Source organism: Dermacentor variabilis, chromosome 5, assembly GCF_050947875.1.
Source record: "Dermacentor variabilis isolate Ectoservices chromosome 5, ASM5094787v1, whole genome shotgun sequence".
Classification (NCBI taxonomy): domain Eukaryota; kingdom Metazoa; phylum Arthropoda; class Arachnida; order Ixodida; family Ixodidae; genus Dermacentor; species Dermacentor variabilis.
The window spans coordinates 31,336,646-31,397,593 of record NC_134572.1 but is presented as its reverse complement, the minus strand read 5'-3'; the positions used below and the strand labels follow the sequence as shown (position 1 = coordinate 31,397,593).

Genomic DNA, 60,948 nt, shown 5'->3' with positions numbered 1-60,948 from the left:
AACTAACGAGCGATCGAGCGAACAACTAGCGAACGAACGATCGAGCGTACAATTCACGAACGAACGAACGAACGATCCAGCGAACAAGTTAACGAACGAACGAAAGATCGAGCGAAGCGAACAAGTTAACGAAGCGAACAAGTTAACGAACGAACGAACGAACGAACGAACGAACGAACGAACGAACGAACGAACGAACGAACGAACGAACCAAATAACACACAAGAAAATTGCCTTCAATTACTTCCTCACCCTTGCTGTTGCGTGACAATCGTAATTCCGGGGACAATACTGACACTTGTATTTGTTTATCCTGTGACCGCTTTTCACGGGCTAGCAAATATTAAGCGTTATCGCTCGGCGCAGTACGCGCCTGAATGTATCGGAAATTTCTCGAATGATAGCGATGGTTCTATCCGTTGTCTGTCGTCACCGGACCTTCTGTAATCTAATTGCATGCGCGGCGCGAATTGTATAGTACTTTCTGGAAGGAACGCCGACACCAGTGATTAGGCTGGAAGCTTCGTCTAGTCATGTATAAAACCTGACGCGCTTTACCTGCACATCATATTTTCTACGATCGCCGAATTTGCTCCTCGCTATCGTTGTGCATTGTGTTTTACTTGTTTTGCTGGGTTGATGTGTTAAACGGATGATGTGTTAAACTTGTAATTCACAGTTTTCACACTGCGTCGTTCTTCAGCGTCACTGCAGCATGACAATACGAAGAAAAACACACTTCCAGCGCTGAATGTGGTGGTACTACACAACAATGTGAGCCTGAATTCGCAAGACTTCTTAGTGAAAAGTGTTACCTCACTGGCCGGAGTTCGAGCCCCCATCACACATGATACCGATCGGCTTTATAACGAAACGAGCACCGCAGCGGTGCCCAATAAGCGACGACAAGCACTGTTCTGACAAACCATCCAGCGGGAACGATAAGAAAATAAGAGATCTACCCTAAGCCTATCGCATTGCAACTGCGTATCACGTTGCAATGCGTGTTATCTCGTTTATTGTCTGGTTTCTGGTTTTTGCAGACACAAAGGCGCCATTTGCCTCAAACGAGCTCACGGCCAAAACAATGCCTCGTGAGGCGCCCACGTAGACCACCCTCGCCGTCACTCAAACCGCCGGGGGCGAAGCTTTCGAAACAGGACCAGACGACGGCTTCTACGGAACGACAGGTACAACGGAGTACGAATGCGTGCATAGGCTGGAAATTTTGATGAGAACCATTGTGGAGATCGGACCCCGAATTTTCATTTTACGTCCAGTCAGGTAGCCGGAATCACAGCCTCAATAATGATGTAGAAATTGCGGTCAGTGTAACACGCATGATGAAATGAACGTTTAGTGCAACCCCAGTGATACATTTCGATTAAATGCCATGTGAAGAGACATATAAGGTGTGAGATTTTATTTTAGTATCCGCAGGAAATTGTTCATGTTCCTCTCACGTCGGTGAAATTTTGTGTCATGCTTCGCGGTGAAGCGCCATGTAACTGCTTTTCTTTTGCACCACGTTTTACCTGCCATGCAAGAGGGCAAGACACGGAGACCCTCCGCCACGTGACCGACTCCCGCTGTCCCTATTTAAGATTACACGGTGTCCAGGATCGGTTCACTTATCATTATATTGTCTGCAGCAGGATATGCAGAACCTCACACAAGAAAGCTATCGCTGACTTTGACAATAATATTCGATGGTTCCTGCCATAGCGTTTTTTTTTTGTTATTGTACGCCACGGACGCACCCTGCATACATGGCACGAGTGAATAGCAACTTCGTTCGTGTAGGATAAAGCACTTTGAGACGCTTGGCGAGTGCGCCGCATCTTATAGCTGAGAGCACCAGCTTCCTGCAACTTACACTCGTGGTAACTAGCACTTTGAGACTGTATGTGACATGGCGCCCCCCACGATGGGCATTGCCTTTGGAATAGGCCCAGCTCGATCGATGGGGAACATCCAGCAGGTGTTTCCCCTATTTTAGTGGCACGTTGAGCATGGCAGTTTTTTCTATATTTTGTCTCCGAGCTGATGTATTGTGCTTTGTACTCGAAGTGACGTTACGGATTCTCTCAATCCCAGCCTCCACGAAGCGCCGGCCAAACCTGTTGTGTGAAGGCGTTTGAAAGCTGAAGGTGACAACAAGGGTTGTTTCCATCCGTCTCCTTGCACACAGCAGATGATGCGCCCAGTTCAGTGCGCTGTGTGCATGCGTGCCTGCGCGCACACGTGCTCAAGATGACGCTATGCGTTACGCTATACTTGTCGTTGGTCAGGTTCACGTGACAGTCGTGCTGTTCAATATCGATCGTTTAGAGGGTACGCTTCAGTCTGAAACAACTGGCCCCTGAGTGACTTCCAACAGTGGAAGTAGGCACAAACAGAAGCATTAAAATAAATAATCACCTGCATTGTGTGGAAAATGCTTTGTATAACCATATATTGCGTGGGATTTACCTGTTTCCCTTCTCGGTGATTTCCTTACCTGTACCTCTCGGGGTTCGGCATGGAGTGGCCGGGCGGCTTATTGCCAAGTAAGCTCAGCATGGGTTGAACAGAAGCTATCGCTTAATAATATGATGCTTCCGATTGTGGAATTTGAACCACGGTGTCAAGACACAATATGCTGATGCCGTAGCCGCTGCACCTTTTGCTTAGAAACCCGCGAATGCCTCTAAATATGGCCTCCATAAGAAGTATCGACTAGAGAACGCACGCTAAGAAATACTCGGTGACAGTGTAGGGAGCCTTCAAATGCATGTGTTGCAGTAGAGTGTGAACGTATTTATGAAGGCTCCCTAGAGCGACAGCTTGACGTCTACATTGCAAGTGTTGTCTGCATGTAGGCTCGTTAGGTGGCAGTCGTCTGTTCTGGTATTACGCGGAATATTTGAATTGCTCGAGGTTAAGTCAATAATTTTCTCACTAATGCTACTCTATATATATGTATACGCTCGTGCTACAGCGCTCTATCAGGCAATGGCAACGCTCATTTACGCTAGTGAAGCGATAAATAGCGACAGGTTTAGCGCGATTATTGGACCAAAAGTGCTTCGTTTACATCAATCTGCAGAGTGCGTGGGATTTGTATGATCTTTATTTTCAAGGCGTAGACGTCTCTTAACGGGGTCAGCTCACTTAATGAAGACGGGCCGTCGCGTCGGCTCTAAACGTTCACATCACTTTTTTTTTCCCCAGCAGAGGAGCCACGATGCGAGGGCCGCATGGGTGGCGAAGTACTCGCCACCAATCGACTGCTATGCACAGCTGGAAGCAGAGCTTCCTCGGAGGAGATGCTGCCGCCGGACGGGCTCTGCGACCTGATGTTCTACACGGATGTCGTGTGGCAGGACGGAGCGCTGCGCGGTGTCCAGAACAAGGAGAGCTGGGAAGCCTGCCAGGCTGCTGCCGAAGCAGCCACGAGAAGCGGACACGGTCTGTCAGTCGATTACGGGTACAGACGCTTTTCACCGACTAGTATGTTCACTCGGAAAGATGCGGCGCATCCGGGGCGCCGAACCATTTCTTGCTTCAAGACAAGTTCCGTTCGCCTAGCGGTGGTTAGCGGCAGCCGCGTTCCGGTAACGTGGAAAGCAAAAACGCTCCGATATTAGATACAGTTGCACAATAACGAACAGCAGGACGTCGAAATCGGTAATAATTATGTGGGCACCATACGCAGCGCCTCAGTCCATATGTTATTTTGGAAAATTAAAAGACAATTTATTTGATGTTCTCTCCTGCCACAAACAAATGTACGCTGTGTATTCGATCGTTCAGTGACAAGATACCACTCCAGCAGAACCCCTACCCAAACATTCGTTCCGACAGCGAATTCTCTATAGCCCAGAGGTGAATCCGCTCTATCATATATCCGTAGATAACTGAAACACACGTGCAGTATTTAATATAGTTACAGTCACGCATACAGCAGTTCTGGGTAGCAGACCTACTTGTTCGAATCCTTAGTACAACCCTAAATGAAGTTAACGTACAAATATGCGCTCGACCCAATTTGCTAAATGTCCTGTATACGTAAAGACATACGTGGGTATGCCTGCTTCCTGGTTAGTGGACTGACATTTGTGGCACTCTAAAATAGATCTTCGTGATAAAAGCTCATCATATCGGTTTTTGGGAGGACAGTGAAGAATAATCGCTAAAAGATGTAGAAACTCGTAATGTTTAAGCTACTTCGTTGTAGCTTCTGTTCTTTAATGCAGCGTGCTACCGTTCACGCCATTTCGCTTTGACAGTACACTTTTGTGATAATTTCTTATCAAAGGCGAAGCTTCAGGAAAGGACCACGTAGCTCGGAAAAGCAATTGGCACTCGTTAACGTTCGTCCATGCTTTCTTATTTCGTTCCCTAACGTAAATGAATCTTGTTTTCTAGGTCGAGATATTTTATTTCTTTTTGGGTGGGTAAGTTAGATATAACCTGCTCTGGTAACGGGAACTAATATTTGATGTCATTGACTAGCAACATAAAGTAAACTCGCTCAGACTAACTCACAAGTCAAATGTTTTGCTTTGGGTCTTGCTCCAGACTCATGAATCACCAAAATTCTACTCATTCAGCCCCATTCGCGCTTAGTATCACCGCAATTCTAATCATCCGGCTCACTCGGACTCAAATTCACCTGAAATCTACTCAGCCGGGATTAAATCGGATTCAGACTCGCCGGTATTGTACTCAGTAGGGCTCATTCGGACTCACGGGTCGATCTGAGTCTGAGCGAGTTTGCTGACCTATGCTCGGTCGCTTTGGGTGTGCCTTACTCCTGAAACTTTCTTTTTCCCTCGTCGTACTTATCTGTGCAGAAGAGCCATTGACCTTCTCGGTAGCCACACTCCGCCTCTGGATCGACAGAAGCTACGCGAGCTGTTTCTCGAGAACGTCGTCCACTACGGCTTATTGAAAGCAACGGGAACGGTGGCACAGCTCCTTGAAGATACGCATAGAAAGCTAACACTGCTGAAGGTATCAATAATAAATTATTTTGGTAGTATTACAGTTTTGTGGCCTCATAGGGAGGTCTTGGTATCAGCGGGCAGGTTTCAAATACCGAGTACTTTTGCATTTTGTGTGCAAAGTGAATGCAGCGCAACTTGTTTTGTTATGGTTTTATTTTTCGCTCCCTGTCACCTATACTGCTGATAAAACAAACTGTAAAATTGCCACCAACCTAATAATGATCAGGCTATACTTCTCTGCACTGCATACGTCGTAAAAGCTGAATGATTGTCATCTTCTGCGTCAATCGGCAGACGCCAACAGACACACTTCCCAGATATACTACAGATGTGCAGAGCGTGTATTATACTGTATGTAGAATAAGTTGCCAAAACAACCCGTGTTTGTGCCGACTAGGCGTAAGAAAACTGCACAGTTTAATATCTCTAATTCTGTGTACGCAATAACCGCTAAGACCAGTTAAGAGCCTCACACTGCTCGATACCTTATTTTCACGTGATCTTCTGGGCGACTCTCCATTGCACCACGGAGACGTTGAGCGAAATACAGTGTCCCATGATGAACGAGCATGAAAGGGCTTCGCCGAAACGGCTTCGTACATAAGTTTCTCCGGAGCGTTTACTGCAAGGTTCGAGGGCAGTCCTCCAGATAGAGCTGCCACTGTGCGGTACGTTTGAACTCACGTCGCTCTCGTGCGCTGGTGTGACCAGAGTGTAGGGAGGTCGACAAATGTCCAGAGAGGGTGTACGTACTGCAAAAATGAGTCCAGCGTTTGCAACAAAAGTACCGCCACGACACATGTCTGCACCGTTGGCAAGCATGGCGACATATGCGACAGATGTTACACTGTTTTGCGCATGTGGCGCAACTTTATAGTTCAGTGCACGGGAAACCTAGTTTATTGCTCTTTCTAAACTGCGGCTGGCTGACGTGGCTGTCAAGGTGAAAGAAGGCTGTTGTGCCTACAGAGGGAGCCGAGCAAGCTAGTGAGATGGGCGTGTTGGTTTGGATTGATGTTAACGTGTGAAATAATTCGTTTCTTTTCGCTGTTTCGCACGTGAAAAAGCCTGACAAAGGAGGGTTGTTCTTGCTTGCAAGGTGTCTTGAGTCTAACGTTACCACATCAAAAGCGTTATTCGTACTCTTACATATACATACGTACGTCCTGTTTTGTGTCGTGGCCACATGGTCATCTATAGTAACATACAGGTTGTCCTAGCTAACTTCAGCCTGAGTTTAAAAATATGCCGATGCAGTCTTAAGACAAGGCGACCAAATGCATGCTGGTGACTGTTGTATGTAGTAAGCCACACTATTTTTTGTATTCTGCCTAATTGCAAAATTAGTCAAGACTAATAAACCAACTTCTGAAGCAACAAAGTTAAGCAAGAAATTCCAATTAGGAAATTATAGAGTGGTATGTAAAACGACCGATTAAAGAGTTTCTAACTTTGATCTATTAAGTTTTAGTTTTCTTTTGGCTTTCTGTTGATGCCTGCGAACTACAAAAAGAAGTACCACGTGATTGACATGCCCCCTTGCGCGCCGTGATTGCAGTGCTCCCAAACGTTCCGCGTATAAACGAACATAGCATTTAGGAGGGTGTGCTTCCCTAACACGGCAGCGACGCAGGCGTTGGCTTTGCGATTGACACCAGCAACCGTTATCTCTCATATCGCGATAATGGTTGCCTTGTCGCCTTTTAGGCTGCGGAAAAGATCGCATGCTGCCTAAGGTCACGCCAATCTAAGCTACTCACATGACAGCTTGATACCGTAAACTACGCCTTCATCACTGGATATTGAAAGTCAATTTCAATAAGGGTGTTGAGACCTCACCCGAAGGTTGCTGCCGAAGTGAGCTGAAGGGTACCGAAAGTGTACAAGAACATTAATATATGAGGAAGGGGGCAAACGTGGAAATAATGGCTACTTGTTTGACTTGAAGCGGGCAGGTTAAATATCGCCACGTCAGACTATTACGTATGTTCTCATTGCCTTCTGATTCCGGATGTCCATCGGTGACCTGACCACAAACAAATTCTGTGGTGAAACATTTAACGCCATCCGAAATAAAGTGTCTGATAGTTGCTTATATTATACTCCTCATAACTTTCAGTACAAGGCCATTACAAACAGTGGACTCCCTGATCGCAACTTGTGCCCTTGCGAATTTTTGCAGGCGCTGAAGCAGCTCCAAGAAAAATTGATGTCCCAGACCCCATTGATGAAGCTGAGGCTGGACGTTGCTCTTGGCGTCAAATTCGCCACTTACGACAGCCCTGACGACAGCAAACATCATTCTGCAGCAATGACAGCGATGCCCAAGTAAGCATTTCTAGTTGAGCAGTATAATAGTTGTCGCTCTGTGGAACTTAAGGAAAGCTGTCATGTCTTTTCCGACATTTCTTTACAGTAAATGTACTTGTTTTTCAGCCACCTTCCAGTCACAATTTTCATTGTCCACACTCATATTGCAGACTGGGAAACAAGTAGATATCCTCTCATAGGAACTTTGTGGAACCACGGCCAGGAGGAAACCAACGTAGTCAGCGCGCCTTCTCTTGTAAGTATACTTGTCACAGTATATCATTCTAATATTTCTAAACTGTACTATTTCTTGATAAGTTATAATACTCTCTCTGTTAATGCTAACTTAAACGCAAAGCTAATCAACTTTCCCGGGGAAAAAAGTTTTGACGTTTTTCGCTGATTGGCGCCACAAGAAACGCACAGTCAATGTTGCCGCCTTAAAGAAGATGGGCGCACGTCTACAATTATGGCTATTACAATAATTGTTAATTTCCATAACTTTAGAGCTCTCGGAATCACTCTGGTAAGAAAAAAAAGGCACATACGCCCCATCCCTGCAATATTGGTTAGCGGAGTAGGAGTATTTGGGATCTCACTTGAGCAAAAAGGAACATGTTATTATTAGATGTAGGGTCTATTGGTTATGTTAGTTTATTGAGCAGAATGGCTTTATATTCAAGGTGTAGGGTAAATGGTTTTTTTTGTTAAAGGTTTGGTTCTGAGGTTACGCAAATTCCTGATATTTTACTTTAGTTTCTTCAACAACGGCCAGGAGCGTGGAAGGGGCCAGGCGAGAAGAATATTTAGGCTGCAGACAACACCACGCGTCCTTAGGACGTGGTCTTCGTATAAATTTTAGCTTCTCTCTTTTACCTCGCCCTTGAGCTGTCAGTTTCCAACAATGGTTGTGCATATACTAATTGTTTTCCACAGAAAAAACTTGCTGACGTCATTGGCTCTGATGTATTTCTCTATCGACAACAAAAAGGGCAAAGCTGGAGCAGTCGCTGTTGCTATTCTAACAGCGTTGATGAAGTTTTTCGAACCTTCATGCAGTCGACTTTTCTTAATCGGTACCTGGGCGCATGAGTCTAACCCGGTAGCTTGCAAATGGTTTACGAAACCTGAATGATATTCGCTAGTGCAACTTATATTAATGGAAAACGTGAATTATGTTCACCATTTTTATCATGCTACAACGCAAATGACTTAGCTTCTTAATAGTGTTTTTAACGTTGTAACTTAATTCTTTTCAGCTTCGCACTGCCAGAGACCTAAACGCTGCCAGCATTCCTCCCAGAACTTGTGTCATGACTTCGTTCACACTGATGGTGGGAGGGTTCCATAAGGTGAAGATCTCCGCGAAGAACGTTCTAAGCGCTGGCTCTTTGGTGATTAAGGACTTCTCGCAGGTAGGTGCACCTCGTGATCTCGCGAATGGTCGTAAGACAGTTACGTAGCCAGAAATTTCGTTCGGGGGGGGGGGGGCCGAGGTGGTGGTGGAGGGGCGGCTCACGTACTAGATCGGCTTGCCTCTTATAGAATTTGTCGAGGGATCAAGTACATAAATAATAACTGCGTTTACATTGCCAAAGGTGCAGCAAACAAATTCTTGAAAGCTACGCACTGTCAAGGCATATAAGATATGTATTTTTTCCTAAAGAATATATTCTTATATTCCAAAATATTGCGCCAGAAATAACTGATATCAATGCTTGCAGGGCATCTGCAATCTCAACCTGGCAGGGTAGCTGCAATAGCAAAAAAACAAAAAGAAAAGGTTATTGTATGCGCAGTTGATAAATTCATTTCGTCCACTTTCATACTTCATCGCAGCTTTGCAGCCGAAGAACCAGCGTGTTTGTCGTAAATAAGGCCCTAGTAAAGCTGTACTCCGGTGGCTACAAGAGGACGTACACCTATGATGATGCTGAAACAATGACAGCAAAGGTTCGTGCAGCTATCATAGAGTTGGCTTCCTACGTTTTGACTTCCAATGATCGATCAGGATCGTACATAGGATTGCCGATTGTTTTTTTAGGTTATCTTAAAGCACTTTCTTATGGACAGGCTGGTTCATCTTCCTATAGATAGGTATATGAACTAAAAAGATACAAACGAGAGATTCACAAGGAAGGCGCGACGTGCAATGGCGGTGTCTTAATATAACAGTTCGAGGAAAAGTTCTCGAAGAAGGTTGAAGTTTGAGCATGTTTATGTTGAGCTTTGTGTCGTCTTTCATTAGACATGTGACTTTATGCTCACGTGAACGAGTTGCGACTCTCTCTGTTTCCGGTGTTCAAGGTGGCGGCTTTCTTCAAGCTCTACCAACACGTGCGTCAGGGCTGGGCTGTGTTCGACAGAGAATTCGAGTACTACGATGACACCTGCGGCAACGGCACCTTCAGCCTGCTGAAGGCTTTCAAGGCGAAGCTTGGCGCATGACCACATTGTTTGCTACATAAAAGGAGGGTAACACTAGGCAGCCTAAGTATTGGTTGGACATCGTAATTAGCTCTTTTTCTTGGTAGTATACACCACTTCTACATGCTGGCAAGCCACCTTGTGTGCTTATGTTTCGGACAATGAATAAAAATTAGATACCATTGTGATATGCGGCTCCGGAAGTGTCGAGACTATGGAGTTGGGCTGATTAGCTCAAGGCGACGAAGCGCTTATATGGCTACACAATCATGTGCACTAGTAGTCTGAGCTGTTAACGGCGTTGAACTCAAATCAGCTGTTGACCAAAGTCGTACACTTCTGCAAATGAGTTCTCCGGTATCTGGTTATATTGCAGCGCTTCTTCCAGATGCTCTCACCAACAGTTATTTTGCATTTAAACAAACATCGGCGATTGTTGTCAAAACTTTGATAACATTAAACAACGCCGAGAACTACTGCGTTGGAAGCCACAATGCGACCGATTGCCAAACTGAACACGATGAAATTTTATGTTACAAGTTGTATGTAGCGCTAGCTAAAAGCTTTATGAGCTCTTAGTCTGACGTTGCCAACGGCACAAGTAGGAGTTTATTTTCTTGGGCCCATGCGTAATTGTTTTATGAATGATACTGTATATAGTTTACTGTATACTGTATATAGTCTACTATACTGTATACTGTATACTGTATATAGTCTACTATACTATACTGTACTGTATACTGTATATAGTCTGAGTTTAAATTTATAATTTACTCAGACGATAAAAAACCTTTCATATCACGTTGTTACATCGATATGATTACTATATCCGATGAAGTGCTTCATTGTATTCATTGGGGAAACAAAATTTCTTAGAAGTGAAATCAGATAAAATTAAAGCACTCGCGCGATAACAGCAGCGAGAGAGCGGCCGCAAGAAATTTCCGGTGACGGGCCTTACCAGTCTGCTGCGCCGGAACACAAAGCATGTTTATAAAGGGACACTAAAGTGAAAAATGATTTCTTCTGCATCAGTAAAATACCGTTATACAACACCAAAAACACCACTCTTACAACGATAAGACGTTTGGTAAGCTACAAAAAGCGCAAGAACGAGATACGGGTGGCGACGCCTACTTAAGTTCCCGCGCCTGGGGGCTGTGACGTCTTGGATTTTGATGGCATCATCTAGGGCCTACTAATTGATTCTGAGCACAATAGGTTGACTACATTGTGTTCTAAAGGAACCAAATATTAAACGTGGCAAGTTTCGGGAACCTTTATTCAGCCAACGCGGCCCAAATGCGAAAACATACTTTGGCATCCCTGACGTCACGCTGACGTACCGGCGCTGGGGTTTCGGCGCGAAATTCAAATACTGATACTGGGACCTTCATTTTCTCATCTAATAATCAAACTATTGTTTTTGAAATGACTGCTTTCAGGGTTCCAATTCCTCCACTCAGTTTTAGCTATTGAGATAAAAGAGATATGTATTACGCCATAAATTTAATACGCAAAATGTATATATATATATATATATATATATATATATATATATATTACGGCAACCTTGACGTGTAAAATTGTGTTATGTACACAGGAAGGGTTGAAAAACTGCGAGCGTAGATTTTAATGCCCTCCTCCTACTCGGTATGGCCGGTAATGCTTGTCTTGCTCGCTAGATTTAGCGGATTGCGTCAGTGAGCAAAACCGGAAGCTGTCACAGCGAAAGGGTCTATACCGCTATTCATTTATGTCGCAACATATAATAACACACGTGTTGAAGTTGCAGAGCAAACAAAATATCTAGGTGAATATTGCTGCTCGGCACTAGTATGTAAGGGCCACTTTTTTAACGCGAGAGCGTTAAGGAGCTCCTGTAGCAGAAAAGCCGGTGTCGTCGGTATTGGCCGTGAGCGAAAATACCGGTAGGCAATTCATAAATAAAAACAACTTATAAGATGGGCTGGGTGGGAATCGAACAGGGTCTTCGGAGTGTGAGACGGAGACGCTACCACTCAGCCATGAGTTCGATAGTTCAAAGCGTGACAAAAGCGCCTCTAGTGAATGTGGTGTTGCCTTAGAATCGTGCAGTAGAAAGTTATACTGCGGTGTATATCGGTAATTATGACCATGTAAATTACAGAAGTCGCAGTTAAACGAGTGGCGAAGTACGTTTCCGCTACATTTCTTCGGCGCTTGGCGCGCACGCAGAGCCATCTTACGGCAAACACAGAAGACCCGCCCTCGCGATGCACGGCGCTGCCCCGACAGGTGACGCGCCACTCGCACGTTTCTCCCCTTCGTCTCGTTTGAGCGCATTGGGGTCGAGCGGGGACCGGTGCGAGGATGCCCCAATACCCATGCGTTTAATATGTTTTCTCGCTCTCTCCCCTTCCAACTTCCAGCGTGCGTCACTCGAACCATCGTGTTTAGGCGACGGCGCTCCTCTTTCCGCTCACAGCGCGATTTATAGGTACAGGGTCCGATGCGGGACGCCTCTGACGTGATCGGTTCGCCGTAGCGGGTCTGGTGAGAAAGCGTCCCCTGCGATGTGTTCCGTGCTGCTGGTGAGGAGTCATGCGTCTGCGTGGTGCTCCCAAGCGAGATAGAGGACGATCCCATCGAGGCGTCAGCCCTATGATCGCGTCCGCCTTCATGGCGCGTCGCGGCCCGGCTGTCCGTGCCGATCACGACGTTTGGATCACGTAGATCGTTTCTCCCTCCGACCTCCAACCTCCGACAAACCGAGCCCTTTGGTTCGTTTCTCTTGCTCAGGCGCATGTTTCGTTGCCACGCCGAACGCTGCGTTGCTCGGCGCTCACCGCGTGATTGGTGGGTGCAAAGTCCGATGTGTGACTCAAGAGTATGCCGAGCGAATAAGTGGGCGGTGCGAATGGGGTGCGATAACGCAATCGCGTTCCACTCTTCAAGGCGAAGCTTAAGCGTCCTACAATTTTCGCGCAAGAATTGACTGGTATATCTGGTGTGGTAATTAACCAAAATATCTCATACTTCAGTTGAGATGTCGATATATCAAGAAATATTTGCTTCAAATTAAACACCGCAACCTTGTATGGGCAGCTACAGCTTTTTCCGGTCTTTGTGAATTCTTCCAGCAGAGGATAAAACGTATTGTTGGTAACTACCTACGAAGTATACCTACAGAGCACAGGTTGATATCTATCACAAACAGATTGAATCAAATCTAGAGTAACGGACTTTTACAGATGTTTCCCTAAGGTAAGTGTGAAAGCATTTATTTTATGAAAAATGCCGATCGTTTGCCGTAAAATGAGTTACCTCACGCCTAACGAAAATCGGAACTATGGAGACATTTGCTGTTTTAGAATTTCGTTATGGTTCGCAAATGTTTATAAAAAAATTACCCAGATTTCTTCATTGTTGATAAGAATCGGGAGTAAATATATCATACATAGGAAGTCAACGTTGCTGGTGTCCCCATGAATAGGATTTGCCATTTGGCAAGCGTATGCGTTTTTTCTTAGCTTTTGTATCTGTATAGTGAATTCTTCTTCTACAGCCTCCGTGAACCTTTCCTTTCGCGTATTTCAACCATACAGTGAAACGAGACGCTATCAATCATTTTGTAACTACGTGGATTTTGTTATCTTGCACAACGCATTTCATGAGGGCAAGCTAAATATGTTTTGTATATTTTTTTGTCCTGAACAGGGGCTTCTGAGCATCTCTGCTAGCTTTCAAGTTCTGATTACAAGACTTGTATATGTTTCCTCTGCTTCTAGTGGCAGTGTGGCCGTTCTGCGCTGCCAGCTTACGTAGTCGAACGGAACAAGGTGTTCTTTTTTACAAGTTGCTGCTTTTGTTCCCGGCCTCCACTCCACTTTCTGCCATTTACCACGAGGTCGCGGTTTCCATTCCTAGATGCGGAAGCCGCAATATGATAAGGGGAAATCTAAAAACGCTGCTGTACTTAGATTTCGACACATGAGAAGGGAAGCCCAGGTAGTCAAAATAATCTGGAGACCTGCACTCATAACCAATTTTACCCCGCTCTGCGACCGGTTCAAATATAATATTCAAAATCGAAATTGATCTACCGACATGTATTTCATGATACTGTTTGAGCCTGCGTTGTGCATGATCTTAAACACAGAACTCCTCAGCATACAATGATAGCACCATGGTTGGTGTATGCGACTCTCATAGGCTTATTGCCCCTCCGGCATGAGTCGATACCCTGTGGCAGTGGTGTTTCATTACGGACAGGGCTTCTGAAGACGCTTTTGCGCCCTTCACCGTTGGTGCGGCCACATCCATGGTACGCACGCGCATGCGCCGCCCGCGAGTAGAGGATTAGGTCTCCCAAGACGCACAGGGCGTTCGGTTGCAAAAGCGACGAAGCCAAAGTAAGGCACAGTCAAGCATCACTCAGCTGCCTTTGCCAGAGCGACGCCTGCATTCTGGCATCCGCAGCTTGCACGATTGTTGTTCGCACATACGTCAGCGTTACTGTCCAGGAGATTTGTGCATACCACATCCACGTGCTGCATACACTGATCTGAGCGTAACGTATACAGTACACGTCACACTAAACCTAATTCTTTCTTTGGGCGCTGAAGAAGACTGGCGGTTCTCCTTCGATTTCATCACGTGTATCTCCAAGGTACGACGCATTCGACACCACTGGTGGCGTTCTTATCCCACCAGCGTAGCAATTTTTCATACACACACCACATAGGCGATCAAGTAGGCGTGCGCATGCGAAGGCTGCGTATACACTAGCGTTCACAAACGATTTCAGCGATACGCCAAACCTTTGCTATCGCTTTCACTGCTTCTCCAACGGGCGGAACTGCCGCTTCTTTTGTTTTTCTTTTGAGATCGTAGCGACACGAAGAAAGCAGATGGCCCTCGCAAAGTTCCCGGGCACTTAGCGAAGGTTCACTGTAAAAGTACTTTGTATACGGCAATTTATATATACCTGTATTACCTAGTTAATTTTACCTTTCCGAAAGCAGTGTGCACAAACGTAAGCGTGTTAACTAAATAAACTGGTTGGGAGATTTCACCAGGCAGAGAATCTGTCGATTATTATTATAGCGTATGGTTTGCGTCCAGTGAGAACAGCGGTTCATCAGCCATAGCTGCATGAGTAACACTGAATGTACATGGTTTCTCACTCTACGAAGAAAACGAGGTAGCCAACGGAAAAGTAGACACCTTCAATTACTGCGGAACATGACCAAATGTTTTTCACGACAATGCAAGGTGACGTCATGAAGCTTCCACTGTGGAGTTCCTGGGTATCGTTCCTGCCCAATTACTTTTTTCGTGACGAACCTGAAACCACTCATCTCACTTCTTTTTTCTTTTCTACCGTCACTTCTCCGTGCGCAGAATATTCTTCGTATTTAAGTTTTTCGTCATAAAAATCATTGTCCTTTGGTGCGTGACACTTGATACCAAACACTGATCTATTATAGCCGTTCTACATAAATTCGTTGAAGCGTTCCGAAAGCTGGGCGACTAAGTGTGTCGGCCTAGGTGCACTGAACCTTTTTATGAAGTTTCCGCTATTACAATTGTTTTCCAATATCACCGGATGTCCCTTTTTTATTTTTTTTTCAGTTTCAGTGATTTCCTTTTGCTGCGTACATTTTCCTTCGCCTACAGCGGGGTCAATCCCCCTTGTGGGTATCCGTACATCAGCCGATTTGTGGCAACAACTGCAACAACAGCAGCGTCGATTGCTCCAGACAGAATTAAAAACAGCGGGCGTAGACATAGCTTACTAGAGGATGGAAGACGTAGATATCCGGTGGTGCTTCGTTTCTATACAGGACGAATAAAATAAATTACATCCGCCGACGCACAATTTAAACCGCGGCGTGCTATATTTAAGTGATAAACGAGCGCTGTGTACCCACTGGCAAACTCCTGGAAATTCTTTACACGGTGCCGGTGTCAATGTATTACAAGGTCGATCTAGATGCTTCGATAGCACGTGCTCTGTTTGTGTCACCGGTATTTAAGCAGTCACCCTCCTTGTGGTTGTTTCCAAACGCTGGCTCATATCCACAACGGAAGATCGACCCACAAGTAGGTAGTAACGCTCGTGCAGACTTTTTGCACTACAGTCGCAGGTATTCCCTTTTCATTTTATGTTTTGATGAAGGCTGCATTGATGACTACCGCACAAGTGCTGATTGACGCTTTCGGATGGCGCGCTCTAACATACGGAGCACCCTTAGCGTATCTTCTTTGCTCCTGTACAAATTTCTACTGCAGTGAAGGAAGTTCTATATATGGAGGCAAAGTGCACAATTTTAAAGGCGTCCATGAAAGCGTTCGTACATTGTCATCCGCGTTCGTTTAAACTGGGAAAGAGAAAGAAAATATTTGTTTTCCAGCAGTAAAATAAAACAATACATCGCCGAGTCTTATATTTGACTTACATTACAGCTGTTGCCTTCCCCGTTTGGACAAACGCTGGCGCTGTCCAAAGGCGCTGTCGAGGTATTCCAGGCATCCTTGACGCAGTAGTAGAAAGTTGTACCCAAGTATATCGTCGTATTTCAGTTGATTTGCGAGAGTAATAGACCACCGCAAGAAAGTACGCACGGTAAACTGCTCCATCGAGTAGCGCGAAGTCTAGAAGGTTGACTTAAACATGCGACAAACGGTTACTCACGCACAAAGAAGCGGCCTGCGCACTATTAGTAAGTACCCTTTGAACAATAAAAACAGTTGAGGACGTTTAAACTTCGCCTTTAAGACTGGAACACGATGACATTCAATGATCCCTGACTGCTGCTCACGCATTCCGGCAACTGTAGCTTATGTAACCGTAATGTTTACCGTGAAATTCTGGCGGCGGACGCTACGCTCGAAGGCAAGCTTTCTGGTAGAAACGCGGCCGCACGCGTGGGCCGATCCTGGAGGTTGTGCACAGCCGCGCCAAATAATTTACATAATTTTCAGGTTTCTATTACTATCTAATTCTGAGAATATTTACCAGAAAAGGCATGTACTGTCGGTGTTTCTTTTTGACAACTTTTGGGCAGTCATTCTCAATATTCCGAGGAATAACATTGTCAAGAAGGTAAGACAAGGTGTGAGCAACTTTTTCGACAGAATAGTGTGGCAATTTAACTCGCATATATCGCACGCCATATAGCAAGGCGTGTAATATACGTATAACTAAATATATACGGGAATTTTCGCTCACGGGGACGTCGACACAGCACTTCCTGCGCCACGGGGCCCTTAATGCTGTCGCGTTAAGAGAAGTGTGGGGTTTTACGTGCCGAAACCACTATCTGATTATGAGGCATGCCGTAGTGCACGACTTCGGATTAATTTTCAACATCCGGTCTTTTTCTTTCTTTGTTTACCTTGCATCCAATGCACGGTAGACAAGCATTCTTGCCTTCCGCCCCCAACGGAATGCAGCTGCCGCCTCCGGGATAAAATCCGCGACCGCAAGCACAACTGAGATACCGCTACGAGTCAAATGTGCGCGCTAAAAAAAAAAACAGTTGACTAATCTCGTCGTTTTCATGGCCCTGCGTGTCCCGCACTCTGCGACAATGCCTTATCAGTCTTGTACGCTTGCCGCTGTGCGCCTAGGTCTCAGCTGTCTCACACACACCATACCACCTTTGCTTCAGCCAGAACAGTGGAACAGGCATGCTATTTTGTCTTAAAATATATTCTGTGTCTAATACTGAAAGAACAGCCGTCTAAAAAATGAACATAATTCTGGAGTTTTAAGTTCTAAAACGGCTGTTTCATTGTGAGGCATGCCGTAGTGGCGCAGTGCGGAATAGTTTAGATCACCAGGGGATCTCTAACGTTCGCCCAATGCACGGGTCATGGGCGTTTTTGCAACTCGCCCCCGTCGAAATGCGGCCGCCGCGGACAGCAGTTGCTCCCTCTTCGTCGTGCTTAGCAGTGTAACACCACACCCGTTGGGCTTTATATTCATTTTATATATATATATATATATATATATATATATATATATATATATATATATATATATATATATATATATACAGCCAAAGAATTTGAAACAGAAAACCCTGTTATCGCACCGAAATGCATCGCTATCCAAGTAGTTATATTATATGGCTTACATGTCAGCTAGTGCAAACTTACAAAAACAAGCAAGAAAAAATTATGCAGCACATTTGAACAGTATTGGGATATAACATTCGCGCCTGATTCGTTTCAATTGGAACACTCGATTTCATGAGTTTCTAGCCCGAAACACAGACACAAACACACAAAAACACACACACACAGCTCATAATGTCTCATCAGCGCCCGTGGTTCTAAAACATATTACGAGCGCATTTATTGAATTCATTGGGCTAGCAGGGTGTCTCTGCTGACCAAGAATGTCGCACAGTTTTAAGCTCCAGTCAGGGTGCTAATGCCCGAAATACAACAGTATAGAACTGTTCCGTGTAACAGTACATAGACAGGGAGGCGTACATAGCCCAGGAAAAATCACAGAGTACGTGTCGTACACAGACAAGCTATGCGCCTGCTCTACTTAGCGCAACGTAGCATTTAGTTTCACTATAGAAGACTTCGCCAAAAACCGGACACGAACGAACAATGAGCAGAACAGGAACTTGCTTTTCTTTCTCCTGCCACTCCTGTCGTTGACCTTGAACTGCTCAATTTGTTCATCATTGTTCTTGTCGGTGCTATTTGACTAATGCCAACTGTACTATATCGGGAATTAAAACTGTTGTCTCGTCAGACACTGTAGGGGACACATGTGTTTTATTTTTGGGCTCAAGGGCCAGGAATGGCCAAAAAAGGACTCGGGAGGAACTACTGTTGTCCTTAGGGAGGATATGAGTACTGCACTACTGCAACAGTGCACCTTTCTGTTGTCCTTGGTTGTAGCGCAATCTTATCCCAGGCACAGGCACCTTGCGCGGAACGCCCTGAAGTAAATTTTTCTATACTTTAGGTTTATGTTATACATCACTTGACGAAACGTCGTTGCTTTTGCATATGATGATGATACGATGCACGAAACAAGTACGCTCATGATTGCAGCCAAGGTCCACGTTTAATCAGCGCTGTAATAGTACAGAAGATCTATTTTTTAAATGCAGCGAATGCCATTTTTGTAGTAACGGGCCAAATTGTATCGTTGTCGTGAGTACCTATTTTTACAGGTAAGAAAAGTATTCCTAAGGTGCATCGCCCGGTGAAGAAAAGGATGAGAGAATGACGAGCAACATAAGTGTTATCTGGCGAGTGGATTGCGATGTAAAAACCAGCTCTTTTGTAATGTGATGTGAGGTGACTCCGGCACAATGTCTTGCGTTGCCAGGCATATCTCCGCACTCCATGCATTCGGTCGATGACACAGGTCACACAGGTTGATTAAAGATACGGGCACCTGGCGTAGGATAATGAGTGTGTTTGCAAGCCCCTCGAAGAACACTAAATTGGGTGCCTGCCAGAAAAAACACAATGCAAGAAGATAAGTTCCACGTGCTCTTTCCATCCTCTTATCTTCCCTTATCAGCTGTGGCTGGAATGAATGAGACCTTCTTGAGAGCGCAACAACTACGCATATTTCATTTGTTATTGCCCACTGTGTTGCTTTGTTCGCGGTGAACTCCTGATCCTTATGTAAACGCTAGATGCATGAAACTTGTTGTAGCTTATACAAAAGGCTGTTTTCTTTACAACTGTTGAGAGGAAATTCTCCGTTTGTGTCCTCAAAATTTGCCCATTAAGAAACACAATATCATCAATTTCAAATTATGTTAAACAGCAAGTATGACGTAATAGTTCTGCGGAAACGCGCAAGGTCGAGAGAAGTTATTAAGGGAAGATGAGACGTCCTCCCAATTGAAGCGATTGCCACAAAGGAAACCCATACGGATTCCTCGAAAGAAAAGCCTCGCATTTGAAGAAAAATTCGTCCTTCCGTTGAAGCAATAGCTACGATTGCGCGGATGTCTCATTTTGCCTTAATTAATTACTTTTCACCACCTTGCAGGTTTCCGCAGAACTATTACGTCAAACTCTTGCCTTTGCTTTGAGATGTTCCCAAATTCGACTTAGCCCTGCCATCTGCTAGCCGCCTGGTTAGCTCAGATGGTAGAGCGGCTGCCGCGGAAAGGCGGTGGTCGCGGGTTCGAGTCCCGGACCAGGACGAATTTTTCTTCAGCTGCGAGGTGTTTCTTTCGAGGAACCCATATTGGTTTCCTTTGTAGCGATTGCTACGATTGGGTGGATGTCTCATTTCCGTTCAATTAAGCAGCAAGTATACAAATGCACAACTTTACAACCGCAAAAACATACGTAACTTCCGTGAGGTTTATCTGTACGATTGTCTAGCCCGGAGAGACGTACTGTATTCGCCTACTGAAGATTACATTATTTGCTGTCGCTTTTTACTACAAGTATTGCAAGTGTACCATAGACGAACATATGTATCGGAGGAAGAGTAGAATTTAATGAAGAGAACGGAAGGGAGGTCGTCGTGGACAGCGTGCGTCTAGCATGCTACTCCTCACAGGGGTAAGGGGAAGTGGGAGGTGCACGGAAAGGTAGGTGGTAGGTGATTATGATACGGTACAATGAGCTAGTATTTACACGTTGTGAATACGCAGATGCGCGCTTTACACAGAATACACACAGGAACAATCTGGTCCACACCAAAACGTCATCACGCAAACAGATTTCGCACCATCTTCCCGTCTCACAGGTTCTAAAGAGGACCGTCTAAACCACTTTCGCATAGAAAGTTCAAGAGTGATATTGTGGCGCGTTGGGCATGGTCAAGCCTTTGCCCCGCGTCCAAAAGGTTTTCTCCCAAAAAGGGGTGGCAGCCCATGCAGTCAACACTAGACTTAAGTGCCCTTTGCTTGGCCGCATATTGAAGGCACGCGCAAAGTATGTGACGTATTGTCTCGGGAGTGTGACAGACATTACACTCAGGGTTTCGTTCTCATTCAATCTTGTGAAGGTGTCGGTGGGTGTACGCCACACCGAGTCGTAATCGATGGATGAGCGTTCCCTGGCCTCTACGCAACCAAAGTGGAAGCCACAATCGCAAACCTACGTCAATTCTATGGAGGCGCTCAAGCCGGTGTTGGGTGTTGTCCGCATGTCGCACCATAGAAGCTTGGATAGAGTTATGGAGCGAGCCGTTGATGTCATACCGGGAAAAATTAAGCTTTATAATCATCCCGTATAATTTAAAAAAAAAACGCTAAACATATCAAGTTCCCCTGGTATTAACCACCTAGTGGATGCACTACTAATACATTTGGAATATGGTTTCTGTAAAAAATTATAAAGCTGCAAACATAATCATTACTTCTTTGAAGTACGATTATTTCCCTTGATTCTCTTAATGAAACAAATATTTTGCTAGACGACGGTAGCTATTCATTTGTTTTCCTTTGAAACACTGCAAATCAGATGAAAATACAGACGAAAATATTTTTTTGTACGTACTATAGGAATTGTCGAGGTAAGACTACCTCCTGATCACGCGCAGTCAAAGTTACCCTGCGAATCTTCTTTTGCGAGGAGGCTTGTATAATGGAGGAATTTAATTTGTTCTTCACTTTCTCCAGCCTGCAGCACGACTAGCTCAGCAGCCCAAGTTCAACATCGAGCAAGAAGAGACGTACTCGCACATCGTGCTTGGTAGACGCGATCACGATCGCCTTCAGATCGCCTTAAAGCGTGCCACTTAGGATGGCACACTTGCGCATCTAGCCGTCATACTGTACAGGCTGTCGCAATGAATATATACGAAAATAAAAGACAACAGAAAAACGGAAGGCTTTACGTGAACGGTAATCACTATACGTTGTGTACGGGGGCTGCTCACACAACTCATGTCTATTTTATTCATTGTTGACAAATAATTACTCAGTTGTATTTAGTTTACTCACCTTTAATAAACTTGCGTATTCGATAAAGTGCCCATGCCACATCGACCACTTGTGGTCGATGTGGCAAAATGAATGATAAGCGCTTTTAAAGCAGCGTATGTCTTGTGTGGTGTATTTTTTTTTTCTACACAAAAAAAGATTCCTCGTGACATTGAGTCCCCGCCCAGGCATTGCAGCAATTGAAAAGTAAACGGTGTCAAATGCGCGTCTGTCTTAGCGCACTGGGAACGAGCGACCGCGCCCTTTTGCCGACACGCCTGCAAATTTAAGCGCACATCTTGAATCCTTATTCAAACGCGAAGCCCTGGCCTTGAACATTCGTAAGATGAAAATAAAATCATGTTTTTGAGGTGCCAAATTACCATGGGATGAGGCACGCCATAGTAGGTACTCTAGAATAATTGTGACTTCCTGGGGTCGCTGCTAATGTGCACCTTGGCAGCGCCAAGGTGCCCGTTAAGGGGGCTAGTTTCAGCAGGTGTAGGCACTAGAGGAATAGCTGCCTTCCAAATGTTGGCGCCTGCGCAGTGCGTTAACAGGCTTGCACCGCTGCCCACACATGCGCAGCTTGGTGTATTCAATGCGTTTGGTACAGCGGCTATCATAATGCTAATAGACAGTTTTAGTACTGCGTCATGGCAATACGTACGCAGCACGCAAGGGCTTTGCGGAACGTAGGAGCGCGTCTCGCGTGGGGGCTTTTAGTACTGCGAAATGCCTACGTACGTAAGAGGGCGAGTGTTAGACGCCTGGCGCGTCGGAACGCATTGGCCGTACCTGCCAGTACGTCGAACGTTCGGCTAAACTAGACGCTGTTGATCTCGCTCACATGATGTAACGTGTGGGCGCGTTCCCGCTTCGACGAAATATATTCAGGCCCTTTAAGAGACTCTACTTTTAATGCGCTTGAAATGCACGAATCATACCGAGAAAAATAAAAACCGAGTACGTGCTTTCTGGGGCTGGATCGGTCATTTGCGACAAACTGCTCCAAGAGTAGGTCGAGCCTTTCGCGCAAACAGCGCACGCTGAATACTTTCGTAAAAGCGAAATTCATATTTTTGGTTATACATTCCCACTTTGCAGGATCCTGGAAAGGGTTCTGTGCGTTTACTTCGCGCAGCAAAGCCAAGTCGTACGCCACGGAAAAGAACAGTCTTCCGCTGGTCGCCTTCGACACCGCCATTTTTCGAAACTCTTGTCTCGCGCTCTCCCGAACGAACGAGAACCACGAGAGCAGCACGCAAGACTCCCTACGTAAGCACGCAAGAATCGGATGCGTGCGTACGCAGCGGCCGCGTACGCATCTCGTGCCGTTTGTGTTGCGTTCTGCACATGCGCAGTTTGCAGAACGCAGCGATCTTACGTACGCAACGCCGTTGCGTACGCTACGTACGCAGTACTAAAAACTGTCTAATAACCGCGGCGGCTGCTGCGGCGTTCGCATGGCGAACGCCGTAGCAGACGCCTGTGGCGTATGCCGTAGACGCGTTGCCGGCGCTCGTGTGTCTTGGAAGCGGTCTGCGACGTGGCCAAAGTGCGTGCCCGCGCGAGCCTCATCTTCAAAGCGATCTGCAATGTTTTTGCAGAGTGTGCGCGTAGGGCCGGTAGCTTCGTATACGCTGTGCTCTCTTGGCAGCAGCAAGGGCAGCCTGACGTCCCGCGTGGGCTTCTCCCGGGCGGACCGCTCTTTCCTGCTTCGCCTGCGCGTCGGCTGCTACAGGACGGCTGCTAGAACGCACAGGCTGCAGGGAATTGGCGACCCCGCGTGCAGCAACTGCGCCGATACGGAGACGCTCGACCACTTGCTACTTCGCTGCCCTGCCTTCGATGTGGAGCGCACGGACTTGTGTACAGTCTATCGGCGACTGGGACTGACTTACGATACGGCGACCGCGCTGCTATTCCCTGCAGCCCACTCGTCCATCGTGAAGCATGCTCTCTCGGCACTGCTAGACTACTGCAATGCGACGCACTTGAGAGCGCGGCTGTGAGCCCCGCACTCACATTCTTTTTTCCCCCTTCCCACGTTCGTCCAGTCTTTCTCTCCTTCATCCTTTTCTTCCCATTCCCCCTTCCCCGTGCAGTGCTGTTGAGGTGTCCTCCTGTGAGAGACAGTTACGGCGCTGCACTCATCTCTTCCGTTTCCTTTCCAAAAATCACTTCACACACACACACACAGCCTGACGAGACCATCTAAATCTTGTCCGCTATCATTGCAGCATCAAGTGCGCGGCCGGTATTCATCGGTGTAGGAAGCAACCGTCGGCGAGGAAGGCAGGCAGCGTGACGACGACAGTACGCCGGTGACGTCACGTCCACCAGGGAAGCGCCTGCTACAAAAAGGGCCGCGCTTTCACCGAGGAATCACTTGGTAGCAGCAAGGGCAGCCTGACGAGATCATCTAAATCTTGTCCGCTATCATTGCAGCATCAAGTGCGCGGCCAGTATTCATCGGTGTAGGAAGCAACCGTCGGCGAGGAAGGCAGGCAGCGTGACGACGACAGTACGCCGGTGACGTCACGTCCACCAGGGAAGCGCCTGCTACAAAAAGGGCCACGCTTTCACCGAGGAATCACTTGGCAGCAGCAAGGGCAGCCTGACGAGACCATCTAAATCTTGTCCGCTATCATTGCAGGTTAGAACGTTTTCCATACAGTGAAGTGCCATTTCTGTCCTTTCTGGCCAAACTGCTGCCAACGCCGTTGCTTGTGTGCACTCTTTTGTTGCATTTGAGATGAGTGAATCTGCTGAACTTAGGAAGGAAATGCGCGAATTTCAAACTAAACTTGAACGGGATCTAAGAAAAGACCTAAGGGAAGTCAAGGCAAGTCTCGAATTTTTCAATAAAGAATTCGAGGACAGAAAGAAAGAACGTGATGAGCTGGCAAAAGTAAACAAAGAGCTCCAAGCGGCTAATGAAAAGTTATTAGAAGAATGCCAAGCGCTCAGAACGCAAGTTTTACAGCTCGAGGATCGAGTGACTTTCTCGGAGCAGTATTCAAGGAATCGGAACCTTGAGATTAAAGGGATCCCTTTCTCTGAAGATGAAAACCTTCCTGATGCTCTTGATAAAATAGGGGAGGCTTTAAAGGAGCCTATTGCGAAAAGCGACATTGAAATTTGTCATCGCGTCCCTGCAAAAAAACCCAACACTGTACCGAATATCGTTGTACAGTTCAAAAGCCGTCCCAAGCGAGACGCTGTGCTCCAAAAAGCACGTAAAATGCGCCTATCAACTGAGGACCTGGGTTTTTCACCAAACTCGCCCCTGTTCATCAACGAACACCTATGCCCAGCACTAAAACGAGTACTTGGCATGGCTATTGAACAAAAGAAAGCAAAAGGGTGGAAATTTGTCTGGACAAGCAATGGTAGGGTTCTTGCACGGAAGGATGAATCGTCATCGATTCTGTACCTTCGCAATGCTCAAGCCGTGGAAAAAATGGTTTAAGTGTCTTCACTTTTTTAAATTTTGCATCTCGCCTGTAAAATGGCTCAGTCTCCGCACGACATAAACACCACATTTAATACATCGAGGAAAATCGGCTTGAGCTCTTTTCATCTAAATATTAGATCAGCGAGGCATAAAGAAGACGAGCTTTCTATTCTTCTAAATTAATTTGTTTTTGACTTCGAAGTAATAATGTTGACTGAAACGTGGTATTCATCGGATACAGAGGTTTACAGGCGTGATGGATATAATAGTTTCTTCCTAAACAGACCTAATAAACAAGGTGGTGGAATTGAAATCCTCATCAAAAAATAATCTAGAATGTGAAATAATTCCTGAACTGTCTCTATTGACTGAAGATTTTGAATGCCTATGCTTGAAATCAAGAAAATACATCTACTGTGTGATCTACCGACCGCCAAACGGTCAATTCAATAAATTCATTTCCCACATTGAATTGCTATTCAACTACGTGATTGTAAATAATTTGGAATTACTACTTGCGGGTGATTTCAACATTGATGTGCTAAAACCTTGCCCTGCGCAAGAGACCTTTCTTTTGGCAGTAGAAGCAAATGGTCATGCTATCACTACTAAAACTGCAACCTTTTTATCACCAACATTGATGTAAAAAATGTAATATCAGGAGTTGTATGTAATGGCATAAGCGACCACTTTCCGATATACCTTTTTGTTGAATGTGAAGATAAAAGAACACATGCGCAAACTTCGATGACAGTAAATATCCAGAACATCACCCCTGTAACTTTGGAATCTTTCTACTCGAGTCTTGTGAATGAAAACTGGGGTGGTGTATTCCATTGTGACACTGCAGATGAGGCATATGAAACATTCATATCCATTTTTAAGCGCATTTACTGTGAACAATTTAGGGAAATTATTTTAAAGCCACATCATAACAACCGAAAGCCATGGATCAGCCGTGAGTGTTTAAAACGAATAAAAAAGAAGGGTAGATTATATAAAAAGTTTGTCAAAACGAAGTCACTTTTAGATTTGAAAATATTTAAGCAATATAGAAATAAGCTGAATTCCTTCATGAGAAATGAAAAGCGGCGCTTTCTGCAGCATCAGTTCCAACAGGAATCCTGTAAGGATAGTGCAGACGTGTGGAAAAAACTAAACAAGTTGCTAAACAGAACCCCATCGTCGCCAGTTGTCAAAGATCTCGTTTTTCAGGGCCGCCGCATACATGGCACAGAGCTTGCCGAAGCATTTAACAAATTTTTTAAAGATGTTGTCAGCAGTTCTCAAAACCCTCAATCTCTGAGCAGCACTATTCCTAGGAATAATCGCAGCATTTATTTTGATCCGACAGATGAACGCGAGGTATGTAATAGCTTCAACTCGTTGAAAAATAGCAAATCACGCGATATTGATGGCATACAAATTATTCCAGTTAAATATGTGCTGAATGTTATTGCCCTCCTACTGACTTATATATATAATCTGGCGTTATCAACAGGTTGCTTCCCCAAATTAATGCAAATATCCAAAGTAATTGTACTTTTCAAGAGTGGCGATAAAAACGATATGTCCAACTATCGACCTATTTCTATTCTGCCGATTTTTTCTAAGGGCCTAGAAAGAATAATTCATAAAAGACTCATGAACTTTTGCAATAAGCTTAACCTCATTAATCCATCACAACATGGTTTCCGCCCAAACAGGTCCACTGAAACAGCCTTACTAATGCAAAAAGAGATAATCCTCGAGGCACTTGAAAACAGGGAGATATGCATAGGTGCTTTTGTGGATTTCTCGAAGGCTTTTGATCGCCTAAACCATCAAATACTACTCACTAAGCTAGAAAGATATGGAATCCGTGGCACTGCAGCTTGTCTACTAAAGTCCTACCTACAGCATCGATATCAATGTGTAACAATAGATCAGCACGTTTCGACCCTTCAACCAATAACCACTGGAGTTCCACAAGGAAGTATCTTAGGACCGCTACTGTTTATTATATACATAACAGATATCAGCAACCTTCCAAAATATCTTCTGTATGCAGACATACGAGTCTCTTGTTTAGGGGTAATAACATTCCATTGCTCATTTCAAGCATAAACAGCGTAGTAGAAAAGTTGAAATCATGGAGCGCAGCAAATTCCTTGATAATAAATAGTAAGAAAACAAAAGCGGTACTTTTTCATTACCGGCAGAACATCGTTACATCAGACATTAGGCTAAAAATAGACAATTCTATTATAGAGGTAGTAGACACAGTAAAAACACTAGGAATTTTCTTTAACAAGAACATGAGCTGGGACCCTCATATTAGCTCCACTTTAACCAATTTATCAAAGTGCGTCGGAATGCTCGCGAAATTTCGCTCCTATCTACCTGTATCGATTAATTTAATAATATACAACACATTATTCATGTCATATGTTAACTACTGTTTCCTTGTTTGGGGCACTACTACTCAAACTAACCTGCACAAAATACACATGCTGCAAAAGAAAGCAGTACGTTACATAGCAAATGTTGACTACCTCGCACACACCGAAGAATTGTTTAAGCGATTCAAAATCATACCCTTTCATAAGCTACACGAATTTTTCTTAGCCGTAAGATATAAAAAATCCATTTTTCACAATGACAACTTCTTGATAGCATTGTCATCCCTCGAAGCAAACTCAACGCCATACTCGTTTCGAAAACACGAACGTTGGACCATTCCCTTTTGCCGTACAGAACATGGTCGACAGATGATGCGTCATGCAGTTCCAAGGTTACTAAATAAATTCATATTTGAACGTTTTTCTCTTGAAACATCTAGTACACAAACTCTAAGAAATCATTTTTTTGTAAGCCGCTGTATTCCCTTTGCATTAAAGTCTGACACGAATGACATTTGTATCTCTGTTAACGCCTATGCATTGTGTATTAATGAGCATGTACCAAGAGTTTATATCGACTGTTCTGAATTTCTTGTATTACATTCCTTTATGTAGTGTGTGTGGATTTTGTACTTTATTTTAAAACTTTTGACCTTGCTGTACGCCATGTAGGGGGGGCTCGGGCTTCCTCAAGCGAAAATCGTTCGCTTTTTGCCTGAGCCTACCCACATCATAATGATGTAATTAAAACTGACTTGACTTGACTAATATGGCTGAAGTGCAACGTTAACAGAAAACTATTATGGTTTGTGGTTCATACCCCCAAATGAAATGGCTGCCTAAATATTTAGGTGAAGCGACCGGTACATAGATTACCTGGAATCATGCATACAACATACGGATTAGCATACCTTTCAGCAAAGAGGTAGCTCAAAACAAGCAAATGAACCACATGTTAGATGATAAGGCGCTCCTATGCCTACAGGCAGTGCGAAGCACGTAGCGCTCCCCGCCTACGTTTGCCGGTAAATATTACTGTTGCGCAGCCTTCCGGGGCAACGGCAGCTTGACTGTAGCATACGAAGCAGGCAGTGACGTAATTACACTTTCTTACGTAGAAAACCCGCCTAGCAACTAATCTGTGATGTGACTGTGCTGTGGGAAGGTCACGTACTGTGAGAACTCCTGGAGAGCAACGTGCATAGGAGGCGCGGCGAATATCTCTTCTCTCTGATCCACTCTTTGTAGGTGCACGAAGTAGGGGCGCAAGCAAAGTCGCAGGCTGTCGAAACATCGTAGGCTAATAATTAGGTAAAGTACACGCGAATGCCGGCACGTGAATTATTTCAACCTACGCCACAAGAGGTAATCATTCTAGCTGTAATTTACAGCTAGAATGATTCTTCACTGTCGAACCACCTTCACAGCATGGACTGCAGACAATGTTTTTTTTTTATTGCGACAGCTACTAAATGGACACTCCAGCCGCAATTTTGCCGCCGCCTTCGCCGTGAGATTCTGTATGAGCGAAAGCGTGTCAGGGTGAGCCGGCGCACGTGGTTCAATCCCGCGTGCACGAGCGAGAGCGAGGAACGCGGCCAGGATGCGTGCCCTCTCCTGTGGCGCGCGAGGAAATGGAGGGAGGAGGGGCGTTCTTCTCCACGACTGCTACGCGGCCTCGATGTCCTTCTCTCCCGCCGCACTTTACAGACCGGAGATAACCGCGGCGGCTGCTGCGGCGTTCGCATGGCGAACGCCGTAGCAGACGCCTGTGGCGTATGCCGTAGACGCGTTGCCGGCGCTCGTGTGTCTTGGAAGCGGTCTGCGACGTGGCCAAAGTGCGTGCCCGCGCGAGCCTCATCTTGAAAGCGATCTGCAATGTTTTTGCAGAGTGTGCTCGTAGGGCCGGTAGCTTCGTATACGCTGTGCTCCCTACCCTTCCTACGCGTTAAAGCGACATATGCACGGAGGTCAATTCGCTGGTGGCTGTTGCCGCGATTTGTTACTCTAGCATTTTCACAGACACTTTCCGCTGTCACCGAGCGATGTATGTTCATGTTTACCTATGTGCGCGGGACACCGTGCTGGTTAATTTAGGGAAAACACGTTGACGGGCTAGTTGGTTTGAATCTATGATAGATTGTGTAAGTGCAACTGAACATGGACGTAGAAAGAAGCAGACGCACAATGATAGCGCTGTTTTCGTGTGAGTGTTTCTTTCTACGTCTTCGTTGAGTCTCGCTTAAGGATTCTGTAATGGTTAATTTATTTAGCAAGCGAATGTTTAGAAGGTTATCCGGCCGATAAAGCTACTATTCTTACTTGGTACAGCTATGTACTAATTTGTAATCGCAATCGGTGTTTCGCCTTTCAGACGGAACTGGGAATTTTTTCTTTCCTTTTTCATTTTTCTTTAGATATCGCCAGACAACAGAAAGAGCAACAGCTCAACAGCTAGGCCGCTTTGGAGTGGTGTCTCCGACTCGCTTAAATTATTCTGTTGAGCGGGTTGGTAGACCCTAAACTTAACAGAACAAGGAAAAAAGAAACGAAAGGGACAGCAATCTCGAATGTTATGTAGATATATAGACTAGGGAATGGTTATTGCAGTAACGCAGGCACTCATACCATCTGTTTTCGGTGAAGTGCGTATATGCTTGCTTTATGTTTTTGTCAAGTTCAGCTGATTCAGCGGGCTTCCATGCCCGTTCTAACACTGTGTCACATAAGAAAATGTACATGCTGCCAATGTGGCACTTACGCAGAACTGAAGTGACGACCGGTAAAAATGTCGGTGCCTGCGAAAGACAAGCGGCAGTCCACGGAGATGGTGTTCGACGCCGAGGAAGTGTCAGCCTACTACGACGCTTTCATGCACCACAACCGCGAGGCCATGAAGGTGTTTCTGGAGCGATACAAGGATTCTTTCTTTGCGGTCGAGGACGGTGCTCAGTGTGCGGATCGCCAGTGGTTGGACGCCGGCTGTGGTCCAGGAAAGTTCACGAAGAACTATTTGCTCCCGCACGCACCTTCGTCCTTGCGAAGACTGGTGGCGGCCGATTTCTCACAGGTAAAGAAGAGTACAGCTGTTGCTTGCAAGTTAATCGCCCTTGGCAAGGTATTAAGCTGGGCTTGTTAGTGATACTGCATGCGACCGTGTTGTACTTAAATTTTTTTTTCTTTGCTGAATTGAACGTGCACTCGAAAAGAATTTAACACACTTTGGTTTGAATCCCGACTACAAAGGATTATCGTCATGTCTCTTGCTTGCGTTCGGTTTCTTGAAACTCTGCGCTCGCTTCTTTATCGCCAAGAGTGCAAAGTCACGCTGACAACACGCATGGCGTTCGTGAGCTCGAAGTGCGCGGGGCGCAGCGTCATATGAAGGAAAGGAACGCATGACAGATGGGGAGTATTCTTTGGGGGCAAGATACGTCCCAAATGATGCAAAATGTTATGAGTAAAAAAAAAGAAAAATAATACTTTAGAGGACGTTATTCTTCGCCTTTAGGAGGGGAGGGCGATAGTATTCAAAGATCCCTGACTGCTTATCACGCTTTCTGGCACATATGTATGTAACCGTAATGTTCACCGGCAAACGCTGGCGGCGAACGCTGTGCCCGAAGGGAAATTTTCTGGAAGAAACGCGGCCTCTTGCGTGGGCCGAACTCTGAGGGTATGTACAGGCGCGCCAAGACAATTACATAATGTTCAGGTTTTTTTATTGTTTCGCAAGTTTAATACTTAAGTCTGAGAAGACATGCGCTTTCGGTGTTTTGTTTCATGCCACTTGTTTTCGGGCAGCCATTCTCACAATTCGGAGGAATAACTGTCAGGAATTGCTCTACCGACGTTGAAGAGCACAATTTTCGTTTAAATTCTACACCCTCGCCGCTTACACACCCTGGGTAGTTCCGCGCCCACCCGCCTTACCTCTTCTCCCCTTTAGGAGAACCCTACCTGTATACACTGTGCTGAGGAAAGCATACGTCGCCTTGAAGAAGACAAGCCCACTTGTCGAAACGTTTGTTCCTGCTCGTACCTTGTTCTCGTTCTGCTCATTTGTAAAGACTGTAAGACAAGGCATGAGATGCTTTAGGGATAGAATGGTGTGGCAACATAACCCGCATATACCGCATGTCGTACAGCAAGGCGTGTCATATATATATACGGCCTTTTTAGAGCGGAGCTCCTATCGCCCATTCCTGCGGGAAGCGTCGGCAGCAGCGGTGTCGGCGGCGTAATTGAGCGAACGAGCACAGGAAAAGATTGAAAAGTCAACGCGGAGCAGGAGATGAAAGACGCGAGCCGCGAATGGCGAAAACCAATGCGAGCGGCCCCTTCAATGACGTGCGCGCGGGAAACGAACATGCGCGCGGGAAACCCGCCAGACCGATCGAAGCGTACTAGTATACCTTGTCTCAGCCGGACCGATCAATTTGAAAGTGATCGCGCGAGCATCGACCGGCGGGCCTTCCAAACAGCATAGCGGCCGATTTCAGAACTGCGATGATAAAAATTCGCTGCCTTCTTCCCCTTTTATGGTCTTCCAGGCTGCAACTGTCACCCACAAGAATAACTCGCAACATTTTTGTTTGTTTCCTTGTCATGGCAATGATGTCTGTGCGTCGATGTCTCGTGTATATCTTGGCTAACAATGACGCCTCTGTGCAAAAGCTGGTAATCGAAATGAATTCGCAGGTTGTCTCGGGAAGGGCGACGGGAGTGACAGCTGCTCAGCGAACAGCAAAAGAGAGAGAGGGGAGCTATCTGATGCGTCCTTCTCGACTGACGGCGATGACGTAATGTGGCGCTGCTCCTATTTTCAGTCGCCGCTCGAGTGATCACCTTCAAACTGATCGCGACTGCACTATAGCTTCCTCGGGTCAGCTCTCACTTATGCTTGCTTGCTTTGCTTGGTTTGGTCTCGTTCGCGCTTGTTTCGATCCTCGTGGTTTTAGACTGTTCTGTAATCTGATCGTATGCGCGACGCGAATTGCGTGGTACTTTATTGAAGCCAAGTGGCACCAGCGATTACACTGTAACCTTCGACGAGTCATATATAAGAGCTGACGCGATTGACCCGGAGATCCGATTTTCGACGATCGCCGACTCTGCTACATCTCTCTCTCAAATCATTTGCCTCAATATATCACGAAATCAAAACGCGTGTATAGCTGAGCTGAAATTTCGCATTAGAGTATTGTAGTCGTTGGTGAACTTTTTTCGCTCACGGGCAACTCCACCGACGCCGGATCTTCAGCGACACGGGGCCCTTAACGCAATCGCGTTAACAATGCCGCCGCAGAATGAACGTTATCAGGACTATGGGCAGTCCCCAAAGTTTGTCCTTCAGAGTGCTGGAGCTATATTCGCACTGCAAGATGCCTGAAAATTATGTAAGGCTATTTCTATTAGTGGAACTTCTTATAAGCAGTAAATGCAATCTGTAGTGATTCTTTTTTCTTTTTTTGCAATGTACTCATTTGAAACAGTGCAGACCTTGCAACTTGAGAATCGCGCTACAAAATATGCATATTGAGTAAAAACTACTATACCTTAGCTTCTGACCAGCGTTACTGGCTGTTATTCCAAGCAGCTTTCTTTCCACCTACGCGTTAAGGTTATCACACATGACGCACGTGGATCGATATACTGCTGCCTCGTATATTGGCGATCCGGATCCTCAATGCATTTATAATACGATTGGAGTATGATTATTTTATAAATTAAATAATTCATCGATTGACTCCAATAATATTGGACTTCTCAAAATATCGGAAAGTTATATGAAATAATTGATCAAGGTTGATCAATTGAATGATCGACCTTCTGAGTGACGCAAACCTGGACAATAAATGACTTGATGCATTGATCGATAGAAATCCGCAGTTGTTTCCTAGAGGATGCAATTTGTAAGGCATATTTTCATCACTGATTAGGTCACTCAATTAGTTCATCGATAGATCAATTTAACACAGCTCATAATCTTTGCAAACTGTTGCCTCCTCGCAGGCTATGCTGGATCACGCCGCAAGAAACTATGCCCATCCGAAGATTGCGTACCGCCTTCTCGACATCGCAAATGACAAAGCCGTGGCCGCGTTTGCCGAGCGCGAAGGTCTCTTCGAGCGCGTATGCTGCTTCCTAACGCTGCATTGGATCAACGACAAGGCGGCCGCTCTCAGGAACCTGGAGCGTCTAACGGCCCCCGGGGGAGAGTGCTTGGTGGTGTTCAACCCACGCGTTGCACCGCAGCAGGTGTTACGAGCCATGATTGCGTCCGGCAAGTGGAAAAGGCACGAACACGTGAGTGACGGGCCTACAGGCTGGTGCGGTAGAGATTACATGATAAAGCGATGGCTGAATTGATGGGTGGGGCAAACTTTGGTGGTCGTGTTGGTGGCGATGGCAGGTGTCGCAGCATGCCCGGCGACCTTGACATGCAGCTGGCCCACACTAGCGTCTTTCACGTTGTTAGTGTACAGTCGTGCTTCACCAAACGTTCATCAGTTCTTTCTCTGAGGGTCCCAAACAATCGACAAACTATATTTCTAATTGCCCCGTGCCCTTGAGGGCCTTGAAAACACCCGTGTGGGATACTCATATCTTGTAGGTCACGAAGTAACTCCTTTCTATCTTTCTTGAACTGCTGGACAAGCGGAAGTAAATGGGGAAAACTCTACATTAAACACCCGAAGTACAACTTTACTTCCATGTTAAGCATTAAGAGGAAGAAATCTTGTATTATTTCGATGACAACTAAAGCCCGATAGCATCTTTTGTGTGGACTTCATCCTATATTCATAGACAGAAGCGTCGGCTCCATCAAGTGGTGCACTGCGGTGGTTATCGAATAGGCAAGACATCGTGCTTCTCGTCCTTCTGTAATTTTTATGACGATGAACCACTGGAAGAAACATACCTACACTCTATTGACATCAAGGGTACCACGAGAGCACCTAATTTAAATATTTTTCACACAGAAGCTAAAAAGAATGATGTGTGGCTATGCCATTCCCATTCTTGGGTTGAATGGAGAACACGTCCTGGAATGCGGCATACGTTCCTTTCCAGGATATCCCTTATAGGCCCAAGAAGAGGCCACCGCAAGCATTATAATGCCCATGAAGAAGCCGTCTTAAACTAATTTTCTCATGCCTTGGTGCATTGGGTTTAAGGAAGCTAAAAAATGCCATAGGACAATATGTTACACAGTTTAGGTGTAAGAACTTGTCTTCGTTATTTGTGCCCACGCACATTTTTGGCGATATATCATCGCCGATACACTTACACGATGGACGAGGAACAGTCTTTCATGCAAGTTCACAGACAAAGTTTCACGTATAAGTCAGTAAACTTGCACGGACGACTGTCTAATATATTTTGTTGTATGTTGAACGAGTTCAAGTGTGTAGCCGATTCACAAATCAGATACTTTATCAACCAATATTTAGGTGGTTTATACTGAGCTTCGCACAGACAATCGGAAGGAAATAGCGCTCAATTTACAGTGGTTTCAGAAACACGCTGCACAAGCCCACCACGTTGCTTCGGACCAGCAGCCACACGTTCCACTCGGTCTTTGTCCTTCCTTTATCCCGCTTCCTCCTTAACCCTGCTTTGCACCCTTAAAATCTCACCTGGATCAAGGCACATGCAGTCTTATTCCACTGTGACTCCGCTCCTTTCCCTGTCACCTTAGTAAGGCGTAGTACTCAGGATGGTGCGGGCCATGGTGGCCCTTATGCCGGCTGTCGGCTATATTTTGAATCGGCCAAACACCCCGCTAGACGCAACCAGTCCTAACTACTTTCTTCTGCTGACAGGACCGGATGCCAGCTGCTGAATATAGACTTGTTCAGCGTTATAACCAAAACTCTTCGGCATTTTTCCGCGTGCAGGCTTCGCAACACTGCCATAACCAACAAGAATCACTGTATCATCATCATCATCAGCCTGGTTACGCCCACTGCAGGGCAAAGGCCTCTCCCATATTTCTCCAACAGCCCCGGTCATGTACTAATTGACCGTATACACGATATACACGATATGTATATATATGTATATATACACGTATATATGTATACACGATATCAGACACAATGAAACGCTCAATTTGAAATTGTGTGCTACACAATGCTTATACTGTATACATATAAGCATTATGCCACGCACCGAACCTTAATAAAAACGAACCAGTCATGTGATTATAAATGTTGTACCAAATTTCGCTTTCCATGACAGGTTCTCAAATCTGCTCTCCCGGAGTCCTGGGAGCTTTACGACGTTGACACCATGGTATCAAAACTCGAAGGACTAGTCGCATCAACAAGCCTGATGGCGCTGTCGTGTGAAGTTGTGCCTCTGCAGGTCGGGAGCCCCGAAATCGACCTAGAAGTGCGTACGTATCACAGGCCTCCCTCGAAATACTTCCGAGCATGAAATCAGTGGATGAGACAGAACACATACAGGGCACACTTTTCGGCAAGTCAACGCATTAGTCCCTGCAGGCCCTGTGTTGTCTGTTTTTCTCTAAACTGAGTGTTTGTTTTTTGTGTGTGTGTTTCACTACATAACGACAGGTTCTTATTGTAGAGATGTCTCTTGTTGCCTTATTTTTTTTAGGAACACAACCGACCAGCCCTTCTTGGCATTCTTTCTTCATTACAGTGGCTTCTGTGGCTGTAGAGGAGATGCTTTTAGAACGCTTTTTCTGGTAACAAAAAAATGAGTATATTGCTTAGTTATGATCACGCCTTTTACCTAGCTCTTGAAATCTGAGAGAAACTGCATTACCTCTCATTTATGCACTTAAGGAAATAAAATAAAAAAATTTCAACTCTCTGCAGGTGCTCTGTGTGCCGCTGTACCGATATATCCGGACATGAAAGAGGAAGACCAGGCTGAAGTGGAAGAGTTTGTCAGAAACTTGGCTCTCCAAAACGGCTGCGTGAACTTCTCGGTTACGGGCATAACGCACCAACTTAGGTGCGTCATTCACGCCCGCAAACCAGTAGTGTCGAGCTAAGAAGAGCCAGTTACACCTGGCACAAAACTTTTGTGCGGCGTCTGCAACATCCACCGCTGTTGACAAGACCAAGAGTTCAAATAAACTTTCAAGCTTAGAAGCTCCCGCCATTGGTGTAGCATTGACATTGTTTTACACCGCTCTCATAGTTTGCCCAGAGAAGGGGTAGTCACCCTGAATTTATGATACGAGTTCAGTAGGATGTTTGTCACCTACTCAACAATAGGGGGGGGGGAAGAGAAAGAAGAGCCCAGAGCTCACTGGTGCTCTGGGCCTCTCGCTGTTATGCATTTTTTTACGTTCTTGCCGTTTTCGTGAGAATAATTTCATCAAGGATTAGTAAGATGTTCCCACGACCACCTGAACAAGGTCAGTCGTCTACTTTATCACAAATTTTTGGACGACGTGCCTTTGGAAGCTCGGACAAGCTCGATTCCTGGGAGAGCTCAACGCCAGAAGCCATGGACTCTGACAGCGAGTACACCCTATTCATGGGCCACCGTATGAAGAAGATGCGCCGTATGTCTGCTGAGGCGACTTCATCGCATCAGAGTGAGCAAGAATCCTTCATGGTTTATTACGTGCCGCTCTCGACGTCACACAGCATGAAATCCCTCAGCGGGCAGTTTCTAACCGAATATTTTGAAAGTGGGGCCCCTGGGCAAATTAACGAGATTAGGATCAACGCTCGCAAGAACATCCTGACAATAGATGTAAAAAAACTCCGTAATACTTGAGAAGTTAAAGACCATTCCACAATGAAACGTAATCCCCGTCCACTCCTTTATTACTTACGGGAAGGAGACAACAACTGGAGTGATTTCCGACGTGGAGCTTGAAATCAAGCATGCGGACCTCGAGAGTCTTTTGAGGTCATCGGTGCGCATTCTTGAGATTCTTGGCTTGGGGAAATTCCGATGTATCAAGTTAGCATTTGCTTCTTCGACATTACCAGTGTCTGTCAAAGTGGGCTACGTTATACACCGAGTACGACCATTAGTTCCGAGGCCTATTCAGTGCCGGAGATGTCACAAGATAGGACACGTGAGCGCTGTTTGTAGAAGCAAAGCCACCTGCTCGCGTTGCGGCGGAGAGCATGATACAACGGAATGTTAGGCGTCCTCATTTAAATGTCCCAACTGTACTGGCTCTCACGAAGCGACTTCAAAGGAATGCCCGAAGATGAAACAAGAGGTTCGTATTCTTCGAAAAATGGCCATAGACCAATCTTCACGTAAAGAGGCTGCTCAATCTGTTCGCCAACGTGACCAACGCTCGCGACAGAAGCATCACAAAACCATTTTAAGAGAACTACCTAGCGTGGCACAGGTACCACGACCACCTCTGCCTGTGCGTGCATCGACGACGGTAACGGCGTCTACTGATAATCCAAGGTCTACGAGAGCACGCGGCAAACATTCACCTCCGCCGGCTGATACAGACACGGAATGGCCTTTGCTGCCCTCTATGCCCACGGCCATGGCAGCGCGCACTAGCGGTCCTCTGCGCCATCAAGCCAAGAATTATAGGGCCAATGAAACCGGTGACACTACGGGCAAGCAAGGAGATGAAGGCAATGAGAAGGAGAGTGTACAAAAAATGCTGACGCACCTAGTAGAGTCAATGAGCGTGATTCTCGGTGGCCTCGAGACTCCGGCTGCTAAAAGTGCCCTACAAGTGCTCGCCGTGCTAGAGCCGCTAATCGCAGGTCTTTATATGCTATAAAGATTCGTCCTAGCGCCTCTATTCACTCGAATTGGTGACTACGGACTTGATGCGAAACCTGATTGTGGCTTCATGGATGACTTTTATGAATGTTTATTATCAGAGTGCTGAACTTGCTTTCACCTTTGCGCATCCTTCTTGCTATGTCATCATCATCCCTCATCACATCTTTGTCCCTGTTCCCACTCCCCCTGTGCAGAGTAGCAGGCTACAGCCCCTTAGCTCAGGCCGACTTCTCTGCCTTCTTTCAATTAAATTATCTCTCTTTTGTCACCTACTGACGATATGTTGTTATTACAACAACAACAACAACAAATTCCAATGCTCCCTAACGCCGAAGTTAGGCGTATCTGTAGTGTTTTCACTTCACAATATTTATTCACTGGCACGAACAATCTGTCTCGTGCGGCCAGTTGTGAACGGAGCAAGGTTTTGCGCGACTGCCATGCTAATGGGCACGTGTGTGACGTGGCGGCACGATTCACGGCATCCGCCGAAGGTTTGGGATGGCTAGGTCAGCTGATATACCCACTAGGTTAACGGGGATTGCGTCACGAGCGCCAATTTCTCCCCTGGTGATTGGTAGGTGAAACTTCGAGTAAAAAAAATTAAGCCTGCTTCCATGGCAACGGTTTTGTTGATACGCGAGGGAGAAACACCATCCCGCTTGTCGTCAGCTATGCGCTCGACGAGCGCACGACTTTCTCTGCAGACGCCAACGGAAAGCAACACCGCTTGCATTACTTTTTACAGATTGTTTTCCTTTTTTTCGATTTTATTTTCAACACACTTCGGCTTCTAATTACCTTTTCTTACTGACAACATATGTGCAACAAATCTGTGGGGAAACTAACCTTTTCTGTTGAAAATACGCGAGCCAACATGTTACGCCACGCGGCTACATTGTTTCGGCAAAACATAAGTAGGCAGAAAAATGCGGTTTATTCATTGTTTTTATTAGAAACCTATCGCATAGCAAGACATTCAATATACAATACAATAATGTAGAGCTGAGTACCTCATTCGTAAGCACAAATGGGCGCGTTCTGTACTAGGATTACACATACGTAAGAGCTTCCTACAATTTCTCATAGACATAAGATTGGTACAGAGGTCAAGTTTGTTGGCTGTGCACTACACAACCTTACCAAAAGTAACTTTCGTCGCAACAGTAATTTGTGGATAGTAAAAAGATTATCAGGAGCAGCATATCCACATTTTTCGCATACCAGTAACAAAAACTTCTTTTTTTATTCCGTATACAACGGGTATACTTGCTAGTCCAAACAACACTCTATATCTAATCAAGTTTCTGCATAGCTCTCCTTGTGATAACGCGCCGATATGTGCCCAGCAAATTATATTGAAAATGTCTAGTCTTTTTTTTAATATGTGGTTTTGTTTTCCAGTATAACATGTGACACCACTAGCGCTTCATTCAGGTCTTTAACATTGCGAAGAAGGTATCAATACGATATTTCTCTCAAGCATATCGCAGATATTTCTTATAAATCGCAATGTACTTCGTTCTACCGTCATCTAGACAGAAATATGGCACAGTTTCAAGACAATAACCACGAGCCCTAAGTTTCTTTTCTTTATATCTTTTTTTGAGACACAGTAAATGCAGGAGAAGCATCAGTCAGTCGGTGGTTGATCATCAGTAGAGATGCGCAAGAAAAGAGTGATGCACAAAAGTATTATGGAACGCGTAGCTTCAGGACATAGAGAAACATTTTCTAAAAGCTACGCAATTCGGCTGCATTCAATGCATTAGGGCAACCTTATTCGAACAATTCTCTTTCGTATGATGTCCAAGACCTTGCTCTAATACGCTGAATGTACGTCATGCACTTTCTGTAACACGGCCTATAGGCTCAGTTTCGTGCGAATTGTTTGAAGCGTAGGACAGGTGTTAGAGCTAACTTACGAGTTTCATCAGGGACTGGAGGTCATCCGTCATGAGAATTTTGGTGTCGACACAATAAGGAGGCGAAATCATTTCAACTTTTATAGAACGCTCGTTTCTGGCACAGCACGCCTTCTGAGCTTATTAAGATTATTGGCGACTTTGCCGAAAGGACCCCCCTCCAACTTTTGTCACATTAATAAAACCACTTGAGAGTGCCGAGCAACACGAGTACTTGCACAGCTTTACTGATCTAAGCTCAAGAAGATTCTGGCATCCCAAGATCCATGTATGGTAGATGTGTAATCTTCGAAGAGGAGGGTGCAAGTTTGGGAGCAATAACTGTATGTACAAAAATACGTCTCACGATGTTTATGCAAATATTGAAGCATGCAGAAATATCTTCTAAAGATATGCTAATCAGGAGATCGCCTTGAGAGCTATCGGTATTACAAAAAGAAAATATCAGTAAGAATTTTTTTCCTTAATTTTCAAGCTTCTGGAGCTTTCTGCTTGCAGAAGGTTTTCTCTCACGCTGTTTATGAGATCCAGATTAATCTCATCGATGTGCAGCATAAGCCATGCAAAGCAGAAATGCTGCAGCAGGTCGATGCGTCACTTATTAGAGCAAAAGTTCGCAAATTCGCAGTTCCGCCGGAAAGGCCAAGCACCAATTGCGATAGCAAATTTGTAGAGAGCTGTACGAAGTAAGGGTAGTAGATTTATCGGCCGTAAAAGCTTCTAAACTTTTGCTTACTTACTAAATTAAAAATGACAGAATGCATAAGCGTGACTCAACGAGGACAACGAGAAAGAAATAGACACGCAGAGACAGAGCTGTCTTTGTGTGTCTGCTCTTTCTACGTCCTTGTTGAGTCGCGCTTACACATTCTATCATGGATTCAAACCAACTAGCCCGTCAGCGTGTTTTAACTAAATTGAGCAGCACGGTGTCACGCGCGAAACTGTCTGTGAAAACGCTGGAGTTGAGAATCGCGGCAGCAGCCACGAGGGAATTGACCTCCTTCCGCCTGTCGTTTCAACGCGTATGAAACGTCGAAAGAACAGCACATACGAAGCTACCGGCACTACGTACACTCTGCAAACATCGAAGATCGCTTTTAAGATGAAGACCGCCCGGGCGCGCACTTCAGCCACGTCGCAGACCGCTTTCAAGACACACGACCGCCGGCAACGCGTCCCTAAGGCGTCCGCCAAAGCGTCTACTACAGCGTCCGCGAGTCGCGTGGCCAACGCCGTAGCAGATGCCGCGGTTGTTTCCACAATATTTGGAGCGGCGGGCGAGGAGGACCTCGAGGCACGTAGCAGCCACCCCGGAAGAACGCCCCTCCTCCCTCGCCTCGCCCCGGCCTCGCGCGCCACAGGAGAGGGGGCGCATCTGGGCGGCGTTCCTCGCTCGGGCACGGGAGGTGAAACCGCGTTCGCCGACTCATCCTCAGAGGCTCAGTGAAATCAGTGGATGTCATCACTGGATGTCTGTCTGATGTGACAACGCCACGTCAAGTAGAGACTGCATTGCACGCGTCTCAACACTGTTTTCTTACGCAAACTCAACTGAGAAGCTAGAGACAATTCGAGACGCCACAGCCCTCTCCCAGGACGCGTTTGAAGATTGCGGTGACGGAGGAGCGTGGAAAGTGCAACGCCGTAAGCACAACCAAACGCGGCCCGAGAAGGAAACACCGCCAGAAACTTTTGTGCTAGTCGTGAAACCACGGGTAAACGTGGCGCTCACGACTGTACCAGGCAAGGACCTCCACCGCAACTTCGTGATGGCCACACCTGCTGCCGTCAACACCAAGCCTTTGACGTACACGTTGCAACCAGCATCTAACACCATAAGATTGCTCGTTCACGACAAGAGGCAAGCAGACGGGCTTCTCAAGCTTTGGCACCTAGACGTGAACCACGGACAGATACCAGTACAAGTGCATCAGGCACCCGGACGAGACATGTGCCGAGGTATTATATACAACGTTGACTGCAATGAAACAAAGGCTGAACTCCGGGCAGCCTTGACCTGTGGGCACCGGCGTACCCTTGACGCGTGCCCAATGGGAAAGCGTGGGGCATGTCTACTGAATTTTGAAGCACGCCACCCCCCTAACAGAATTGTGTATTACGGCCGCATCACCCGAGTCTTAATTTACGAACCTAGAAGCATCGTGTGTAATCGTTGTCATCACTTTGGTCACAAAAAGGATGTCTGCCCGCACGAAGCGGTATATCCTACATGCGGCAAGACACACGAAGGTAGCACTACTGGCAATGAATGCAAACAGACGACGCCCAGATGCCGCAAATGAGAAGAAGAAGGTTACACGGCGACTGACCCGAAGTGTCCAGCTAAACTGAAGCCCGACGCAAAAATTGCTAAGAAACTCGGCTCAAGGCCCCGCTCTCGTCGTAGAAGGCACGGCGCACACCGATCGAGAAGCCGCACTAGAACTGTCCAGTGCAATGACGTCAAATGGACGCAGCAGCTACTTGAACGTGAAAACATCTCAACGCAGCCAGGTACCATAAAGAAAGCAGTGAACGAGATTGTTTCAAAGAACTGCGCACAACCAACAACGGGAGGAAACGGCTGCGACCTCAACTACGCAGCAGCGCACAAGCGAATTCAACCAAGCGGAGACAAACCGGCGAGCTCTTCACCTTATACTACACCTATGCTACCTTCACCATCGCAGCTGGTTGATACATCGAAAGACAGTGCAGAAGCTGAGATTGCAGAACTCGCACGACAGAACTTCGAACTGCGGCGGAAACTAGAAGAGAACGAAAAAAGGCATGCAGCACTGCTCGAACGTGTTCGTGCCAAGCGACAGCAGCAGCCATGCAATCCGCAGGAGCTTACTAAAATGCAAGAAACAACCTCTACTACCACACAGCAGACAGACCTGGCTCTGCTGGTACAACTTTTGCACCCTCTCCTTCAAGCGCAGGAGAAGCACTTCCAACGACAATATGGCTAGCTTCAACAGCTCTTCGCCTCGCGTCAATAGCCCCCGGCTTCTCGTACAGCCCTCGACAGTCCCACTCCACACGTTTTACAGTGGTACTGCCGAGGGCTCGGGACTTGTGCGGCAGAACTGAACCTCTTGTTTGACTGTGTCGGACGCCCCCTTGCGCTTTTACTTCAAGAAACTAATGGCACAGATCGGACACTACGACAGTTCAATGGTTATTACCAACCGTCAATAGAGCATAGAAACAGGAAACGACACCGGAACCCGCAGCACAATGGTATCGCCAGTGCAGCCGAAGAATTTGTAATACGGGGACAAGCGGCTGTCTTTGTCCGCACAGACATTCCTCAAACGCAGATTGACACTTCTCAGTACTCGACTGCCATGCAGGACGTGGTGGCTGTCCGTTGCACGATTGCAAAGCGAAATGCAGTGCTGGTATTGGTATACATGCGCCCTGAAGTTAGCTCCCGTACACGCGGTTCATTCACGTGGATTCGCGCTTTGCGGAGACGTTACCCAAACGACGACTTCCTGATAGGTGGCCATTTCAACGCCAAGCATCCGCAGTGGGGCTATGACTATCACACGCCCCGTGGAACGGCACTCGCAGATGCCACGGAGTCAGCTGACTTAGTGCTCGCAAATGACACCGACTACCCCACCCGCGCCGCCCTGCATAGTGGAGAACGTAACACGACCCCAGACCTGACGTTATCCACACCAGCCTACGTGAAAGACTGGCGATGCGATCCGGACGCCTGGGGCAGCGACCACTATCCACTGTGGATTACTTTGAACGTGGGACGAAAACGTTCGGCCGGGCGCACTGTGCGCACGATCAGGTGGGATGCCTACAGAAGAGCATTTGCGGAGCAACCCAAGACTTCATCCGTACGGGAGCGGGCGTCACGCGCCCTGCGCAAGGCCACTACTGAGACTGAGGTGAGAGCAGATGCTCCGGCGCCGGACATACATATGCTAAACCTTTGGGATGCGCGCAAGCGAGCACAGTTGACGTACGAAGCCAATGGCCGACGACATCGCGATCGTGTGCGACTTCGACGTCGCACTGCCAACGCCAAGCGCCTGTATCGGGAACGTTGGAGCCAGCACTGCTCATCCTTCAACGAAAGAACTGGCCTCCACAAGGTGTGGCACACGTTCAAGGCTATGACAGGTCAGCGTAACACACGCAGCGCTATTTCAAACGTCTTGCTCAAAACTAGCCAGTCAGTCAGCCAACTCCAAGATGATGCCGCGAACACGTTTTTCCCCAACCGTCGACGCCCCCGAACGTCGGCATTTACCGGAAAACGCCACCAGTGACCAATGAGGGTATCCAGGCCCCATTCTCACTCTTCGAGCTCGAACAGGCACTTTCTTCCATCAACGCGCGCAGCGCGCCAGGCTATGAAGGCGTGACGTGGGCGGCTCTGAGGAATCTGGAAGAATACGCAAAAAAGCAACTTCTCGAGGAGATTAACGAAGTGTGGATCAATGGTGAAATCCCGGCAGGCTGGAAGCATCCGATAGTCACACCCATACCGAAACCAAACAAACAGCCAGATGTACTGTCGAACATGCGCCCTGTATCTCTCACACTTACTACGTGTAAGCTGGCGGAGCGAATGGCCTTGACACGCATATCTCACTTTCTAGAAACAGAGGGTCGCTTTCATCCAGCACAGACAGGGTTTAGACCAAACCTTGGCACTCATGACAGCCTTTTACTGGTGAGGGAGAGTGTGCTGCGTCGAAAGACAGTAGGTCGCGCAAAGCGACACCCGATCGAGCGTCCTGGTGGCGGTGGACCTCCGTAAAGCTTTTGACACTGTGACGCATGAGGCAATCATCGAGGCAGCTGGGAGGCATGGAATCACGGGCCGCCCCCTCAACTTTGTGCGTTCCTTCCTTCAAGATCGCACTTTTTCCATACGGGTAGACGGAGACGTCGGGAAGGTTTACCCAAACATAGTGGGAGTACCACAAGGCTCCGTACTATCACCCCTCCTCTTTAATTTGACCATGATAGGCCTGGCTGAGCGACTGGAGGCTATTTCCGAACTGGGCTTCACAATTTACGCAGATGACATCACGTTATGGACTGCATAACGACCAATTGATGAGCAGCAGGAGACTCTGCAGGCGGCACTTGACGTTATTGACCACTACCTGCCACAAAGTGGCATGCGGCCATCTACAGAGAAGACAACCTATGTGGTGATCCAAGGTTCAACGCAGGACGAAGCAGCCCTCACGCTCACTCTCGCAGGCAAAATGCTGCAGCGAGCGGAAAAATCAGTGCGCGTTCTCGGGATACCTATTGACCGCACAGGCACAGCGGATGTGTGGCTCGCAGACCTTCGTCGGACATGGCACAACACTCTGCACCTCATAAAACGAATCTGTTTCCGCATGGGCGGTGCTGGTACCGACGTATGCCGAAAGCTTGTTAGTGCTTTCCTGACATCCCGAGCGATATACGGAGCGCGCTGTTATGACCTGCTTGCTCGGGACTGGACACAGCTAGAGGTACTCCACAGATCAGCTCTCCGTGTTATCACAGGGCTCCCGAAACACACACGTGTCGAGGAGCTACATCGCTATGCGAAGTTGCCTACCCTCCGAGCAGCCATCGAAGCATCGAAGGCAGGACACGAGGAACGCCTGAAGCACACCAGACAAGGCAGGACTCAACTGGCCTACATGGGAAAGGATACATCAATTTTGCCACAACTGCCATCCGACATCTCACCGTGGGATGACATTGCTGTCGTCGACACTACACCAACGCCCCGAAACATGGGCGCCCATCATGCGCACCGCCGGGCAGCATTCGCTGCGCGTCATGTGCAGACATTGGCAGACGCACCGCCAGGCCATGAACAAGTGTACACTGACGCAGCTTTCGACCCACGCACCAGCGAGGGAGCAATCGCCTACCGCGTAGTGGGTTCTTGTGAGACACATTCTACCTTTACAACTACTGAAGCTGACGACCCAACGGAACTTGAACTCCGCGCAATAGTCTGGGAATTAGATAGAGTTTCAAGCACCACGCAAGCAAAACACATCGATATATACACCGACTCTCAGTATGCGCTGCATGCCTTCAAGTCGCGCCACACAGCATCATCGGAAGTACTCCTCGTCAAGCAGGCCTTCAGGCGTGCGGACGCCCACGGGGTCACTGCAACACTTCATTGGATCCCTGGATACCAGGGCATCGAGGGAAATGAGAGAGCCCATGAGGCGGCGCGCGCCCTTCTTTCCAACTGCGTCGTCTCCCGGGATCCTCCAGAAACCCTCACAACCAGCACAAGCAACACGGCAAATGGAGCCCCGTATGACCCAGACAGAGCTCTGAGAGCAGCAGCCAACCGACGCAAGAGGGAACTCCGTGCAAGTGTGCCCTCAGACCCAGACCCACTTCCAGCGGGTCTTCCCAGGTCGGGGCAGGTGCTGCTGCATAGGCTCCGTTCCGGCTTCGTCCTCACACCGGATGTGTTGGAGCGGTGGCGGCAGTACCGGCCACGCTGGGAAAGACGCCCTCCATCTCCATCTCCGTCTCCCAACTCCCTTCCATCGCAGGAACCCGGCCATCCCACAGCCTCCGCGGACCAAGAAGCGCTCCAGACGCCACAGAGGTGCCCTGACTGCGACATGGCCACGCGGCCATCCGCAGCCCATCTGATTTGGGAGTGCCAGCGACACGCTCAGCAGCGGGACCACCACCTGAGGGCGGTGCGAGTGTCGTCCTACGAGGAGTGGATTAGACCGGCAACTGGCTCGATGGATTCCGACAGGGTCATTCTGGACTCGCTCTTGGCTTTCGCCAAGGACGCGCAGCTTCTAGCACGGCTCTGAATATGCCTCCCCCCTCCTCTTCCTATTCCCCAGTATAGGCCTTCGCGCCATCCCTTAATAAATACATTTTGTCATCATCACATACAGCATGTCTACACCTTGATTCCGTAATGCCTCCATGACTGCTGAGGTTTCGACAGAATCAAACGCTTTCTCGTAATCAATGAAAGCTATATATAAGGGTTGGTTATATTCCGCACATTTCTCTATCACCTGATTGATAGTGTGAATATGGTCTATTGTTGAGTAGCCTTTACGGAATCCTGCCTGGTCCTTTGGTTGACAGAAGTCTAAGATGTTCCTGATTCTATTTGCGATTACTTTAGTAAATACTTTGTAGGCAACTGACAGTAAGCTGATCGGTCTATAATTTTTCAAGTCTTTGACGTCCCCTTTCTTATGGATTAGGATTATGTTAGCGTTCTTCCAAGATTCCGGTACGCTCGATGTCATGTGGCATTGCGTGTACGGGGTGGTCAGTTTCTCTAGAACAATCTGCCCACCATTATTCAAGAAATCTGCTGTTACCTGATCCTCCCCAGCTGCCTTGCGCCTTTGCATATCTCCCAAGGCTTTCTTTACTTCTTCTGGCGTTACATGTGGGATATCGAATTGCTCTAGGCTATTCACTCTTCCATTATCGTCGTGGGTGCCACTGGTACTGTATACATCTCTATAGAACTCCTCAGCCACTTGAGCTATCTCACCCATATTTGTAATGATATTACCGGCTTTGTCTCTTAACGCATACATCTGATTCTTGCAAATTCCTAGTTTCTTCTTTACTGCTTTTAGGCATCTTCCGTTCCTGAGAGCATGTTCAATTTTATCCATATTATACTTCCTTATGTCAGCTGTCTTACGCTTGTTGATTAACTTCGAAAGTTCGGCCAGTTCTATTCTAGCTATAGGGTTAGAGGCTTTCATACATTGACGTTTCTTGATCTGATCTTTCGTCTCCTGTGATAGCTTACTGGTATCCTGTCTAACGGAGTTACCACCGACTTCTATTGCACACTCCTTAATGATGCCCACAAGATTGTGTAGCTTGATCTGGAATTCCTCTATTTTCCCTCTTACCGCTAACTCATTGATCGGCTTCTTATGTACCAGTTCCTCCTCAGGTCTAGGCTAATTCGAGTTCTTACCATCCTATGGTCCCTGCAGCGCACCTTGCTGAGCCCGTCCACATCTTGTATGATGCCATGGTTAGCGCAGAGTATGAAGTCTATTTCATTTCTAGTCTTGCCGTTCGGGCTCCTCCACGTCCACTTTCGGCTATCCCGCTTGCAGAAGAAGGTATTCATTATCCGGATATCATTCTGTTCCGCAAACTGTTCTAATAACTCTCCCCTGCTATTCCTAGTCCCTATGCCGTATTCCCCCACTGCCTTGTCTCCAGACTGCTGCATGCCTACCTTGGCATTGAAGTCGCCCATCAGTATAGTGCATTTTGTTTTCACTTTACCCATCGCCGATTCCACGTCTTCATAGAAGCTTTCAACTTCCTGGTCGTCATGACTGGATGTAGGGGCGCAGACCTGTACAACCTTCGTTTTGTACATCTTATTAAGTTTTACAACAAGAGATGCCACCCTCTCGTTAATTCTATAGAATTCCTGTATGTTACCAGCTATATTCTTATTAATCAGGAATCCGACTCCTAGTTTTCGTTCCTCCGCTAAGCCCCGGTAGCACAGGACGTGCCCGCTTTTTAGCACTGTATATGCTTCTTTTGGGCTCCTAACTTCACTGAGCCCTATTATATCCCAGTTACTGCCCTCTAATTCCTCCAATAGCACTGCTAGACTCGCCTCACTAGATAACGTTCTAGCGTTAAACGTTGCCAGGTTCATATTCCAATGGCGGCCTGTTCGGAGCCAGGGATTCTTAGCACCCTGTGCTGCGTCGCAGGTCTGGCCGCCGCCGTGGTCAGTTGCTTCGAAGCTGCTGGGGACTGAGGGCCGGGGTTTTAAATTTGTGTTCATACAGTAGGTTGTGGCCAAGTACTGCACCAGGGTGGCCAATCCTGCTCTGTTGAGGGAGTGCGTTACCGGTTCTAGTCACCGGGCTTAGGCCACACTCCAGGCCTGTTTATGCAATTTTATCAACACGCGCATTTTTTTTAATCCGGGTAAAAATTGCGTGGCACTGGGATTCGAACTACGCACCTCTTGCACGCGAGGCGGGTGTTCTACATCTACGTCACCGCAGCACCCTGTGGTACGCACACTGTGGTACACTGTGGTATAAAGTTTATAAACAAGGATAAGGTGCCTCAGAAAGGCTTGCCAACGTTTCGATAGGAGAACCTATCTTCGTCAAAGGCGGCCTCGTCATCCTCGGCATGTTAGCTTTAAATGATTAGTGCAGTGACGTCATTTGCGGTTGTTATCAGCGGCGGCTGGTTGTAAAGGGAGAGACTTGACAGAGAATGAGTGCTGTCGCCTGACGTCTGCGATCGTGGTTGCCAAGACGAGGGGACAAGAGGGACAAGGCGGAGAGAAAAGAAAGAAAAGGAGAGAAAAAAAGGTGGGTTACACCGTAAAAAATAAAAGGAAAGAACAAGAGGGGCATGAGGTGGGAGGGGGGGAAGCGAGAGGTTAGGAAGCATTCAGAGTTGTCATTGGCGGCATGTTTTTGTGGCTTTTTGTGTCAGGCAGTCAGTGCGCGAGTAACAAAAAAGACCCAAAAAGAGATCTTTTGAAAGAGTGACTTTAGTAGCGTAGCAGCAATGCATCGAACAATTTTGAAGGAGTTAAGATGGTGACAAGGAGTCTGGGGCGCAATGCATGGGGTAATTGGAAGGCAGCGGCATGGTCTTTCAAGGGACGTTAACCCCAGTAGCTCAACGTAGGTGTCGTTACGTCGGTATAAAGAAATGACGATACACTGTGTGGCTGAGATGCCGAAAAAGGTATACTGGCGTCTGGGATTTTGGAAAGTGTTGGTGAGGGTCTTTCGAAAAAATAGATAACAAAAAACAGACTAAAAAAAGGGAGGAACCGAAACCTGAATAATAAATAGGAGGGAGACGTACGCAGAAGCGGACGGGTGCAGGTGTATTTGCGAAAAAGGGGTCGTACAGTTGATGTAAACGTAAAAACATGAAAGGATATATTAAATTGTATAGCAGGCAGGAAAAAAATTTTGAAATGGAGGAAATGGTGAGGTTAAGAATTAAGGTTTGCTGGCGGCCTAATGTGTTTTGTGCCTTGGTTGATCATATTAGATTTTAAGATTTAAGTTACCACTTTTAAAATTCTAAACTGCCACGTCCCAGATTAATTCCCGTCGGGTGTAGGCAATTAAACTTATATATGAGGTATGATTCCGTATGTTCCTTTAGCGATGTGTACGGCAATTTGTTTATAATATGTAGAGGCTTGCTTTGGCGAATATATGACCACGTTCAATGAAGTGGCTGGCTACTGCTTTAGGTAAATTCTGTTTTGTATCCGCGCGGTGGCCGTTGAGTCTTGTATGAATTTCTTATCCAGTCTCACCTATGTATTGCATGTTTGCTACAAGCGGCACATTCTAGACAGTAGACTACGCTTCTTGACGTGCAGGTGAAACCCGAAGTTACCTTGTGTGAGTAATTCGACGCTGTACTTTTTAGTGTAGTAGCACATCAAATATGTTTGCATGGAGCGGCGACAGGGACCGGTTCGGAACTTCGTCTTTTTCTCTAGTTTGACATGCACAAGAATAACATTAATATTAGTGTTTCGTCTCTAGGCTACTCTGGGCGGGTCGGGAAAAATCTTACTAAGTTTCTGGTTGCTGCTGAGAATTGGGTAGTATTTAATTGAGGAGGTTCACTTTTGGGAGTGCGTTTGAGAATTTAGTAGTAAGAAGAGACGTTGTTGTTCTTGTGATCCTCGGGCGAAGCTTGAGTACCTCGGCTCAATCAAGTTTGGTTGCAGCGGTGTAGGCTTTTTGATGGTCACTGTTTGGGTGGTTCCTCCTGTTTGATAGGGTTTCTTTAAGGTGATCGAGTCTATCTAGGCAGTCTTGGTTTTCGACGCAATTGCGACGTAGTAGTGTGGCTTGCCCTTTAAAGATGCTTTGTTTGCAATGTCTGGGATGGCGGCTCGTATATTCTAGGTACTGTTACAATGCTGTATAGGAAACCTTTGGACGAACGACAGTATCATTAAAGACAACGCTGTATAGGAAACCTTTCGACAAACAACAGTAAATCCCAGCCTCCATGATGCGCCTGCAAAACCTGTTCTTTGGAGGTGTTTGAAAGTTAAAAGGTGGCAACAAAGGCTGTTTCCATCATTCCGCTTGTAAACAGCAGATGATGCACTTAGTTCAGCGCGCTGTGTGTATGCGTGCCTGCGTGCACACGTGCTCGAGATGGCGTTACGCTATACCAGACATTGGATAGGTTCACGTGACAATCGTACTGTTTAAAATCAAGCGCTTAAAGGCTACGCTTGAGTCTGCGACAACTGGCCCCTGAGCGAGATCAAACAGTGGAAGTAGGCGCAAACAGAAACATTAAAATATTTAATCACCTGCATTGTGTGGCAAATGCTTCACATGAACAAATATTGCGGGGGATTTACGTATTTCTGTTTTCGGTGCTATTCTTACTTATACCACTCGGGGTTCGGCATCGGTTGGTCGGTCCGGTTATTGCCAAGTAAGCTTAGCGTGAGTTGAACAGAAGCTATCGCTCATTAAAGTAATGCGTCTTATTGCGGAATTCGAACCAGAGTCCCAATACGCAATAGCCTGATGCTGTAGCCGCCCTACCTTTGGCTAATGAATTGCTTAGAAACCCGCCAACGCGTCTAAATATGGCCTGTATAAATTGTATCGACAAGAGAACGCACGGTAAGAATTACTTGGCGACAGTGTAGGGAGCCTTCATATGCATGTCTTGCAGTTGAGTGGGAACGTCTGTATGAAGGCTCCCTAGAGCGACAGTTTGACGTCTACATTACAAATGTTGTCTGCATGTAGGCTCGTTGGTGACAGTCGTCTGTTCTGGCATTACGCAGAATATTTGAATGGCTTGAGGTTAAGTCAATAATTTTCTCACTAATGCTACTCTATATATATGTATACGCTCGTGGCACAGCGCTCTTTCAGGCAATGGAAACGCTCATTTACGCTAGTGAAGCGATACATAGCGGCAGGTTTAGCGCGATTATTGGACAAAAAGTGCTTCGTTTACATCGATTCGCCGAGTGCGTGGGATTTGTATGATCTTTATTTTTAAGACGTAGACGTTTCGAAACGTGGTCAGTTCACTTAATGAAGACGGGCCGTCGCGGCAGCTCTAAACGTTCACATCACTTTTTTTCTTTCACCCAGCAGAGGAGGCACCACGGGAGGGCCGCATGGGTGGCGAAGTACGCGCCACCAGTCTGCTATGCACAGCTGGGAGCAGAGCTTCCTCCGAGGAGATGCTGCCGCCGGACGGAGTCTGCGACCTGATGTTCTACACGGATGTCGTGTGGCAGGACGGAGCGCTGCGCGGTGTCCAGAACAAGGAGAGCTGGGAAGCCTTCCAGGCTGCAGCCGAAGCAGCCACGAGAAGCGGACACGGACTGTCAGTCGATTACGGGTACAGACGCTTTTCACCAACTAGTATGTTCACTCGGAAAGATGTGGCGCATCCGGGGCGCCGAACCATTTCTTGCTTCAAGGCAAGTTTGGTTCGCCTAGCGGTGGTCAGCGGCAGCCGCGTTACGGTAACGTGGAAAGCAAACGCTCCTGTATTAGATACAGTTGCACAATAACGAACAGCAGGACGTCGAAATCGGTAATAATTATGTGGGCACCATACGCAGCGCCCCACTCCACGTGTTACTTTGGAAAATTAAATGACAATTTATTTGATGTTCTGTCCTGCCACATACAAATGCGCGCTGTGTATTCGCTCGTTTAGTGACATGATGCCACTCCAGCAGAACGCCTACCCAAACATTCGTTCCGACAGTGAATTCTCTAGAGCCCAGAGGTGAACCCGCTCTATCTTATATCCGTAGATAACTGAAACGCACGTGCAGGATTTAATATAGTTACTGTCACGCATACAGCAGTTCTGGGTTGCTTGTTCTAGTTGCCTACTTGTTCGAATCCTTAGTACAACCCTAAATGAATTTTACGGACAAATATGCGCTCTACGCATATTGCTAAATGTCCTGCACACGTACATACAAACGTGAGTACGCCTGCTTCTCGGTTAGTGGACTGACATTTGTGGCATTCTAACATGGATCTTCGTGATAAAAGCTCATCATCTCGGTTCTTGGGAGGGCAGGGAAGAATAATCGCTAAAAGATGTAAAACTCGTACTGTTTACGCTACTTTGTTGTAGCTTCTGTTCTTTAATGCACCGTGCTACCGTTTAAGTCAAACGTTTCGCTTTGGCAGTAGATTTTTGTGATAATTTCTAATCAAAGGCGAAGCTTCAGGGAAGGGACCACATAGCTAGGCGAAAACAATTGGCACTCGTTAACGCTCGTGCATGTGTTTTTATTGCGTTCCCTAACGTAAATGGATCTTATTTTCTAGATCGAGTTTTCTCAAGTTTACAGAATTTCGACTTCATTCGAAAACTCTCTACACTAACATCAAACATGAGAACATAGCCTATTTCGGCTTTTCAAAAGCTTGAAGCACTTATCCAGCTACTTGAAAATTATGACTCGTGCATGAGATTGTGAAAAACAACGAAAGAAGTGCACCAGCTACATGCAACATATAGACAGAGAGTAAAAACACCCAACCGTCTACTTTCCCTCGTATTTTGCTGAAACACGCTGCACGTTATGCAAAATTGCGGAACAGTTCAAAAATAAGTGCTTCAAGATGTATGCAACACATCTTAAATATCATTACATTCATCAGTGCTTTTGCTGTTGATGTAGTATCTTGCTGTACACAATTGTGTATACAGCGTCTTAAAAGATTAAGAAAGAAAATATCACACGAACTTCAGAACTATATCAGTGCGAGACCAGTATAGCACTGCATGCCGCTGATGTGATAAATGTAAAGGCCGTGAAATGAACAGGTTGAGGACAAATATGGTAATGATACTTTGTCATTAGAAAGCCTTGTTTACATTTTTGTACATATGCAACGGCCAGGGAAAAATGTCAGTGACGCTGTCCTTCGTTCCAATGTACTGCGCAGTAGCGGCTGTCACCAGTTGCGTATTGTAATTGCGCCGAAATCGTAGTCGCAACAGAGATCACATATATAAAAAGCAGCAGCTCTGCAAAATATACATTAGAAATACGAAGGACAATGGCATACCCAAACGCGAAGTTTGATAAAAAGCAAGAAAAGTGCCTCTGGAAACAAAGTTCCCAGCATGTATCCACAATACCTCGCAACAAGATATTAGAATATACGTATAAGTAACCAACAAATCTACATATCTAAGCAAAAGTCACCTTATACAGGGTGTTTCAGCTAATTTTAGCAAGAGTTTAAAGATATGCCGAGGCACTCTAAGAAGACGCGACCAAGTGCATGTTGCTTACTTTTGTACGTAGTGTGTGACGCTATATTTTGTATTTCGCTGAATTAAATTTTTAGTCGAGATTAATAAACCAACTTCTGAAGTAACGAAGTTAGAAAATAAATTCCATATAGAAAATAGCACAGCGGTTTGCGAAACGTCCGAATAAACAGTTTCTGTCTTTCTCTCTCTCTCTCTCTCTCTCTCTCTCTATATATATATATATATATATATATATATATATATATATATATATATATATATACATATATATTAGAGTATTTCAGCTTACTGATGATAACTGCGAACTACAATACTAGTGACATGCCCGCTTGGGCGTCGTGATTTCTCTGCTCCCCAACGTTCCGCGCACAAACAGCCATAGGCGCGCTACCACTTAAAAGGGGAAAAGGCAACCACGTAGGCGTCGGCTATGCCGTTTACGCCAGCGATGTGCTCCCCTTGCGAAAGCTCGTTATAGCGATAAGCACACGCAGCGGTTATCGCTTGTGCTGTCGGAAGCAACAGGTCCCTCATTTCGCGATAGGTGTAAGCAAATTGAACATACCTAAATAAAGAAAGTCAGTTTTCAGAAGGCTGAAAATGGTGGAATAAGAGTATCATTAATGACAAGACGCACTCTTTCACTGAATATACATTTATTTTTAATCCGCTTTCACAGCAAGCGCTCGAAGAGGTCAACTTCTACAGCGATACAACACTGCAACCTTCTGACAACGCTTGCCGTCGCTGTCTTGAGCACCGTCAGTGAAATGCTGTGGCAGTCTTCAATTATCTTCTCCTGTAAGGCTTCTGGAGTCGTCGTTTCCGTCGTGTATAGTGATCCTTAATATAGTCCCAGAAGCAAAAGTCAAGAGGGTTGAGGTCGGATGACATTGCCGGCCACAGCACTCGCCCGTTTCTCCCTATCCATTGCCCTGGGAAGGTAACATCAAGGCTTGCTCGTGCTTGACTGCAGCTGTGGGCTGAGACTCCGTCGTGCTGACAACATATTGCGTCAAGCTGGGCTAGTGGCATGTTGCAGCAGAAGTCTTCAACCTGTCTTTTGAGGAACTGACGTACCTCTTGCCGGTCAGAGTGTTGTTAAAAACACTGAGCCAATGACTGTGCTGCCATATATTTCGCAAAAAACGTTAAAACACCACTTGTATTGGTGCGGGATCTTCCTAGCCAGTGGGGATTTTGCTCACTTCTATAGTGGGCATTGTGGATATTTACTTGGCGATTTCAGGATAAGTTAGTCTCGTCAGTCCGGATACCGTGATGAGAAAGTCAGAATCCTGCTCCTCCTGAATCAAAATCCAATTCTTAAAGTCAAGTCTCTTTTGAAGATCCCTTGACTCCAGGCATTGATGCAACTGCAGGTGATAAGGGTGCAGTCCAGCTTTTTTCAAAATCATCCAGGCAGTTGAGTTGGACACACCAAGCTGTGCGCACAGGCTGCGCGTGCTAGCGTATGGATTAGCCGCAATGAAAGACAAAAGGTTGCAGCGAAGCTCATTATTTATCACTGAAGCTCTCTGCCTCTTTCTTGCTGAAGCTGCCGGTTTGCTTCAGCGACTCGTAGGTATTGCATACTGACATCGGGCTCAGTCGCGTACCCGGGTGCGAGCTTCGAAATATTCTTGCAGCCTGTCCTCTCTGTCTGCCTGCAGCTACTAGGGCAAGGATCATGTTTGCTTGTTCGTCGTTGGCAAAAGGCATCACGAAATTGCTCGCGCTTTAGCAGCCGATGCACGATAGTCGGTTTATCGCTGTCTGGAAAAACAACTTGCCACAACAACCACGTCCCTCAGTCGCTTTACACATTGCAGGAGATAACGGTTGCTAGCTTAAATCGGACAATGCTTGCGTCGCTGCTCTGTCGCTTTTTAAGTGGCGGCTAGTTTGGCTGTTTGGCTATGGCTGTTTGTGCGCGGAAAGCTTGAGAGCAGTGCAATCACGACACGCAAGCGCGCATGTCACGTTGTTTTTTTTTGTATTTCGCGGGAATCCGCAGTGAGCTGAAAAACACTAATACTTAATAGGTATAAAGACAGAAACTGTTTATTCGGACGTTTCGCAAACCGCTCTGGAACTTTCTAATTGAAATTTTTTCCTAGCTTCATGGCTTCAGAAGTTAGTTAATTAAACTTGACTAATGATCTCATCATCATCATCATCAGCCTAGTTACGCCCACTGCAGGGCAAAGGCCTCTCCCATACTTCTCCAACTACCCCGGTCATGTACTAATTGTGGCCATGTTGTCCCTGCAAACATCTTAATTTCATCCGCCCACCTAACTTTCTGCCGCCCCCTGCTACGCTTCCCTTCTCTTGGAATCCAGTCCGTAACCCTTAATGACCATCGGTTATCTTCCCTCCTCATTACATGTCCTGCCCGTGCCCATTTCTTTTTCTTGATTTCAACTAAGATGTCGTTTACCCGCGTTTGTTGCCTCACCCAATCTGCTCTTTTCTTATCCCTTAACGTTACACCCATCATTCTTCTTTCCATAGCTCGTTGCGTCGTCCTCAATTTCAGCAGAACCCTTTTCGTAAGCCTCCAGGTTTCTGCCCCATATGTGAGTACTGGTAACACACAGCTGTTATACACTTTCCTTTTGAGGGATAGTGGCAACCTGCTGTTCATGATTTGAGAATGCCTGCCAAACGCACCCCAGCCCATTCTTATTCTTCTGGTTATTTCAGTCTCATGATCCGGATCCGTGGTGACTACCTGCCCTAAGTAGATGTATTCCCTTACCACTTCCAGTGCTTCGCTACCTATCGTAAACTGCTGTTCTCTTCCGAGACTGTTAAACAATACTTTAGTTTTCTGCAAATTAATTTTCAGACCCACCCTTCTGCTTTGCCTCTCCAGGTCAGTGAGAATGCATTGTAATTGGTCTCCTGAGTTACTAACCAAGGCAATATCATCAGCGAATCGCAAGTTGCTAAGGTATTCTCCGTCAACTTTTATCCCCAATTCTTCCCACTCCAGGCCTCTGAATACCTCCTGTAAACATGCTGTGAATAGCATTGGAGATATCGTATCTCCCTGTCTGACGCCTTTCTTTATAGGGATTTTGTTACTTTCTTTGTGGAGGACTACGGTGGCTGTGGAGCCGCTATAGGTATCTTCCAGTATTTTTACATATGGCTCATCTACACCCTGATTCCGTAATGCCTCCATGACTGCTGAGGTTTCGACTGAATCAAACGCTTTCTCGTAATCAATGAAAGCTATATATAAGGGTTGGTTATATTCTGCACATTTCTCTATCACTTGTTTGACAGTGTGAATATGGTCTATTGTTGAGTAGCCTTTACGGAATCCTGCCTGGTCCTTTGGTTGACAGAAGTCTAAGGTGTTCCTGATTCTATTTGCGATTACCTTAGTAAATACTTTGTAGGCAACGGACAGTAAGCTGATCGGTCTATAATTTTTCAAGTCTTGCGCGTCCCCTTTCTTATGGATTAGGATTATGTTAGCGTTCTTCCAAGATTCCGGTACGTTCGAGGTTATGAGGCATTGCGTATACAGGGTGGCCAGTTTCTCTAGAACAATCTGACCGCCATCCTTCAACAAATCTGCTGTTACCTGATCCTCCCCAGCTGCCTTCCTCCTTTGCATAGCTCCTAAGGCTTTCTTTACTTCTTCTGGCGTTACCTGTGGGATTTCGAATTCCTCTAGGCTATTCTCTCTTCCACTATCGTCGTGGGTACCACTGGTACTGTATAAATCTCTATAGAACTCCTCAGCCACTTGAACTATCTCATCCATATTGGTAACGATATTGCCGGCTTTGTCTCTTAACGCGCACGTCTGATTCTTGCCTATTCCTAGTTTCTTCTTCACTGTTTTTATGCTTCCTCCGTTCCTGAGAGCCTGTTCAATTCTATCCATATTATAGTTTCTGATGTCCGCTGTCTTACGCTTGTTGATTAACTTAGAAAGTTGCCAGTTCTATTCTAGCTGTAGGGTTAGAGGCTTTCATACATTGGCATTTCTTGATCAGATCTTTCGTCTCCTGCGATAGCTTACTGGTTTCCTGTATAACGGCGTTACCACCGACTTCTATTGCGCACTCCTTAATGATGCCCATGAGATTGTCGTGCATTGCTGCAACACTAAGATCCTCTTCCTGAGTTAAAGCCGAGTACCTGTTCTGTAGCTTGATCCAGAATTCCTCTAGTTTCCCTCTTACCGCTAACTCATTGATTGGCTTCTTGTGTACCAGTTTCTTCCGTTCCCTCCTCAAGTCTAGGCTAATTCGAGTTCTTACCATTCTATGGTCACTGCAGCGTACCTTGCCGAGCACGTCTACATCTTGTATGATGCCAGGGTTCGCGCAGAGTATGAAGTCGATTTCATTTCTAGTCTCACCATTCGGGCTCCTCCACGTCCACTTTCGACTAACCCGCTTGCGGAAAAAGGTGTTCATTATCCGCATATTATTCTGTTCTGCAAATTCTACTAATAATTCTCCTCTGCTATTCCTAGAGCCTATGCCATATTCCCCCACTGACTTGTCTCCAGCCTGCTTCTTGCCTACCCTGGCATTGAAGTCGCCCATCAGTATAGTGTATTTTGTTTTGACTTTACCCATCGCCGATTCCACGTCTTCATAAAAGCTTTCGACTTCCTGGTCATCATGACTGCATGTAGGGGCATAGACTTGTACCACCTTCAATTTGTACCTCTTATTAAGCTTCACAACAAGAGCTGCCACCCTCTCGTTAATGCTATAGAATTCCTGTATGTTACCAGCTATTTCCTTATTAATCAGGAATCCGACTCCTAGTTCTCGTCTCTCTGCTAAGCCCCGGTAACACAGTACATGCCCGCTTTTTAGCACTGTATATGCTTCTTTTGTCCTCCTAACCTCACTGAGCCCTATTATATCCCATTTACTACCCTCTAATTCCTCCTATAACACTGCTAGACTCGCCTCGCTAGATAGCGTTCTAACGTTAAACGTTGCCAGGTTCAGATTCCAATGACTAATGATCTAATTAAACAAAATACAAAAAATAGCTACACAATGCATACGAAAGTGAGCAAAATGCATTTGGTCGCGTCGTCTTAGAGTATAATGTATATACCGTGTATAATGCTTCAAACGAGACAAATAAACATGTTGCGCAATCACAGATTCACACTTCACAGAATCCTAAGGCACGCACCGCCCCCCCCCCCCTCTTCCCTCGACTCCCCCAATGCATCGCGCGTGGCGGAAGGCGGCGCGCTTCCTTCCTGCTTTTCTCCGTTGCGCACACAAGACTGACCCACCACCTCAGTGCGCCCCGCGGTTTTCAGGGCAACACGTGAAAAACGCATGACCTTTGGCTGGCTGTCGTAGCCCGCGGGTAGCGAGAACTAAAAATTGGAGAGGCTGAATGTGCGCTCGCGATTAAAATTCAAAGTAGAAAAAATAAATACGAACACAGTTACCTCTGCTGGCTTTAGTGTCCTGACACGGATGCTTTGGCGCAGATGACAAAGATGTTGATATTGTTTTCTGTGACATGATGGCAAATATTAACCATCACTACGCTTCGTCTCATCGGACCTCGCTGCGTGCTTCGCCACTTGTCTGCTAGTGTATTGATTTGGCTTGTTTCGTTGTATGGTCCGATGTACGACTCTAGAAAAGTCAATGCACCTTTCGCATGAAAACTTTATGCGATCTTTATACCTCTAAAATTTCTTAATTGAAATCCATGCGCTCCGAAGATTCTGCGACCTCTGCGAGATGCCGCGACGAACCCGCTCGCCATGAAAGCGTCCTTGAAACTGCGCTCGGACGGGGTCTTTGCGTTATGTGACTCCTGGTACGTGGGCATCGCCACGAAATCCAGCCCGAGTTCCAAATCCTCGCGCCGAAATATCTTTTCGGGCGCGAAAAATACATTCTAGAGAAAATGCAGAATGATTTCCGGCGCCATGGGTTCTTTTGGTTGGTGGGGCTTCACAGCACGAAAAAATTTCCGGGGTGGGGGGCGAAGCCCCAATAGGCCCCCTCCCCCCCTTGCTATGCCCCTGTCGTGAGGCACTACTGCTGTCCTGAGGGACGATATGAGCAGCACACTACAGCAACAGTGCACCTTTCTGTTGTCCTTGTTTGTAGCGCAATCTTATCCGAGACACAGGCACCTTGCGCGGAACGCCCTGAAGTACTTTTTTTCGACACTTTAGGTTTATGTTATACATCACTTGACAAAACGTCATTGCTTTTGCATATGATGATGATACGATGCACCAAACAAATACGCTGATGATTGCAGAGGAGGGGCAAGTTTAATCAGTGCTGTGTTACTACAGAAGATCTATTTTTTAAATGTAGCTAATGCCTCTTTTGAAGTAACGGGCCAAACTGTATTGTTGTCGTGAGTACCTATTGTTACAGGTAAGGAAACTATTGCTAAGGTGCATCG

The 60,948-nt window shown here is 46.4% G+C and overlaps 2 protein-coding genes and 1 long non-coding RNA gene across 4 annotated transcripts; all 3 read left to right on the top strand.

The window, feature by feature from the left end:
• The first annotated feature begins 1,078 nt into the window (after window positions 1-1,078).
• LOC142583479 (uncharacterized) lies at window positions 1,079-6,755 on the top strand. Its single transcript, XM_075693968.1, has 4 exons — window positions 1,079-1,190; window positions 3,214-3,469; window positions 4,839-4,998; window positions 6,699-6,755. Exons 2-4 carry the CDS (start codon window positions 3,240-3,242, stop codon window positions 6,753-6,755), a joined length of 447 nt encoding a protein of 148 aa, XP_075550083.1. The 5' UTR covers window positions 1,079-1,190; window positions 3,214-3,239.
• A 349-nt stretch (window positions 6,756-7,104) lies between these two features.
• Window positions 7,105-8,702, top strand: LOC142581831 (uncharacterized). Its single transcript, XR_012828303.1, has 3 exons — window positions 7,105-7,319; window positions 7,428-7,557; window positions 8,561-8,702. It is a non-coding gene; the product is annotated as an uncharacterized LOC142581831 (long non-coding RNA).
• Window positions 8,703-23,850: 15,148 nt separating this feature from the next.
• On the top strand, window positions 23,851-36,625 carry LOC142582407 (juvenile hormone acid O-methyltransferase-like). 2 transcript variants are annotated; one of them, XM_075692097.1, is made up of 5 exons: window positions 23,851-24,302; window positions 30,250-30,554; window positions 33,500-33,793; window positions 35,732-35,888; window positions 36,337-36,625. In XM_075692097.1, the coding sequence occupies exons 2-5, from the start codon at window positions 30,273-30,275 to the stop codon at window positions 36,513-36,515; spliced, it is 912 nt and encodes a 303-aa protein (XP_075548212.1). In that variant the 5' UTR covers window positions 23,851-24,302; window positions 30,250-30,272; the 3' UTR covers window positions 36,516-36,625. The 2 variants fall into 2 exon arrangements, with proteins under 2 accessions (XP_075548212.1, XP_075548213.1); XM_075692098.1 differs by lacking the exon at window positions 23,851-24,302 and adding an exon at window positions 29,297-29,322.
• Window positions 36,626-60,948: the final 24,323 nt, after the last annotated feature.

What these genes read in the sequence shown, in the direction of transcription:
- LOC142583479 (XM_075693968.1), top strand. Translation starts at nt 3,240, where the DNA reads ATGGGTGGCGAAGTACTCGCCACCAATCGACTGCTATGCACAGCTGGA. An exon ending in GGTCTGTCAGTCGATTACGG is followed by an intron (nt 3,470 to 4,838) that starts GTACAGACGCTT and finishes TTATCTGTGCAG; the next exon opens with AAGAGCCATTGACCTTCTCG. An exon ending in GAAAGCTAACACTGCTGAAG is followed by an intron (nt 4,999 to 6,698) that starts GTATCAATAATA and finishes GTCGCCTTTTAG; the next exon opens with GCTGCGGAAAAGATCGCATG.
- LOC142582407 (XM_075692097.1), top strand. Translation starts at nt 30,273, where the DNA reads ATGTCGGTGCCTGCGAAAGACAAGCGGCAGTCCACGGAGATGGTGTTC. An exon ending in AGTGGAAAAGGCACGAACAC is followed by an intron (nt 33,794 to 35,731) that starts GTGAGTGACGGG and finishes TTTCCATGACAG; the next exon opens with GTTCTCAAATCTGCTCTCCC. An exon ending in CGAAATCGACCTAGAAGTGC is followed by an intron (nt 35,889 to 36,336) that starts GTACGTATCACA and finishes AACTCTCTGCAG; the next exon opens with GTGCTCTGTGTGCCGCTGTA.